Source organism: Gobio gobio, assembly GCF_949357685.1.
Source record: "Gobio gobio genome assembly, chromosome: 7".
NCBI lineage: Eukaryota > Metazoa > Chordata > Actinopteri > Cypriniformes > Gobionidae > Gobio > Gobio gobio.
In genome coordinates this window covers 11,594,901-11,655,848 of record NC_137103.1, presented here as the reverse complement: position 1 = coordinate 11,655,848, position 60,948 = coordinate 11,594,901, and the positions used below count along the sequence as shown (strand labels likewise).

At 40.7% G+C, this 60,948-nt stretch overlaps 2 protein-coding genes across 4 annotated transcripts in view; both read right to left on the bottom strand.

Annotated features, from left to right (window-relative positions):
- Positions 1-17,098: 17,098 nt before the first annotated feature.
- LOC307128998 (uncharacterized protein) lies at positions 17,099-37,509 on the bottom strand. 3 transcript variants are annotated; one of them, XM_079821108.1, is made up of 4 exons: positions 37,436-37,509; positions 36,602-36,778; positions 19,881-19,969; positions 17,630-19,510 (listed from the first exon to the last, which is right to left on the bottom strand). In XM_079821108.1, exon 4 carries the CDS (start codon positions 19,503-19,505, stop codon positions 18,081-18,083), a length of 1,425 nt encoding a protein of 474 aa, XP_079677234.1. In that variant the 5' UTR covers positions 19,506-19,510; positions 19,881-19,969; positions 36,602-36,778; positions 37,436-37,509; the 3' UTR covers positions 17,630-18,080. The 3 variants fall into 3 exon arrangements, with proteins under 3 accessions (XP_079677232.1, XP_079677233.1, XP_079677234.1); XM_079821106.1 differs by lacking the exon at positions 19,881-19,969 and having other exon boundaries at positions 17,099-19,510; positions 36,602-36,763; positions 37,436-37,506; XM_079821107.1 differs by lacking the exon at positions 19,881-19,969 and having other exon boundaries at positions 17,099-19,510; positions 37,436-37,500.
- An 11,224-nt stretch (positions 37,510-48,733) lies between these two features.
- LOC307129417 (uncharacterized protein) overlaps positions 48,734-60,948 on the bottom strand; it is a 13,204-nt gene continuing 989 nt past the window's right edge. The window contains exon 3 of the mRNA XM_079821815.1: positions 48,734-49,836. Coding sequence (XP_079677941.1) covers positions 48,857-49,836 — 980 coding nt within the window. The 3' untranslated portion in view covers positions 48,734-48,856. The remainder of the gene's footprint in view (positions 49,837-60,948) is intronic.

The window sequence follows — 60,948 nt, the reverse complement described above, 5'->3', positions numbered from 1 at the left end:
TATGACTCTTGGAAACTCACAGCAAAGGAGGGTAGAGTGAAACTCAAGGCTTTCTGCTTATCTGAGGACCTTGATAAAATCCAAACGAACATTAAATCCAAACAAGCCATAGTACACCAACATTATGAGCCCATCCGACGAAATCATACCACTAATCCAGATATTGTCAAAAGAATGGATGCATGTGACACCCTTACAGCTGAGATTTGTGACCTTGTCTGTAAACGACTGGAGAAAATAGATGAGGCTTTCAATGACCAACTAGAGAAAGAGAGAGTGAGAATAGCGCTAAATAAGGATGAGTATGAGTCAGTCTTTGGAAATACGAAAACAGAAACCGTAATTTCAGAGTCATCACAAGGATCTGGCATCAACTCAAACGCCACCTCCAGGTCCTCTAGCAAGCGTGCAGATGCAGAAGCAGACCTGGCAGCCAAAGTTGAACACGCAAAAGCTATGCAAAAAATACACGTTCAACAAGCAAGACTCGATAAACTGGAGAGTGAATGGAAACTCAAGGAAACACAGATGCTAGCAGAAATCAAGCAAAAGGAGGCTGAAATGAAACTAAAGCTAGAAGAGAAAAAAACAAGGTTACTACAGCTACAAGCGGACAATGAAGTGAAGGTAGCAGAAGCTCGGGTGAGGGCGTACAACAATTTTGACGGCCTTGAAAGTTTCAGGGAAGAGACTGACCATAAAACTCAGTATGGTTGGCAAAATGCTGGACTCAGAAGCCCACTAAACCCACAAGCAATGCCATTCCAGCCTCATCCCACACCCTCCAAGGCACCAGCAACTCAGGAGGAGGTCAGCCTTGCCCAGGCAATTGCAAGCTCACTTACCCTAAGCCGTCTACCTGTCCCAGAACCAACCACGTTTACAGGTGACCCCTTAAAATTCATGGACTGGAAGATATCCTTTATGGCTCTCATTGACCAGGAGCCCCTCCCAGCTAGTGAGAAAATGCTCTATCTAAAGAGTTATCTTGCTGGGGAAGCACCCAAAGCTATTGAAGGATTTTTCTATCGAAATTCAGAGAATGCATATCAGGGTGCCTGGGCAGTCTTACAAGATAGGTATGGAAGTCCATTCATTGTCCAAAGGGCCTTCAGAGAAAAGCTCATGAAATGGCCAAAGATACCCGTAAATGACCCTATTTCACTAAGCGAGTTTGCAGATTTCCTTCAAGGTTGTGTTGAGGCCATTCCTCATGTTAAGGGCCTGGGTATTCTAAATGATTGTGAGTAAAATCACAAGCTTCTTAAAAAGCTGCCCGAGTGGATGGTGCACAGATGGAGTCATATAGTTGTGGAAGAGCTAGACAGATCTGGAGACTATCCAAGCTTTATGCACTTCACAGAGTTTATGCAAACTGAAGCTAGTATAGCTTGTAATACCATTGCCTCCCCCCTTCTGATGAACATTAAAAGCACAGACGAGAGGCTTCCAAGGAGAGCCAAGGCACTCAACACAAGCACGAAAATGAAGAACTCTGGAAAACTCCAAGCCAAAGCCACCTTGCTTAGTTTGTAAGGATGAAACACATGGTGTTGTTAAGTGTCCAACCTTTGCAGCAAAAACTATGGATGAAAAGAAGGGCTTCATCCATGAAAACCACCTGTGTTTTGGGTGTTTAAGAAAGGGTCACATTACCAAAGACTGTAAATGGTGACACACCTGCAGTACATGTGGTCGACGTCATCCAACCTGCTTGCACATAGAAAAAATCAGAACCCCTGTTGAATCAGCAAGCAAAGATCCCGTAGCCACAGGAGATCATGCACGCAAGGAAATCCACAAGGTTATGACCCATGCATTGACACAGCATGTTTCCGCCACCTCTAGCATTGTTCCAGTTCTTGTGTCATCAAAAACAGAGCCCCAAAAGGAAATTCTCACTTATGCTCTACTCGACACACAGAGCGACTCGACTTTTATCTTGGAAGATTTGGTCGCCGAACTAAATGTGAACACTCAGTCAGTGCAACTTAAACTCAGCACAATGACAGCTGTCAACACAGTCATTGCAAGCAAGCCTGTGGTCTACAAGTTCGGGGACTCAACTCTGAAGCTTACATCCAGCTACAGCAGACCTACACACGAGACTTCATCCCAGTCGACAAGTCTCACATCCCTACTAAAAGTACAGCGCTCCAGTGGCCTCATCTGAAACATCTAATGAACAAGTTACATCCACTTCAAGATTGTGAGGTGGGACTGCTAATTGGTTATGTTTGCCCGTCAGCACTAGCTCCCTTGGAGGTAATCACAGGTGGTGAAAATGAACCTTTCGCGCAAAGGACAATGCTTGGCTGGAGCATTATAGGGTCAGCCAATCCCCACTTGGATAGAAAAGGAAATGAGAGCTTTGTGCACCGTGTTGTAGTGAAAGAGTTGCCAGTGGCCACTGATGTGCTGAAAGTACTGGAATCAGACTTCAACGAGAGAAGCTATGTGGACAAGTTTGTGTCGCAGGACGATGTTCGCTTCATACAACTCCTTAGTAATAACGTTAGGCAGAAAAAGGATGGACATTTCGAGATCCCCCTCCCTTTCAAAGGCATCGGTCCACCGACTCTACCAAACAATAAGAAGCTGGCTACTGTACGGCTGCAACACCTAAAGAAGAAGTTAAAGGCCAACAAACAGTATTTAGACCATTACACGGCCTTTATGGAAGAAACTATCGGGAAAGGTGATGCCGAACCAGCCCCTCCACTTTCAGATGGAGAGACTGTGTGGTATATCCCACATCACGGGGTATACAACCCCAAGAAACCAGGCAAACTAAGAGTTGTGTTTGATTGCTCAGCAAAGTTCCGGGGGGTCTCCCTAAACGACACTCTACTGACAGGCCCTGACCTAATTAACTCTTTGGTAGGAGTTCTTTGTTGCTTTAGAAGGGAAGCAGTTGCTGTGATTTGTGACATCGAAAGGATGTTCCATCAGTTCAGTGTCTCACCCGAAGTTCGCAACTATCTAAGGTTCCTTTGGTGGGAGGGTGGACTTTTAGAAACAGAACCACAGGAGTATAGAATGACAGTCCACCTTTTTGGTGCCGCGTCCTCTCCTGGATGTGCCAACTTTGGCCTTAAGTATCTGGCACAGCAAAACAAGGTTGACCACTCTAAAGCTTCAGTATTTGTTGAGAAGAACTTCTACGTGGACGATGGGTTGACCAGTTTTCCAACAGTCAATGAAGCTATGGAACTAATTGTCGAAGCACAGGAACTGTGCAAAAGTGCAGGACTACGTCTGCACAAGTTCAACTCAAACCAAATGGAGGTCCTCTCCTGCGTAGCCCCTTCAGAAAGGGCAGTAACCACTGATCCTCTCAACCTTAACCCAGATGCAACACTGGAAGGACACATACTAGGCATTCAGTGGTCCTCAGAAAACGACACCTTCAGCTTCAACATTGACGCAAAAGACCACCCCCCAACTCGTCGTGGTCTCTTGTCAGTCGTTGCGTCTCTGTATGACCCACTAGGGTTCGTAGCTCCCTTCACTCTGAGTGGCAAGTGCATCCTGCAGGAGCTATGTCGTAGAGGTATTGGATGGGACGATCCTATTCCTGAGAACTTACGTTCACGGTGGGAGGAGTGGAAGAATGGTTTACAAAGGTTAAAGGAAGTTGCCATACCCAGATGTTACCATCCTCAAAGCTTTGATAAAGTTGTTAGGGTGGAACTGCACCATTTCTCAGATGCCAGTAATGCAGGATATGGTTCATGTTCCTATCTCAGATACAAAAACGACAAGGATGAGATTCATTGCAGTCTTGTAATGGCCAAAGCGAGGGTTGCGCCTACAAAGATCACAAGTATCCCAAGATTGGAACTCTCAGCTTCAGTCACCGCTGCCAAGATGAGTGTTATGCTGAAGGCGGAACTCGAGATGAAAATCAAGCAAGAATTCTTCTGGACAGACTCGCAAGTAGTGTTGGCTTGCATCAATAATGAGGCACGAAGGTTCCATGCGTTTGTGGCAAACCGTGTTCAACTGATAAGAGAGATTACAGACCCAAATCAATGGAACTACGTAGATACAGCACAAAACCCTGCTGACCACGCCTCTAGAGGTCTTCAGGCAGCAGACATCTCTTCAACTAGCTGGCTATCAGGGCCCAAGTTTCTATGGGAACAAGAAGTGCTCCCTACACCTAAGCCTTCAATCGAGCTGCTTGCAGGTGATCCAGAAGTTAAATCGATTCAAGTGCTTGCAACCCAAGTCAGTGACGGGAACGACATTCTAAGCCGTCTGAGCCGGTTTTCCACCTGGAAAACGCTTGTTAAGGTGGTTGCAAGGATAAAAAGACTAGGGTCTAAACTAAAGCATCATGGTGAAATTGTGACAGTCGAGGAACGTAGGCGGGCTGCTGAGGTAGTAATTCAGCTTATCCAGCAGCAAGCTTTCCCCCTAGAGCTAAAAGTACTGCAAAGGAGCCATCATGGGGACATTATTCCAAGCTCAAGTCCTCTCTTTTGCCTCGACCCCATTCTGGACGGGGGACTTCTTCGCGTCGGTGGAAGACTTAAAGGATCAACCCTCAGTCAGGAACTAAAGCACCCCATCATTCTCCAAAAAGACAGCCACATCACCAAGCTGATTCTGTCACACTACCATGCCCAGATCTGCCACCAGGGCCGGAGCCAGACCTTAATGGAACTCCGGGCCAATGGTTTTTGGGCCATTGGTGGGAGTAAATCAGTCGCCAAGTTAATACATAGATGTGTGAAATGCCGGAAACTCAGACGACCAGTTGAGGAGCAACGAATGTCTGAACTCCCCAGAGAACGCTTGGAAGCCTCAGCTCCCTTCATGTTCTGCGGAATGGATTGTTTCAGCCCTTTTGTCACCAAGCGAGGTCGCAAAGAGTGCAAAAGATATGGACTCATCTTTACATGCCTGTCTTCTCGAGCAGTCCATCTTGAAATGCTTGAAGACATGTCCACAGATGCCTTCATTAACGCTTTGAGGTGTTTTATTAGCCTTAGAGGAACTGTTTGCCAACTCCGCTGTGATCAAGGCACGAACTTCGTGGGTGCGAAAAATGAGTTCAGGGAAGCCCTCAAGCAATGTGATACAGAGGCACTGGAAGCCTTTCTGGCGGATAAACAGTGTGAGTTCATTCTCAATGCTCCTTCAGCGAGTCATGCAGGCGGTGTGTGGGAGCGGCAAATTCGGACCATCCGCAATGTGCTGAATGTTACGATCGCTCAGTGTTCAGGTAGACTAGATGATGCCTCCCTTAGAACACTGTTCTACGAAGCTATGGCCATCGTCAACAGTCGCCCATTAAATGTTGATGGAATCAATGATCCCATGGCCCCAGAGCCTCTGACTCCAAACCACCTTATCCTGATGAAAGCTAAGGCTGCCTTACCACCTCCCGGAAAGTTTGTGAAGGAAGATATGTACGCTGCAAAAAGATGGCGTAGAGTACAATATTTAACCGAACAGTTCTGGAGCCGGTGGAAGAAAGAATACCTTCTGAATATGTCCATTAGGCAAAAGTGGCATGTACCTCGGCGCAACCTGAAAGTGAACGACATAGTCATTATCAAGGAAGATACACTCCCAAGGAACCAGTGGCAACTAGGACGAGTGGTTGAAACTACAGAAGGGACAGATGGCTTAGTTCGTCGGGTAAAGGTACAAGTTGGGGAGTGGAAACTAACACAGAAACAGAACCATTACTCTAAGGCTAAGCCCTCGATCATTGAACGCCCTATCCAAAAACTGGTGCTTCTCCTTGAGAATGAATAATGGTCTGTCAATCTTAAACACGCACTTACATCAAGCATGTTGGCCTAACAAGTTTTATTTAAGGTGAACCTATCTGTGACCTATTCACCTATAGCTCTATATTTAGTCATTTATTATAGTCTAGGAATCATGTATGAGTAACTGTTTGTTTTGCCGCTGAGTTCATTTATCAAAACATGATTCGGTGGGAGTGTAAGTGGCCACTAGGGGCCGCTAGAAGTAATTCATTCACAGTCAGGTCATTCATGTGACTGGGTTTGAGTCTGTGAGCCCTGGAACCTGTATAGCGAATCGACAGTTTTCACTCATCATTTCCCATGCCAGATTTTCTCTTCTCAACCTCAGTGAAATGTAAGTTAACTCTGGTGCTGTTCACTCTGTAGCATTAAGAAGTTGTATTTCCTTTTCTCATTGTTTCTGTGAAGGTATTTTGTCTCATGTCCACACATTTTTTTCGACTTCTCGGGTACTTTTGGGGCACTTAACATGCTCGAAAACTCTTGAAACTTCGCACAGGCGTCGGAATGCGCGGCCATCAGAGTCGGGCTGAAGCTGGTACCCGGGCGTGGCAGGGGGGCTCGACAGCGCCCCCTAAAGTGGGGTCTGAAAACTTGGTCCATATATCAAACACACTTGCACGTACATGTATGAAACTCGGTACACATATAGACCTCATCGGGCCAAACAATTTTCGTGCTCATAGTTATGTGTCAGGCCAACAGGAAGTGAGCTATTATGGGTTGTTCGGAAAACGCATGCTCTGGAATTTAATATACTCCTCCGAGGCCATTGTTTCGATCATTGCCAAACTCGGTCAGCATCAAGTGAACATATCCAGGATGCTAAATTGCGAGCGGATTTTTGATATCTCGAAAAGTCTGGCCGTGGCGATGCAACGAATTTATGGCGAGAAAAGGGAAACAGGAAGTGTGTTTTAACTTGTGCAAACATTGACTGGTTTGGATGAAACTTCAGCTGTGTGTTCGTTGTAAGAGGTCGATCACATGGATATGACTTTTGTGAGTCAAAGTTATAGCGCCACCAACTGGCAGCAGGAAGTGTGTCACTTTCAAAAATGCTTTGAATCACCATATTTTTTTCACCCGATTTATTTCAAACTTCATCAGTATAATGTGAAAACATGACAGATAGAGACGTATGAAATGGATTCCTGAAATTTCAAATACTGTTGCCATGGCAACGTGTCAAAGTTTAATAATCTTTTGGCTGTTCTGAGGCTCTTAGCATGCTTGAAATTGCTTGAAACTGCTTGAAACTCAACACACACATCAGAGATGTCAGTCAGTACACATGGGCAAAGCCTCAGAAACGGGTGGGGATGAGGGGCTCTCTAGCGCCACCTTTTGACAAAAGTGAAGGGCTTCGTTTCATCTACAATCACCAAACTCAGTATATATATTGACCTCATCGAGCCGGACAACTTTCTAATTTACAGTCATTAGCTCCGACCAACAGGAAGTCAGATATTTTGGTTTGAAGGTGAATGTTTGGTTAAATCGGGGTCTGAGTTTTTACGTTCTCCTCGTAGGCGATTTATTCAATCTCCACCAAACTCGGTCAACATGAAACAAAGATACTGAAGATGCTAAAATGTGAACGGATATTGGATATCTCAAACGGTGTTTCCATGGCAAGGGATTAAATAAGGACAAAAAAGGGGAACAGAAATTCTCTGTGTCTGCTGCTCTCCCCTCAATGAACACAAGATGGCAGCATTGTATTAGTTTTGAAGCAGGATAAAAAAAAAACTTGTTTCTCTCTCTCTCTCTCTCTCTCTCTCTTGTTTGTGATTTTTGAGGACACAAATTTGTATAATGACATGGGTATTACACTGGTATTACAACGTGTATGTGTGTGTGTTTAAAAACATACTAAAACAATGTTTTATTCAAATGTAACCAAATAGCTTTAAAATAATCATACTATTTTTCAGATCAATATATTTATTTTATTTAATATATTTCTTCTGAATATTTATTCTCTGTCTGCCCTCCCCTCACTAAAAGGTAGCAGTGTTGTTATTTTTGAAACTCTCTCTCCGTGTGTGTGTGTGTGTGTGTGTGTGTGTGTGTGTGTGTGTGTGTGTGTGTGTGTGTGTGTGTGTGTGTGTGTGTGGGTGTGTGTATGTGTGTGTGTGTGTGTGTGTGTGTGTGTGTGTGTGTGTGTGTGTGCTTGTTTATGTGATTTATTAGGGACACAAATTTGTATAATGACATGGGTATTACACTGTTATTACAACGTAGTGGTTAATGAGGACATTTCATGTGTCCACATAATAAAAATATCTTTAAAAACATACTAAATAATGTATTATTAAAATGTAACCAAGTAGCTTTAAAAATATACTACAAATTACAATGAAAACATGGTTTATGAGAATATTTCCTGTGTCCCATAAATGAAATAGCTTTAAGGGGTTTGTGTGTCTGTGTGTCTGTGTGTGTGTCTGTGTGTGTGTGTGTGTGTGTGTGTGTGTGTGTGTGTGTGTGTGTGTGTGTGTGTGTGTGTGTGTGTGTGTGTGTGTGTGTGTGTGTGTGTGTGTGTGTGTGGGCATGTTTTTGTGAAATATCAGGACACAAATGTGTATAATGACATGGGTATGACATAGGTGTTACAAAAAGAGGGTGAAATATGAGGACGTTCCCCATGTCCTCACTTTTCAATGCTTATAAATCATACAGAACAAGTTTTTTTTTCACAGAAAGTGAACTGCACAGTCTCCTGTGATGGGCTAGGTTTAGGGGCAGGGGCAGTGTGTGTGTGTGTGTGTGTGTGTGTGTGTGTGTGTGTGTGATGGGTAGGTTTAGGGGCAGTGTAAGGGGATAGAAAATACGGTTTGTACGGTATAAAAACCATTACGCCTATGGAATGTCCTCACATTTCACAAAAACAAACGTGTGTGTGTGTGTGTGTGTGTGTGTGTTTGTGTGTCCACCAACTGGCAGCAGGAAGTGTGTCACTTTCAAAAATGCTAAATAACTGTCTTGTTTTCAACCGATTTACTTCAAACTTCATCAGTATAATGACAAAACATGGCAGATGTAGACATACGAATGGATTCCTGATATTTTACATACTGTTGCCATGGCAGTGTGTCAAAGTTTAATCATCTTTTGGCTGTTTTTGAGGCTCTTAGCATGCTTGAAATTGCTTGAAACTCAACACACACATCAGAGATGTCAGTCAGTGGAAATGGGCAAAGCCTCAGAAATGGGTGTGTTGGAGGGGTGTTTATTACAACATAATCATGGTTTATGAAGACATTTCATGTGTCCCCGTAAATCAAAATAGCTTTAAAAGCATACTAAACAATGTTTTAATAAAAATGCAGAATGTTTTCTGTGATGGTAGGTTTAGGGGTAGTGTGTGTGTGTGTGTGTGTGTGTGTGTGATATGTAGGCTTAGGGGTAGTGTAGGGGGATAGAATTTACAGTTTGTACAGTATAAAAACCATTAAGTCTATGGAATGCCCTCTGCCTGTCTTTCCCCTTCCCCCTCTCTATCACTCTCTCTGTGTGTGTGTGTGTGTGTGTGTGTGTGTGTGTGTGTGTGTGTGTGTGTGTGTGTGTGTGTGTGTGTGTGTGTGTGTGTGTGTGTGTGTGTGTGTGTGGAGGGGGGGGGGGGGTCTCTCTCTCACCCTGTGAGTATGTGTGTGTGTGTGTGTGTGTGTGTGTGTGTGTGTGTGTGTGTGTGTGTGTGTGTGTGTGTGTGTGTGTGTGTGTGTGTGTGTGTGTGTGTGTGTGTGTGTGTGTGTGTGTGTGTGTGTGTGTGTGTGTGTGTGTGTGTGTGTGTGTGTGTGTGTGTGACTTTCTCTATTTATTTTTTATATTGGACCACACATATTGATTTCAAATATATTCAACATATTTTTTTCAGAGAGTGAAATAAAAAAAACTTTCTCCCACCATTTAGATTTTATTTCTTTTTGTTGTTAAAATCTTGTGAACCTTGTTCAATGTGCAGAGTGCCTCTCTCTCAGTCCTTCCCCTCCCCCCTCACTCTCAGGCTCACCCTGGGTGTGTGTGTGTTTGAGTGTGTGCGCGCACGTGTGTGTGGTGTGTGTGTGTGTGTGTGTGTGGGGGGGGGGGGGTGTCTCTCTCACCCTGTGAGTTTGTGTGTGTGCCTTTCTCTCTCTGAATGATAATTTACCCCTTTCGTATCATAGACTATCACAAAAAACTATCACTTTAGTGTGAATAAGTAAAAAAGAACTACAAACACCTTGAATTAAATACTGGCCTTCTGGACTTACAAAATTTTGAGCAGGAAAATATAACTTTTATTTATTTTATCCTATGACATTAAAATTAATCTAGATTTAAATTACATCATGGGTGTGGCTTGTGGTGATAGTGGCACCAGTTGCTGCGGTAAATGTGGCATATTCGAGCGATTCTAAAATATTCTCCTGTTTAAATGCATATTGCCTGCCGTGCACAGTTAAGCTGATGCCACCGGCGTGGCGGTGCCACCGGCTTGGGCCCGTCATCGCTGCTCGCAGCTTTAATTGAATTTGTTTTTGTTGTGGATCTTGTAAGTTTAGAGTTGCATATGTGATATCTGAGTAAATTACTGTTTTCAAATAGCTTTAAAAGGGCATTTAATGTAGATTACATATGTACAAATGCATGATTATGCACTGCAAATGTGGGTGAAGATTTATCTGTAAATTTATGTAATGCCAAAGGGTTATTAACCAGCTATTTGTGTGTTTACTTATAGTTTTCACGGTGCTTATGCTGAAACCAGATGAATAAAAAACAATTGCACCCGTTCGAGACTCTCTGCCATTATTAAGAAGCCAAGGGCTGCTACAGATATACTGGACTCCAGAGATGGGATTAAAAAGCAAACTGCTAAATTTTTATGAAGACAGTGACGAATCATCTAATTCAATACAAGCTAAAAGAGAATGACCTACAGCTTGATATGATTTCTGCATACACTGCTGATAATGCAAGTGTAAATTATGGCAAACACAATTCTGTTTTCCAAAAGCTTAAAGCAGAAAACTCTGGCATTATAAAGGCAAACTGTATGGCTCACATTGAGCACAACTGTGCAAAATAAGCTGGAGACTGGAAATAGACATTAAAACCACAGGCAACATGATTTTTTGTCACTTCTCATATCAACGCACACAGAAGAATTGATGGTCTGTTGTCTCAAGGCTACATGACAGCTGGTCTGCAATCAAGGCTTTTTTTTTCACTGGGGGAGATGCTATGGAAACTATTTAAACAGGATCAAGACAGTAAGGGGCGTCCTCTTGAGTTACAAGCTTACCTGTCCTTCCTCAATAATGGACTGAAGATATTCCATGAGGTGGTTCTGCTTTTGTTGGGAGATGGCCGTACTGTCTGAGCTAAATGAAATTATGTCCACTCCCAGCGATAAGTGGACAGCTTTTTTAGTGTAGAGACCAGTGCTCTCCAACAGTTCACAGACCAAAAGAGAGCAGCAATCAAAAATTATTTTTCCAATTTCTATGAGTCTGCACTCTGCTACCTTAAAAAATGGTACGACTTCTCAAAAAAAGACTACCACAAGAATGTTGCAGCCTCGGGGCTGAAGAGAGTCCACACTCTCCCATCTTTGTGATGTGGTGGAAATCCTTCAGATAAAGGAAAAACGGGAAATAGATGAACTGTATGAAGCCTCTGAGTACTTTTGTAAATGTATTTTGCTAATACATTCTTGTAAGTGCTTTTCTTGATTTTATCTTTAATAATTGTTTTGTATGATTACTGTTTTTGTGGTTATTTATGTATGAAATGATGTGCTGCTGTCTTGACCATGTCTCCCTGAAAGAAGAGATGGATGATATTCACTGGATGATATAATGACCACGGTCATTAAAACAGTGAACTTCATTCGAGCACGTGGACTGAATCACCACTAGTTCAAGGTGTTTTCACAGGAGGTGGGCTCGAAGCATGGAGATGTGCTGTACCATACAGAAGTAAGGTGGCTGAGCAGAAGTGCAGTCCTCAAACTATTATTTGTACTTAGGAAAGACATTGCTCTTTTCATGCAAAGCAAAGGAAAACCATTGCCTGAACTGTCAGATCCGAACTGGTTGTGTGATTTTGCTATGTTGTGTGATATAATAAAACTAAGCATCTCGTCCAACTGAATCAGAGGCTGCAGGGACACAAACAAATCATCACAAAGATGTCTGACATGATCGTAGCTTTCCAGCGTAAACTTCACGTTTGGAAGTCCCAACTGGAACAGGATAATCTTACCCATATTCCTGTTTGTCAGAGCATCTCAGCCTCAGTTCCCGGTGCGTTTTCATGCGCTCGGTTAGCTACCAAAGTAAGCCGGTTAATTAATGAGTTTCATTGGCCATTCTCTGGCTTTATAACACAGCACTCAGCCTTTGCCATCTTTGTCAATCCTTTGACCGCCGATTTCGACAGTGCGCCCCATCACCTTCAAATGGAGTTAATAGAGTTCAAAGCGATAGTGGCCTGAGAGCAAAGTTCCAGCATTATTATGGCTTGCTACAGCACAAGACCTGAAACCAGACATTGACACACTGACCATGGGAAAACGGTGTCAGACATCTGATAATGTAAGTACTACATTTTTTTTTTACAAGAATTAAAAAATATTTTAAAGTGTACTTCAACCAAGAATAAGAATTTGTTGTTTGTGCTTACTTTTTGTTTTGTGTTTTTTCAGAGCATGATGGATGGATGAGAATGGTATCTTAGGGTGAGGAGGGATTTACATTGGTGTGCTCAAGGACAAGCAGCATCACCTCTTCAACCCAAAACTTGACCAATATAGTTGTGAGCTAAGACAAACTGTTTACAGCTGTATGTTCATGCAGCCAAATATTTACTGTAATCAAACTATTTCTTATTTGTTGAATCTATGTCCTCTGCCAGGCTGTGTAGCCATTTGTTTTTGTGCCGCATCTGTCACACGTTCTTAACATTTCACATTTATTTGTTGTACCATAGATATGCCCCTTTCAAATGTGACAAAGGTCTTAATAAAGTAAAATATCACAGAGCAATGACATATTTTTACATCTATGTAAATACATATACAATATTTGTAACTTAAATAATAATCAAATAAAGAGACAGTTATTTAACAATATGTTAAGGAGTAATATCATTTTTACAGTCTTACAGTTACACCCGGCCCTTTGAGGGCAGCCATAATGCTGAAGTGGCCCTCAGTGAAAATGAGTTTGACACCCCTGGTTTAGAGGGTAGCTTTATGATAGATCCTGACATAGAGTCCAAGTTATCCGCTGACAGTAGCCCTACCGCGTGTCCTCCACCTACTGCTTTTGATTCCTCTGCGTCATATGAAGGCGGCGCGCACAGTTTGCTTCACGCTGTGCTTGAACAGCAGAAGCCGTTGGAGAGCTTTGGTGGTGAAAACATGTCTAGGGCAGGGGTTTTCTAGGGGCTGCACATTTTGTATTGCTGCGTCGCAATTCGCCTACGTATACTACGACCTAAAAGTATGTACTCTTTTTGTGAAGAAAAAGTACATGCTTTTGAGTGTGTAGCAGAAGAGTATGCAAGCTTTGGGACATACTACTTCGTCATCTTGAACGGACTCTAACGCTTAGTAACGTGCATCCGGTCACCGTTTAAACTGCCCTGTCAATCATCGAACTTTATGTCTCATGATTTTGAGCAGGTGGCCAATCAGCTGAACATCACCCACTGCTTCTCAAGTGCTTGCCACCCAGAAAGTCAAGGCGCACTGGGCAGGTTCCATCAGACTCTCAAGTTGATGCTCTGTGCCTACTGCCTTGAATTTGAAAAGGAGTGGGAGGATGATGTACAACTCTTGCAGTTTGCAGCTCGGGAAGTTGTACAGGAGTCTACAGATTTAGTGTTTGTCTGGGGTAGGTTGTAACACATACTGGGGTAAGTTGTAACAGGTAGACAAAATGCACAAAAACTAATGCCGAGTTCTGACTGCACAATTTTCAACCTCGTCAGATAGCTGTTCACGAGTTCACACTTACATATAATTTATGGAGAGAAGTTTAACTGCGTATTTGGCGTGCTGTCCGGGGGAGGGCTTCGAGCTCGGAATTTGGCCCGAACCCAGAGTACCCCCCGTATATGAAAGTGGTTGATAAAATAAAAGTGTGGAGAAGGGGTGGTGGAGGGATGCTAGAAACTGTCAATGAATGGAGGTAAGACTGCTGCGTGTGTATATATATACCTCTTACTGTTGATTAGCTGAGTGCTCTCCACCTGTGTCAATTATCTGACGTGCTCCTCCCGAACTATGTTTATAAAACATTATTTCTTTTCACACTGCATGACTATCTGGGCCAGCATTCAGTTGCTACTGTGTTCACACTGCACGATGGACCGGCGACGGGGGATTTCACACTGCATGACTGTACAAGAGGAAGAATTGCCGACAGATGTCCCGTCCGCAAACTACGTTTAACAACAAAATACACGTGAGAAATGAGAAGGAAACAACGCAAGATCATACGAGCATCAGACTGGAGTTCTCGTGCGAGACTGGAATTGTTATCAAAAATATAGACTGCAGTGCAGAAACCTGCTATCCAAATTGTCTGTGCGCTGATTTGCAGCAAAAAGGAGAAAAGGAAAAAAGATTATGGAGGAGGAAATGGTTGGGAAGACACAGGGAGCAATGATTGTGTTCTGCAAAGAAAGTAGGAGGTAAATAAATAATTTTGCAACGTGCTGCTGTTACAGCTGGTCAAGCAAATTTTTGTGCTTTGTTTCTGTTTGATAGAATTGTAAATATATCTATTAAAATACTGATATTGCCAAGATAGTCCATAACTCCTCCCTGAACCTCCCGCTGCCCTGTATCTTGCTCTCTCATTGGCTGTTGGTCATCGCCAATGTATTTTTCAGTCAGAACCGTCAGAACACATTTCACACAGCAGCAGTGGCGGAGCCAGAGGGGTGTCCAGGGTGAAATTCAGATCGCTAGTCGCTACTTCCGTATCACTTCCTATTGAAAGAAGTGTGTATTTTGACGTGCGGCGGCACGGCACATTGTTCATGTATTAACGTTTAATATTAAAGGAACACTCCACTTTTTTGGGACTTTAGCTTATTCACTGTATCCCCAGAGTTAGATAAGTCCATACATACCATTCTCATCTCCGTACATCCCATAACTCTGTCTGACGCACCCACCGTTAGCCTAGCTTAGCACAAAGACTGGAGGTATATGGCTCCAGCTAGCCTACTGTTGACAAAATAACACCAACATTTCCTATTTACATGTTGTGATGTGTATAGTCATAGCGTGAACAAATAACAAGGTTACATGAGACACAGCCATATTATAAACGTATACACACTGGGGACTATATTCTCAGAAGGCGCAGCACTGCTCTACTTCTGTGGAGGGCGGAGTGATTTGCTCGCAGGACCGGAGAAGCCCCGCTGTTATATCTGTCAACAAAACCAACATGACTAGGAAGATTGTAGCGAACGTGACTGTTGCATGGCTGACTTTGAGGAATTGTCAGAGGATTTTTACTTTGTATCAAACCAAAATCCAGAACCATATCGTTTTGAGCCAGAATACACAGACAAGGAGTTACAAACTTTGGAAGCTGATAGACAAGATGCCGAATTACCTCTGGCACCGCTCATTTGTTACTGTGACAGTCAGAGCGCGTTCGTGACAACACAATACTAACATTACAGGGGATACATGGAGCACGGGCACAACTGCAATACAGTAGTGACCACCCTATTCATGTAATAGTGTCACTAACGTTACATTAGATCTAGCTAATGACACTGTTACAGTAGGCTAGTCATCTAAAAACATAAAGGAAGTACTTACTGCAGCTGCTTGCTCTGGATATGGATCCAAAGACACCTGTAGCCATCATCAAGTCATCATCAAGTCTCGCCTTCTGAGAATATAGTCCCTAGTATGTATAAATTTATAAGATGGCTGTGTATCATGTAACCTTGTTATTTGTACACGCTGTGACTTTACACATCACAACATGTAAATAGGAAAATGTTGGTGTTATTTTGTCACTTATTGAGCAGTAGCCTAGCTGGAGCCATATACCTCCAGTCTTTGTGCTAAGCTAGGCTAACGGTGGGTGCGTCAGACAGAGTTATGGGATGTACGGAGATGAGAATGGTATGTATGGACTTATCTAACTCTGGGGGATACAGTGAATAAGCTAAAGTCCCAAAAAAGTGGAGTGTTCCTTTAAGAGAAAATTAACTTTAGTTGCCTAACAGATGATTAATAACAAAAGGGGTCGCGCATAAGCGCAGAGTTGTTAACAATCCTGCACCGCCATTCATAGTTTTCATTTAAACGACACAATTTGTCTTAAAACGTTGTTAATGTATAATGACTTCACCCTAGGCTGGAAGAGTGTGTATAGACCACTTATCTATATGAATGGATTGCCCATGACGTCATAAAAAGGGAAGCCGTCGCGCCGCCATGTTGGTATTCCCTAGTAAACTCACACGTTCTATTGAATTGATAGGAAATTATATGATTTTACTGAGAAAACATTGCCTAACAAGTCAGCGTTTTTATATTTGAAGTCTCCCTGTACACAACACAAACATCCTAAGCATGTTAATAGTTATTTGTTTAAAGTCATGAATTAAGTTAAGTTCATATTCATTATAGTAGAGAACATCAGCTCGGCGGGCGGACGAGACACTTCAGCGTATCTATTACAAATGTCAAAGCGCAAATTTGTATGACTTGTAACCTGAAATCACATTGTACTGTTGTGTTTATGTGTTGTGCTGTAGTATTGTTTTTATTCATACAGTAGCCTAGGCTAACTGCTAATGTTTCAACAATGATTTTGCTAACAGCATGCATTTTGAAACAGTTAATGATTTAAACGATGATTAAATAAATAACACGGCATACATTACACTTATGGAATACTCATATAACACTTATACTCATTTGGAAACAAACGGCATACATTTGCACTGTCTTTAAGAGTCTGAAATAGATGTTGCTCAAGGGGGAGCACCTTTAACATACACATAGACATTCCATAGAATTAATAAAATCATAAAATGTTCTTAGTTGTATGTAAGTGGATGGTTATTTCAAACTGCCACTGTTACCCATTGTTTAGCTAGCTGTATTAGCATGGTGCTTTGAAATTAGCAGGAGGTTGATACACCATTCTTTACTAGAGAAACCACACTTTGACCTGATTTAACCCATACAACATTATCTACAATGGCATGTACTAAACAAAATATCTTATTTTAATTTAATTTAATTTTAGTTATTTATTTATATTTATTCTTACCTCAGAATAAGGTTTTCTGCTGTAGCTTCAGGAGAGATAGCAACACAGATTGGAAAACCTCCATGTGGCATCATAAAGGAAGTCAGAGGAAACTGAAACTGTCATATGAGTCCTATCTTATCAGTGATCTGTGGAATTGGTAGTGTTACAACTCTCGTGTTACAACTATACCCGGTCTCCCCTAGTCAATTTGAGGAAAAAATGTTAAAGCCAGTAAAGGTAAAAATTGAGACCATCACAACATTCCCAGTTCCTTCCACTCGTCCCTCCTGATGCAACTACACAACAAGTGAACTCTTAGGCGAACTATTAGTTTAGTTAAATACTTGTAGCACATTTTTTGTTTCTGAAAGTACACTTTGAACTATATTCTCAGTAAACTACTAGTTTAATAGTTTTATACTGCAAGTGCACTATATTATACTGTATTTTTGATAATTTTCAAAGAAAAAGAGCCTCTGGTTTTAAACAACAACAACAAAAAAGACATTCTATGCTAGCGTCATGCATTCTTGTTTTTTTAATTTTTTTATCAACACGTGAATGTGGGTAAAAAAAGCAACATTTTGAACAAAAAGCTGAAATAAATCATGATTTTGTCAAATATTACATCCGGATCGATGATCAACGTACATGACATGACAGAGTACATCGAGTCCATCAACACCAACAAAGATTAACAGTCGTTTCCTCTTAATGGGTTCAACGAGTCATTCAGTAACATTTGGCATTAATGATTGCGTTAGATTACATGACTTCTATCGCTTGTTTATGCTTCTTTGCCAGTGAAGTATAGAAGTATACTAATAGCACACTTGAATAATATTTTTGTAAGGGTACACAAACAGAGTCTCACATTTACATCAGTGTGATGTTTTTATTGCATTGATCCCAATTGAATTGTCTTTCTCCAGATTGAATGCGCAGATGCTTGTTGAAATTCATCCTTTTTCTAAACCTCTTCTCAAAATGAGTAAAACTGCTATTTCTTTTCAGAATGAATTTCCAAATGACGTTTCAGGTTTGAGTGATGTGAGAAACTCTTCTCACACTGAACACACTTGTAAGGCTTCTCTCCAGTGTGAACCCTTATGTGACGCTTAAGATTTCCGTTAGTTGTGAAGCTCTTTCCACACTGAGGGCAGGTGAAAGGCTTCTCTCTAGTGTGATATGTTATGTGGGAATCGAGTTCTGTTTTATGTTTAAAACTCTTTCCACACTGAGAGCATATGAACGGCTTCTCTCCAGTGTGAACTCTCATGTGAATCTTAAGACTTCCTTTTATCGTGAAGCTCTTCCCACAGTGTTGGCAGGTGTGGGGCTTCTCTCCCGTGTGAACTCTCATGTGAATCTTAAGGCTTGCTTTCAGTGCGAAGCTCTTCCCACAGTGTTGGCAAGTGTGAGGCTTCTCTCCAGTGTGAAGTCTTAAGTGGGCAATAAGGTTTTTTTTCCGTTTAAATCTCTTTCCACACTGAGAGCATTTGAACGGCTTCTCTCCAGTGTGGTTGTTCAAGTGGTCTTCAAGGTTGTCTTTTCGTCTGAAACTCATTCCACACTGAGAGCATTTGAACGGCTTCTCTCCAGTGTGAACCCTCATGTGAATCTTGAGATTTCCTTTAATTGTGAAGCTCTTTCCACACTGAGGGCAGGTGAAAGGCTTCTCTCCAGTGTGAATCCTCATATGACAATTAAATTGTAGTTTATTTCTGAAGCTGTTCCCACACAGTTTGCAGGGGAATGGCTTCTCTCCAGTGTGATATGTTATGTGGGAATTGAGTTCTGTTTTATGTTTAAAACTCTTTCCACACTGAGAGCATATGAATGGCTTCTCTCCAGTGTGAACTCTCATGTGAGTCTTAAGACTTGCTTTCAGTGCGAAGCTCTTCCCACAGTGTTGGCAGGGGTGAGGCTTCTCTCCAGTGTGAACTCTCATGTGAGTCTTAAGACTTGCTTTCAGTGCGAAGCTCTTCCCACAGTGTTGGCAGGGGTGAGGCTTCTCTCCAGTGTGAACTCTCATGTGAGTCTTAAGAGTTGCTTTCAGTGCGAAGCTCTTCCCACAGTGTTGGCAGGGGTGAGGCTTCTCTCCAGTGTGAAGTCTTAAGTGGGCAATAAGGTATTTTTTCTGTTTAAATCTCTTTCCACACTGAGGGCATATGAACGGCTTCTCTCCAGTGTGGATGTTCAAGTGGACTTTAAGGCGGTCTTTTCGTCTGAAACACTTTCCACACTGTTGGCAGATGAAAGGCTTGTCTTCAGTGTGAACGCTCATCTGGAGGTCTCTAGTTTCTGTTTCATGAGTCTGTGAGTAATTAAAAGATTCTTCGCCAGTCATGAAATCATGACATTTCTCATACTGATCTTTCTCTTCCATTTCATTCAGTTTTTGACTCTCCTCTTTCAGCTCCATCAGGTCTAGGGTGAAAAGAAACAAAAACAAGTTAACACCATTTAGACATGTATGCTGAATCCTATACCTACTAAACAACTAAAAAAGTTGTGACCTGTAATCTCAGAATTTAATTATAATTGTTAATTCTTTGCTTTCTTTATCACACGTCCCAAATACTCTTACACTGGCTGTGGAGTTCATTTTGGATTCCACACATCAGTTTTGCCTCTAACTCGCAAAAGAGCTCTTTCAACCACGGACACAAGAATCAACTCAAAAATGGCAGTTACTTTAAATCTTTAATAAAAAATGTACGTTCTTAGTTGGTTTGCAGTGTTTCATTTCCTTTCATATCCATTCCATTAAATTTAACAATTGATTAGAGCAGCTTACCAACAGATGAATTTTGTTGGAAGTTAGATAAGTGACTTGAAACAGTAGTTAGCCATTTCAGTAGAAAAAGTTCAAATTAGGTTGATAACCTTTAAAGAAAACAGAATAAAATACCTGATTATAATCAAACATTTGCCATCCTATGTATTAACACATGTATACACACTTTAAACACATGCCCTAAGTACACATATATCCGACGACGCTCTTCATAGCTTTCCGTAACTGCTTCCTCTAGGTAGCCCGATGTAGGATTTGAGGGCGCACCAGACACAAATTAATCTTCCAAATGATTCGTTCAAACATAATTCCACACATAAAAACCCAACTCAACACTCCAGACCCCAAATCAACAAATGAAGTGGGCCCCATCCTGTCTGAGATAACCCATGAAACCCCCAGCTAAGTACTCTATGGCCTTGCAAGCTTGAATGAGATTAGCCTTGCAAAAGGAAGAGCGTTGTCAATGCTAGGCAGTTTGTAAATGACGGATTGGTTTGGAGAGGGCAGAGCTCAAGCCACAGCAAGATAACGTCTCTGATCCCTTAGACAAAAGATCCAAAACAATCTTCTTCTCAGCAACCTTTGAATGAAGACACAGACTCAGAGTTGAAATCCACAAGAAAACCCACAGAGACTGTTTACATATAAACTGCATCAAATCATTCAAAAAGGATAGTAGCCCTACTATTAATTAAACATCCTTCTACTGCATAGTTAAATATCATGTCTACAACCAATACATTGCATAGACCATTGCATAGATCACTCACAATTCATATAATTGTTATTACCATTGTATAGTTGATTGAAAGTGTGTGTTGAATTACAAATTTATACATTGCTATATCTAGGTCCCAATGTAATAGAATATAACTGAAAACATTATCTATATTTGTGTTTTACATTTTAAAGTAAACTTGAGGAAATTCTAAGGAGATTACGTCAGGCTGTGTAAGTGGTTGAGACATTAAGTATTTTGTCTTTATGCACTTCCTGACTATTTACCATGACAAGTTTAGAGCAATACTGCCTGAGTGATTGGATTAGCATCTATGCATTTGAATGACACTGTTATGCTGATCACATTACGGCTGATGAGACAGGAATGTTTGGGGTTTGTCCTTTACCTACACAACATATGCATTCCTTTGTTTGAATGTCTCCTCCCCTGCTGTATAATCCCTCCCCTTGAAATGTATATAAAATACAATGTTCAACTGGTTTTAGTCAGACTTGGAACCTCAGCAGAAAGACAGCACGTTTTTTCTCAATAAAGAATCCTGCTGAAAAACCTATCCAAGTTCTCCTGGTCTCTACTTCAAGAAACAACAGAAGTTCACAAAGTGCCTTGTCTGGTATGAGTGTAAATCTCTGTTCATAATTCCAAGGATGGCTTCATTTAAATATGTGTAAGATGTATCGTATTCTTATTAATATAAATCATGTCTAAACTGTACTCTCTGCTTAGAGCGGGAAGTTAAGAGACCACAGATAACGTGTAATTTATGGTGAGAGGTGGAGAAACAGTCACCTCTGAACCAAAGATGATACCTAATTGGTCGAAACTCATCCAGGAGGATGGGCACACATTTGATTTTAAAACCCCAGAACATGAACAAAGAATCAGACGACAGAATCAGAAACAGACTGCGGACAAAGAACAGAAAAAATGGGTTAACAGCTTAAATTCAAGCCATCTAACTACTCCCCTATCACTTTTCTTTCTTTTACTTAAGCTCTTTTCTTTCCATTGAGTCTTGTGTTTTAAGTGAAGTTTTGCCGCAAAGTTTCAGTCAACAATTCTACAGTCAACAGTTAACTTCAAACCTTATCCACAAGACTTTCAATCCATCTGCAACACACCACGTGATTGGCTTCCCAAGACATCGATCAAAGACACGACAAGACCACCAGCGAATGAAAGAACCTGGGAAATCCTCTCCAGCCAAGACCGAAAAGGGAATCCCCATTCAAAGAAGATACGAACTACAAACGCAAGTAATACCACCAGATTGTAACTGAATGGGTGCCTTGATATCAAACTTAACCCTGCCTAAGAAACATAGGAGGTTTAAATTAATGATTGACGGTTCGTTCAGGTGTTACATATCAGAAGGGACGGAGGACAAGAGATTCAGGTAAATGGTGTTTATTGAACAACCAGAGGAGTTGACAGCAGTGTAGGTGAGTGAGCTTGGAGTTGGTAAGAGTCTGATGAGGATAACTGAATGACACAGTCTTTGTATTTGCAGATGCAGCAGGCTAGAGACAGAACTGGAACAAAGGAGACTCTGGAGGATCACACAAGACGAGGGAACACTATGGAGACTTGGAGAAACACAGGAGACAGGTAAGTAAGTTTTGGCAGTCCTTAAGGTCAGCATGAAGGTACCCATACGGAAATGTATGACATATATGTCCCTATATCGCAAATGACGCCGTCATATATGCTAAATATAAGACAATATATTGCTATCACATATATACATATCTCTAGATATATGTTGATATAAGTTTATAACATATATACATTTTCCATATTAAATTAGAATATTGACTTATATTAATATTATATATATGACTATTGTTTATATAATATTGTATGTTATGACCATATATGTCACCGATATGTTTAATTTATATATGCCCATTTATTTAAACAACATACATACATTTTATATGCCTATGGTTTCCTTATTAATTCATTCCTTCTTTTCCTTATTTGAACAGCTTGAACTTTTAACAAGTCTACACAATCCACATTTCGTTAAAAAAGTTTTTATATACATATATACAACCCCAAATCAGAAAAAGTTGGGACAGTATGGTAAACTGAAAAAAAGAGATGAAAAAAAGAAGTGATTTCTAAATTTACTTTGACTTGTATTTTATTGCAGACAATATGAACACAAAATATTTCATGTTTTGTCTGGTCAACTTCATGTCATTCAGACCTGCAACACATTTAAAAAAAAAGTTGGGACAGGAGCAATTTAGGGCTAGTAATGAGGTGATTGTAATTATGATTTGGTACAAAAGCAGCATCCAGGAAAGGTCTAATCCTTTAGGAGCAAAGATGGGCAGAGGATCGCCAGTTTGCCAACAAATACGTGAGAAAATGATTGAAATGTTTAAAAACAATGTTCCTCAAAGAAAGATAGGAAGAGATTTGGATATTTCACATTCAACAGTGCATAACATAATTAAAAGATTCAAGGAATCTGGAGGAATTTCAGTGCGTAAAGGACAAGGGCTCAAGCCTAAGCTGAACAACCGTGATCGGTGATCCAGAAATTTCCTGGAACCACCAGGGGCCAACTAGGGGTAGCTATAAATCAAAAGATCACTGAGCTGAGGACATCCAAAAAGACTCTAACTTAAAAAAAATTACAGGCTGTATCATATACCTGTTGGTGGATTTTCATGTTCTGTGCTGTTTTAATTGTTACTTGTTTTGTTGTAATATTGTATTTATATATAATAAAGTTGTGTGTTCAGTAGTTTTCTAATTTTGCGCAGCTTAATTTTTCTTTTTATATTAAAACTGTTTTAATAAAGTTTAAATGTTTTACTGTATAACTTATTTTTTGCTAACTGCACCGTTTAACATTTAAGGCTTAGGCATGTCATATGTATTGCATTGCAAGTGTGTAAGTACACATCCATAACCTATATTTAAAAAATATGTACGAAATTAATGAAAGCATGTTTTTTTTACATTTGTTTAGTTTACACCATTAATTAAAAATATTTAGCAATTGATATACATAATATAAGAACATAACATATTTAAAATATATGTGCACACTGTTTATATATATATATATATGCTATGCATATATGTGTAGTTTGTATATTGAACATATATACAAAGAAATATATGTCATGTATATTGATAATTATATATGTGACATATATATAAAATACTGTATTATACATACATAAAATATATGGGCTAGTTTTATATGTCAATATATGAAATTGTTCCATTTTCTAATAGGTTTTATAAATGGGCAGATATATATGTACATATATGTTTTCACTTTCTATGTGGATATATTTAATATATGTATATTTCATATATGTACATATATTACATTTCCGTATGGGTAAGCTTCTTGGTGCTAACGAGACCAGACAAAGACTGAGTGCGTGAGTGTGTCTTTTGTGTAGCTGGTGATTACTGTGCTGATGAGGTGCAGGTGTTCGTGATCAGTACTCTAGGGCAGTGGTTTTCAAACCTGTCCTGGAGGACCCCCAGCCCTGCACATTTTAGCTGTCTCATTTCGAAAGGCTGCATCCTCCGGAGGTCGCATTTGAAGGCTGCATGCGTCTGAAGGCTGTCTCATTTCAAAAAAGTAAGTAGGATACTCCGAATGCGACCTTCAAATGCGCACTTCTTTTCAGGAATTCGGAGTGTGCATGAGATGTATCCTTCGTTGCTGCAGATAACCCACAATTCTTTGCGTCGCCATTAACAACCGTCATGTTTTTTAAATATTATTTGAAAAAATGGCGCCGCCGGCAGATATACATGCAAGCGAAGATGTGGTGTTTAAACTTAAGTAGTTTAAAGCTTGTTTTTGTTTTTAAGCTGTATATATACCTCAAATAGATAGTTGTGGTAAACAGGATTACAAGTGTTGTGATTTTTTTTTTTTTTACGTTTAGAACAGTACTTTGCTGTCAAGGCAAAACATTTCATAGTCATTTTCAAGTTATAAATAATTTTCATTCATATAACTGGTGTGAGAGCGCAACTCCACGGTGAACGTGTTGGCATAGCAACGTGATACTTCCTGCCTGTGTGTCCTACGGAGGACGTCTCGTTTAATTCTGATTAAGGACTCTCCGTATACCGCATCCTTCATAGGATGTGTCCTCCAGAGGATGCAGCCTTCAAAATTAAATTAAATGAGACACAGCTTTTGTCTCCCATATTTGTCACACCCACTTCAGGTCTTGCAGTCTCTAATAATGAGCTCATGAGTTGAATCAGGTGTGTTAGATGAGGGAGACATACAAAATGTGCAGTGCTGGGGGTCCTCCAGGACAGATTTGAAAACCCCTGCTCTAGGGAAGGAGTGCGCTGTGATTGTGATAAGATATTAAACTGGTCTCATTCTGTCCTTGGTTGAAGCTGTGTTCTGTGTTTAAACATATGGTTTGTTTATGTATGGGAATCATTCCCATAGAAGGCTCCACTAGGATAGAAGGGTAGTCAGGAAAATGGTCCCAGCTTTTCTGTTGCAATACATAATAGGGTCCTGTAGAATCCCTAGGAGAAGCTAGGGTATCTGACCATATTTAGACTTGTTTGCTATATGTATCACATTCCTAGACCATGAGCTGCTATATGATGTAGTCTGTCTCATTGGTTAAAAGCATGCTGCACCTCTTGTGCTATGTCTATATAATTTCTGATTTTCTCTAAATAAAAGTGAGACGTTTTATTCTCCCTCAGCGCTGAGTACTTATTCATTCAATTGCCAATACACAGGACTGAGATGAGGCAGACGATGGGACAGAAAACCTAACAGATTGGGTGACAGTGGAGCCTGGCGTGTCTGTGACATCAGGTCATGTCTTACAGTATAATATATTGCTAGAAACTTGGGATTTCATCATTTCAATCTCTCAGAACTCATCCTTTCCTCACTTTCTTGCTATTAAATAGTGTTTTCACTATTGTTTGGATATTAATATCCACTACAGAGTTGATAGTTACAGCCCGTTCAAATGAATTATGGGATCATTTGCTCGGCTGTAAAATAAGTGACTCTTTCAAAATTCCCTATAAAACATTTATAATTCCCTTTTAGCTAAATATACCCGTTTCTCTTATACACATCTTACACGTACCTGACCCGTTTCGGGGGTCCTGAGCTGCAGTTTTGGAGATGCTCTGACCCAGTCATCTAGCCATCACAATTTGGCCCTTGTCAAACTCGCTCAAATCCTTACACTTGCCCATTTTTCCTGTTTCTAACACATCAACTTTGGGGACAAAATGTTCACTTGCTGCCTAATTTATCCCACCCACTAACAGGTGCAGTGATGAAGAGATAATCAGTGTTATTCACTTCATCTGTCATAATGTTATACCCAATCAGTGTATATATTATTAACAGATTTGAATCGACAGGTGTGTGGTCTCGTGGTCCGGACGGATCTTCTAGTGCTTGCTTACTTGCTTACTTCCTGCTTCGCTACTGTTCGGACGCTCTTGCTTACTGCTCCGCGCTTTGCTCTATCACTTCTATATTTTACAACTTCAGCAAATCAGCACAGTGCTCAAACGACAAAGCTTGACTCCAATGATAAAATTAGAAACTCTGGTGACTGAATTCCTAAACAAAAAGCGGAATATTTCAACCGACCAGCCTCCCACTGCCTTCAGCTTACATTCCGGAGAAGGGAAAACACAGCTGCCTACATTCAAAAGGATAAGAAAATGCCTCTTCTAGAATCTACTTGCTGCACAAACTGCCACAGACTTTTACAAAGGATTGCAGTTCTTGAAACAAAGTTATTTGCGGAACCATCCAACCAGACGAATCACACAGCAGAGCTTCATCATGATCGCCCTCTGCACACTGCCGGTGAGTCCCATAAATGTAGTGCTACTCAGCATGTAGAGAAACAAGTAACTGATCAACACACTAATCGATGGAACAAACAGGGAGCAAGACCAAAAGGCACTCGAGACATCAGATTGTCACGAGCATCACATATTGCCGCAGTAGCATGCTCTACCCCAGACACAAGGATTGCAAACACTAGTTTCCTACCACCAAATATACATCTTGAAAACAGATTTGAAGTGCTAATGAATGTGGGTGAGGAATCCCCAAATGTGATGAATGTGACCGAACACAGATTGAATCAGCCCGTAGCTAACACTAATGCTAACAGGCGCTCAAGGTCAAGCAGACAGCGGCCCTCAGCTCAGAGCACAGCCGAGCCCAGGACTCTGATAGTGGGCGACTCAACAATCAGAAACATTAGCAGCAGGGATACAACTACATGCTGCCTTCCACAAGCAACAGTCTCTGATGTAAACAGGGAACTTAAGAACATTCTGATGAAACATGACTGCAAATCGACTTATCATTCATGTGGAAAAGAACGATATTCAGAGAGAGGAGTCAGAACTCCTTAAGAGGGATTTCAATTAACTTTCTGAAACACTTAGAAAACTGAAAGTTCAGCCGTTCATCAGTGGACCACTTCCAGCAAGAGGAACAAATAGGTTCTCACGGCTACTTGGGCTTAATACATGGCTGCAAAAAACCTGCAACATGAAGGGAGTGAACTTTATCGACAACTTTAATCTCTTCTGGAGTCAGAGACAACTGTTTACATCAAATGGCCTCCACCCAAACAAACTCGGTGCAAGAGTGCTAAAGGACAATATTTATTTTTCCCTTCTTCATCCTTCAGCTGTGTGTGCTAACCCACTCAACCTGGATGGCACACACACACACCAGTAAAGTACGATCACAGGACTTCATTTCAGCATCTGAATGGACATGCTGTTGATACACCCCACAAGGACAATGATAACACCACGCAGCCACAACAACCACTTCTCATGGACACACTCCCAGCAGAGCCCCTGCCCTCAGAGCTCACCACAGACACACTGTGACAGATTAGAACAGCTCGAAGTGACACAGATCGAGGCACTAAACAGTAACATCTCAGCACGGACTGTGGAGTCTGTGGAGGCACTGGTAAAAATGGGGACCATCAGGGGTGAGACTGGTGAACTTTTACAACTTATATGTGATATAAGCAATAAGCTGGAAGAAATGTCTAAGTCACTCCTTCAACCGGACGATAACATATTGCAGCTTCCGGAAACACCAGAGAAACAGCCCCCCTCACCAGACATGTTATCCCACTCTACAGCATCCCCACTTCTGAGCTTCACAGAGAAAATGGATTTTGTTTATACTGGAAACAGACAATCACACTCGATCGCTGCGAGCCCACAGATATCATCCAAAGAACGTCGAGCCCCACAACCACCAAAGACTGTGGGCCCAGCTCTCTCTGCCCCTCCTCCTGTGAGATTTCTTCGGTCACAGCGCCAGGGCACACACCCTCCTCCATCTGCACCAAAAACAACTGATACCAGCTCTCAGTGACGTGTTCTGGGTCCTCGCAACGTCAACAGCAATCTTATCAAATGTTTACAAAACATGCGTGAATCCAGTGTGCCTGCTTCTTTCTCTATTTCTGTTCTGTTACGTGATAGAAAGTCCAAGGCTTTCTCAGGCCGTATGGCAAACCCATCTAATCTGCTGCCTGTTACTTGTCAAACTAAGATTACTGTGGGGGAAAAAATTTAAATTAATACTGTTAAGTTAGCACTTTTAAACATCCGTTCACTTAAAAACAAATCATTTCTAGTCAACGACTTAATATCCACAAACAACCTAGATTTTTTGCTTCTAAATGAAACGTGGCTAGAAGACAGCTGCAGTGCAACAGTCCTCAATGAAACAGCCCCTCCTAACTTTACTTTTATGAGTGTCTGCAGACCAGTCAGAAGGGGTGGAGGGGTCGCAGCTCTATTTAAAGATGTTTATCAATGTAAGCAAGTATCATTTGGTGATTATTTGTCTCTAGAATATCTGGGCATTGTGCTAAAAGGTGCACCACGCATCCTGCTTATCATTATTTATAGGCCTCCGAAATATTCTCCGGCCTTTATTGATGACTTTACAGAGCTGTTATCAGCAATCTCATCTGAGTATGACTGTTTTGCTATTGCTGGGGATTTTAACATTCACATTGACAATGCTGAATCCAGTACAACAAAAGATCTCATGTCTGTTCTTAACACTTTTGATTTGACACAACATGTACACGGACCCACACATGATCGTGGACACACTCTAGATTTACTCATCAGTAAGGGTCTAAACATTTCATCGATAGTTATTAAGGATGTGGCACTGTCTGATCATTTCTGTATTTTCTTTGATATATCAATCTCTCCTGCCATTGAAACTAGATCTGTCTCTGTCAAAAAGAGATGCTTAAATGAGAACACTAGTGTGCTGTTTATGAAGGCTATATCTCTAACACCAAGCATATCTGCAGACTCTGTTGATTTTCTCTTTGACTCTTTTAACTCAAAATTTAAGAGTGTAATTGATGATATTGCTCCTGTGAAAGTCAGAAAAAAGAGTGGCAAACAAAAAGCACCTTGGAGAAACTCAACAGCAGTGCAATTAATGAAAAGACAATGCAGGAAATCTGAACGCATGTGACGAAAGACAAAACTTGTAGTCCATTACAACATCTATAAAAACAGTCTTCGTGCTTTCAATGTGGAACTAGGCAAAGCTAGACAGACCTTCTTTTCAAATATTATAAATAGAAACATAAACAACACACGCACTCTTTTTGCTACTGTAGAGAGACTAACAACCCCCCCGAGTCACATTCCCACTGAAATGCTCTCAGACAGCAAATGCAGTGAGTTTACCTCCTTCTTCTCAGAGAAAATCATTAATATCAGAAATGCGATCGGCACATCGTTGAGTTGCTCTGAGGTGAGTCAGATGAGACCACAACCTTAGAAAGTTGTCATGACTGATTTCGAAGCAATTGATGGTAAAATTTTAGAAGAAATGGTACAGCACCTTAAAACATCAACCTGCGCCCTTGACACACTCCCCACTTCTTTTTTCAAAAGTGTGTTTAACTGTTTAGAAGCAGATCTCCTAGAAGTGGTAAACGCCTCACTTCTTTCTGGGACTTTTCCAAACTCCCTTAAAACTGCAGTAGTAAAGCCTCTCCTGAAAAAGAGAAATCTGGATAACTCCATACTGAGCAACTACAGACCAATCTCAAATCTCCCCTTCATAGGCAAGATCATTGAAAAAGTTGTTTTCAGTCAGCTGAACAAATTCTTGAACTCAAACGGATACTTTGACAATTTTCAATCTGGTTTCCGACCGCATCACAGCACAGAGACAGCGCTCATAAAGATTACAAATGATATTCGCCTCAATACAGATACAGGCAAAACATCAGTTCTGGTACTACTCGACCTCAGTGCTGCATTCGACACTGTTGACCACAACATACTTCTTGACAGGCTAGAAAATTGGGTTGGGCTTTCTGGAATGGTCCTCAAATGGTTCAGGTCATACTTAGAAGGGAGAGGTTATAATGTGAGTATAGTTTACCATAAGTCTGAGTGGACATCCATGACATGCGGAGTCCCACAAGGGTCAATTCTTGCACCACTCCTATTCAACCTGTACATGCTGCCACTGAGCCAAATAATGAAAAATAACAAAATGGCTTACCACAGCTATGCTGACGACACCCAGATCTACTTAGCCCTATCACCAAATGACTACAGCCCCATTGACTCTCTATGTAAATGCATTGATGAAGTTAACAGTTGGATGTGCCAAAACTTTCTTCAGTTAAACAAAGACAAAACCGAAATCACTACATTAGGAAACAAAGATGAAATTCTCAAGGTGAACGCATATCTTGAGGCTAAAGGTCTAAAATCAAAAAATCAAGTCAGGAATCTTGGTGTGATTTTGGAGTCAGACCTGAGTTTCAGTAGTCATGTCAAAGCAATAACTAAATCAGCTTACTATCATCTGAAAAATATTGCAAGAATTAGAAGCTTTATTTCGAGGCAAGACTTAGAGAAACTCGTTCATGCTTTTATCACCAGCAGGGTGGATTATTGTAATGGTCTTCTCACTGGCCTTCCCATAAAGACCATTAGAAAGCTGCAGCTCATACAGAACGCTGCTGCCAGGATTCTGAGCAGAACCAGAAAATATGACCATATCACACCAGTCCTCAGGTCTTTACACTGGCTTCCAGTTACATTTAGGATAGATTTTAAAGTACTATTACTTGTATATAAATCACTAAATGACCTAGGACCTCAATACATTGCAGATATGCTGATTAAATACAAACCCAACAGATCACTCAGATCATCAGGATCAAGTCAATTAGAAATACCAAGGGTTCACTCAAAGCAAGGAGAGTCTGCTTTTAGCTATTATGCCAGCCGTAGCTGGAAACAGCTTCCTGAACAGATCAGATGTGCTCCAACAGTAGCCACTTTCAAATCCAGACTCAAAACACATCTGTTTAGCTGTGCATTTACTGAATGAGCAATGCCACTGTACGTCTGACTGATTGCACCTTATCTTATACATTTACTCAATGAGCTCTGTGCTTTGTCCGAACTGCTTGCACTTTAATTATGTGTTTCAATTTAACCCCGTTTTATTTCTAGCTTTTAATTATTATCTTTTCTTTATTTTTATTTCCTTTTAATTCCTATTATAACTGTTATACTATATATATTTTTTTATTTTATTTTGTCATCTATGACTATTTTAACTTCATTTCTGTGTAAAGCACTTTGAATTGCCACTGTGTATGAAATGTGCTATACAAATAAACTTGCCTTGCCTTGCCTTGCCTTACCACTTGAACTACTCTTTGATGCTTTTTCACTCCCTCTCAGCAAATGATTCTTCGATTGTGATGATCATATTGATGATACTAAATTCTCTAATATCTTAGAGAATGCAATGAAGGATTGACCGTGCAATGGGGGTCTGCAAGAAGCTAATCAGCAGCTTAGCTCCTATAGTTGTAAAAAAAGAGGGATCTTGCAGAGGCACGGAAACAGCTGATTCTGCCTGAACACTCCCTTAATACAGAATGTCCAACCCGATGGGATCAAGGCAGGCCATGATTGACAGTCAAAGCACTAAATGGTTTAGCTCCCCACTACTTGAGCGAGCTCTTAACACATTATAGTCCTTCACGTCTATTGCCATCTCAAAATTCTGGCCAGTTGATAATATCTAGAATATGAAAATCAACTGCAATTTAAGACCCTTACTGTGCGTTCACACCGCCGCCAGCGAGAGCGTCAAAGTGGCCGGAAGTCATTCATTTTCAATGGGAGCCCGGCGGCGAGCTCCGGCAAGAGCGGCGCGGCGCGTCCTGGACGATTGGGCGTCGAGGAAAGTTGAAATCAGGTCAACTTTATGGTAATGAGCTATGACGCGGTTCGGCGGCAACCAATGGGAATGTAGAAGTGCTCCGCTTGAGATGATTCTAGAGAACGCAGTGCTGAAAACTTTGGTTCCGACCACATTAGTTCCCAAGCAAAATAGAGGAGAGGTTGATCACTGCTGGTGCGGCGGGTTTGATAAGAAGACGCGCAACATTATTTATACACCACACAAATGGCTTTTAATTGGTTTATTTCGTTAGCAAACATGTAACTATAACTGTTAAGTTCTTTCCATCGATCTGCTTCTTTTTAACTTTCACATTTAAATGATTTCATGAGGTTATATTATACGGTTATACCCTACCTGTGGTCAGTCTGCACAAATGCAGATCAACATGAGTGTTTGCTTTGCAGCCCCTTTAAATGCAGTTTTAAAAAAGACCAAGCATTCGATCTACGTCAGAGCGGCAGCGCGTCCACAAATCTTTCTACAGCATCGATGGCAGGGCGGCCAGAGCGAAGTTTGACGCTCTCGCCAGCGGCGGTGTGAACGCACAGTTAGACTTCAGTCAAACACTTTTTAAATGGGAGACCAATGAATAATCATCATACTCTATGGAAACATACAATAGCAGGTCATCAGAATAAAAATGATAGCTAACTCCATATTTCTTAAAAATGAACCCCAGGGCAACATATACAATGAAGTTGGACCAAGAATCGACCCTTGTGGAATCCCCCAATAAATATGAATAGATGATGAGGCACAGGTCCCGATCCTAACTGAGCATGTCCCGTCCTGCAAATATGAGGAGAAGCACTTAAAGGGCTACACCCTTGATACCCACATGATCTCTGAGATGCTTTATTGAGATGACATGATCTAGGCCAGTGGTCGGGAACCTATGGCTCACGAGCCACACCTGGCTCTTTGACAAAAATCAAGTGGGTTGCATGGTCTCTCACCCTTTACCAACAAATGATCAATAAAAATTGAGACCCATCAACAGAGATCCGCTCTCTGCAGAAAAAAAGCATCCAATTACAATTCCCTTATTATACAGCCTACCAAAATTAATGAAAAGTTCATGATAATAATATTCAAGTTGTACCGGCCGCTCGTGTACAGTGCCGTTCGCGAGTGTCACGAGTCACGACAGCAATCAACTAACCACTTAGGTTTCAGTGGTAACAGCTTCTGCACTGGGATTCAAGCTTGTTTGAGGTAACCGAAAATCATGTTTAGAACAGCAGCGAAAATGTAAAAGTAGGCTATATAAACTTTCACACACACAAAGAGGATTTATAACTCAACCTCACAGTGAAAGCCCTGCACAATTAATTCCATCCATTTTTTGTTATGGACCTAATAATTATTACTGTTGAAATTTTATTGAAAAACAGCATGTTTTTTCATAATAATTTTATATTATTTTTACTGTGGTTCTTTTGGAAAAATGCATTAACCCAAAATGAAAAAATGTCTCTTTGGTAAAAAATGTAGGCTATTTCAGGAACACTTGATAACTAAAGCTGCAAGCAGCGATGAAAGGGCCCTCGCACATGCACTGCCACCCGGTGGCCACAGGAAAACAGCGAATAGTGGGCGACATGCATTTAAGTGGGTAAATATAGGAGAAATATGGAAAAGTCACTTCAATGTGCCACACTTCCTGCTGCCAGAAGGTGGCGCAATGACTATAAATGAATATTGGCATGTAGTTGTTTTCAGGCCAGGACTATTATCAAACATGTGAAGTTTGGAGCAGATCGGACATTTTATGTCCGAGTTACAACAACTTCCTGTTTCATGGCGAAACATTGAAGTTTGTGAGGCCGCCATGGACACGCCCTTAAGCGAAAACTCAAAATCTTCACAATGTAACATCAAAGGCCTTTAGATTAGAGTGGCCAAATATGATGTTGATCAGGTTAAATCTCTAGGCGAAGTTGATTAAAGTACAATGTCTGGAAATGGCAAAATTTGCTACATTTTTGCAGAGAAAATTCAAAATATCTCACTTCCTGTTGGGTTTTCATATTTTGCACCCCGGTCTTTTTTGTAGGTATTGGGCTTTTACATGTGTCTACTAGGGATGCTCCGATCGATCGGCCGGAGTTCAGTATCGGCCGATAACCATATTTTATGACTCGATCGGTACTCACTAACTTGGCCGATCTCACGAACCGATCGCAATTTGATGACGTCATCGCGTGAGGGCGTACATGACGCGTGGGGTAGGTAGTAGAAAATATTCAAACTACAGCTTTGAAGGCAGAAGTGGAGAAGGTTTCCATGTGAACAGCAGTTGAATACGGGTCAGTCAGTCCTAAGGGATGGGCGAACGCCATTCGGAAGTATCGATATACAGTAGTTTGATACGAACGCATCTGAAAAATAGCGGAGTATGCAGAGTGAGCTGATGCAGGAAAAGTGCATGATACAATTTGTCCTAAACATGACACATGCTTTAAAATAACTGGTAAGATATTGTTAACACGTATAGTTTAAAGCAGCTTGCCCTGTCAGACGCTCTGAGAGATACTTGTGCTGACAGACAGATAAATACCTGCAGTGTTTAATGAGTTTGAAATGTGGTGCTTTCCTCAGTGCATAACTTACATTTCACAGGGATATTCTTCATCTGTAAATGTTAGAAAGTCGTGCAAATATGTCCATTCTGCTGTCAGGAGACGACAAGCCTTCTGCATGTGAATCTCCGCTAATATTCAGACTTCCGCAAGCGCCGCCACGCGCACGCGCGCCAAACTGACGGAGCGCAACAGAACGCAATCATTCTGACTAAAATATTTCTAAAATATTTGTTGTTTGACAATAAATGTGCCATTTGTAGAACTTTAAACCTACAAGTATGTATATTTTTATGAAAGTGACCATTATAATTGGGTAATCAAGTATAGGCTATGCTTTTGTTTTTATTTTTAGTTCAGTGAATTAAAAAACAAAAATTTTAATACATGCCTACATTACATTCACTGTATTTGTTTATAGCCTTCAATATCAGCATTGTTTTTAGGACATCATTGGGCTGGATGTGTGAAAAAATTATTATTAAAATAAATAGAGATTTTTTTTTAATCCAAATAGAAAAACAGAGAAAATACAGCCATATTAAGTATCCTTATATGCATAGTGTTATGCAGAAACCCCATTTAATAGGCATATTAAAATGTTCACTGTATAATGAATAATTTTTGTGATTATTTAGTACCCTGTTAAAACAATAGTTACATTACATAATTACCATAAAAATGTAACAAAAATATAATAAAAGCAACATCTATAGTTTTTATGTTTTCTTATCTGAAAAAAGGTTAACAGTGATCAGAGAGTTTACAAATCAGTGAAGCATTGGAATCGGGATCGGTATCGGCCGATCACCATGACAAGAAATCGGTACTCGGTATCGGCAGTAAAAATCCTGATCGGAGCATCCCTAGTGTCTACCGAATTACATACTCGTACATGAAATGTAGCTTGGACGGCGCTTAATTGAAATTTTGTAAGTGTCCCTATCGAGCCATTTTGCCACGCCTAATTCTGAAACCCATATCAGACTTAAATTTCCACCACTTCTGATGCGTGTGCAAAGTTTCATGAGTTTTCGAGCATGTTTAGGCCCTCAAAAAGGTGATTCATTTGGAAGAATAATAATAATAGGCTGTGCAATTCCAATAGGGTCCTCACACCATTGATGCTCGGGCCCTAATAATAAACGGAGCAATTCCATTACACACAATTACAAGCTGGTGTGGTGGAGCAGGAATGGCACTGAACTCTGCAGGAAGGTAGGGCTGTATCCAAAATCACCCCTATACCATTTGTAGTGGTGTCTGAAACTATAGTGAAAGTTATCACATGCACTCATTCGATCCCACAATGCACCGCAATAATGAGTGTACAACCGATATACACTCAACGGCTAGATAATACCCAAACACATTGATAACACACACAGGTCATTCCTGCCTTTTGTGATGTTTTACATCTCCCTATAATGTTTACACAAAGAGTTAATTTAAAAACTGTGTTTGATTTTCTACAGTTTATGTTGTGCAAAAGGCACTGAATACCAGGAATGACCCACATTGCAGGAACAAGCAATGGTCAGAAATTCAGCACGAGTGGGATTAAGAAAACACCACATAACCAGACTATAACCCACAGTCTGACCCAGGAGAACTGGTTAATCACAGACGCATCTCAAATCTGACACTCATCTATAACATAATAGACAAATACTGTCCTCTCAACTGTGTTCAGTTCTGTGTTTTCAGTTTTATTTCCTTTTAAAAGTTATTATTTTGAGGAGTAAAGATGTTTTAATCAGTATGCCTGGAAAGAAAGTAATGTTTACAAACCCTGATTTGACAAAAACAAATCTATTCTAGACAACAAATGCAAAGTTGATCACACATTTCAGGATTTGCTAAATAAATTAAGTTAGATATTGTTGCATACTTTAGTAATAGAAATTAAGGATTTTCATTGTTTATAATTCGGTTAAAATTCAGTTGATATTGGGTTTGAAAAAATAGCCATTTCTTTATAGTTTATCCTCATTTAATGAGTGTCATCATTGATTTGGTCACAAGTTACATCAATACAGATAAAGACAAGCATGAGGCAGAATGACTGAAGAAAGACTTTGAGAAGGAAACCAACCTGTTTGTTCATCAGTATCTTCATGTTTGACTCTGAATGTCTCTTCAATCTTCACGTCTTCACTCTCCTCTTTAATAAACGCGTCTTCACTCTCCACTTTAATAAACGCCATCTTTATAATAGTGTGTCACATGGATCTCAGTCGCTTCACCAGAAGTTTTTCTGTGTGTTTGGACACTGTCATGTTTTAGATGAGAATAATGAACAGAAAGAAAAACACATCCAAACTAAATCTCTGGGTGCGTCTCAATCAGCTCCCTAGTTCAGAAGTCAGCGCACTGGTAAGAGTGTCAGTCAGAGTGAGAGTTCATGGACTTTAATGACCTGATGAGACTAAAAACACTCAAAACTATCACTACAAATTAATAAAAGAACACAGATTATTCAAACAACTCATATTTAGGCATGTATGATTGACATGATTATATTGAATGGAACATTATCAGTTGATTTGTAGAAGTTGTCATTACACATGTTTGTGTTGTTGTTCTTGTTCATTTACTCTGGTGAACTGCAGGTTACAGACTGAATCATTTGAATCTGAATCGGTTTCGAAAAGCTCCGTTTCTCTATCATTACTTGCCAGAGAGCAAACAGCGGTTTATGATGAACTGACTCATAATATAAGGAGTGAAATGAGACGCACCTTTTCTGTTACTTGAGTGTTTACACACAACAACTGTTCATTACTTTATTTATGCACTTAACTCAAACAAACTATGTTCATTACTGTTAATTAAATAAATTACCATGCTAAGTAATAAAAAAAAAACATTTATAATTGTCTGAACGGGTTGTATGATTTAAACACTTTAAATTATTAAAAACACAAACCTTTCTTCAGCAGAATCACAGATAAGGAAGCGCGGCGCAGCCTTATGACGTCACGTCACCACGCCAAAATAAAAGTCCCGTTCACACGAAATAGAAATTCACATACAGAAAACACATTAAAATGATTAGATAAATGATTCAAAGGATAAATAGCAGATTCCCGAAGCTATCAACACCACTGATCCTTGGTGAAAAAAGTATACTTTATACTATTTCACATATATTCCCTTTTCAAACCTATATACTAACAAACACATTTCACAATACAACTTTTAAAGGGATAGTTCACCCAAAAACGAAAATTTGATGTTTATCTGCTCACCCCCAAGGCATCCAAGATGTAGGTGTCTCCGTTTCTTCAGTAGAACACAAATGAAGATTTTTAACTCCAACCGTTGCTTTGTGCCAGTTGTATAATGCATGTCAATGGAGTCTAATTCTATTAGAGTAAAAAAAAAACATGGACAGACAACTTCAAATTAAACCCGCGGCTCGTGACAACACATTGATGTCTTAAGACACAAAACGATCGGTTTCTGAGAGAAACCGAACGGTATTTATGCAAATATATCACCTCATATCAGACGAACACTTCAGCTCTCCAGACTGCCATCACTTCCTGTGAGTGAGGTCAAAATTCCGGCCGGGTCAAAGATATATACATAGATACCTCATTAGTGCCTGTGTGGATCGCTCGAATGAGGAATCTACGTATACATATTTATGACCCGGCCGCTATTTTGACCTCACTCACGGGAAGTGATGGCAGTCTGGAGAGCTGAAGTGTTCGTCTGATATGAGGTGATATATTTGCATAAATACCGTTGGGTTTCTCTCTGAAACCGATCGTTTCGTGTCTTAAGACATCAATGTGTCGTCACGAGCCGCGGGGTTTAATTTGAAGTTGTCTGTCAATGTTTTTTTTACTCTAATAGAATTAGACCCCATTGACTGTTCTACTGAAGAAACAAAGACACCTACATCTTGGATGCCTTGGGGGTAAGCAGAAAAACATCACATTTTCGTTTTTGGGTGAACTATCCCTTTAACACATAACACATAATTGTAATTTAGTATATTTTCTAAAAAATATATTTTTGAAAAATATACTTATTTTTCAAGTGTACTTATTTGAACATTACTTAATATATATTTAGTATATTTTAAACTATGCTCAAAATTGTCATTGTAACAATGTACTGAAAGTATATTCTAAAAATACATTATTTAATATATTTAAAGTTAAATTTGAGTATAATTTATAAATGTACTTATTCATGCTTTAAATTAATTTAATTACTTGGGCATATTTCTTTCAGAAAGAGCTAAAATGTATGACTAATGTGTTAAAAGCCCATTTTTAAATATGCAGTGTACAATTGGCAAATATGTTTAATAAGTTTACACTTGCAGATAATAATCATGTTACAATCGTACACACTGATCTATATTATCCCCACATTATACACATAGACTATAATACCCATCAAAAGAGAAGTCCTCCTTAGTAAGATAATGCAGACCTTAAACATATCTAAACTGATATGAAAATGTAAAATGTAAACAAAAACAAATTAGAAGATAAATCACAATAAAGTCTGTGACAGAAGGACCACCTCTCGTCGAGGAGCATTCAAGGGGACTTAAATATGCCATGTTTAATATTATTCTTTAATGTTTTTCTTTATTTTTGTGCCCTCTTCTTTTCTTTTTTTCTTCTCTTTTGTCTTTTTTAGTATTGTTCAATAGATTAAATTAAGTTTCTTTTACATTTCCTCTGTAAAAGCATTGAACCATAATTTCCTTTTTGTTTTGAAAAATTGTTTATATTTCTTGTATGTATCGACTTGTTCTGTTTGTTAATATTGCAATAAAAAAAATTACAGCTCAGACAACATATGCTTACATGTTTATCACTTTTAGCAGTGTTTTATGTAACTTCAAAGGGTTTCCTGTAAAATGACACCAGTATTGTGTATTTAGACCACTGTATGTGGGTATGGGAAGCTTTTCAATTTGGGTCGGCCAAATCCAGGCGGAAATGGTACCAGAGTAATTTAGTGTAAATAAGTTACTTTGTGTAAAACAAATGCCAAAGTGATGCATATCTCCAGAAAGTAGAGAATCTAAGCTTTCAAATGGTTCCACATATGAGGTCAGAGGTCCTCCACAGACATTTAAAATTGAAAGTATATACATGATGATTTCATTCTGGACCCTGTGTACAGGGTCCGCAGAGTTTAAGTGGTTAAACGAGTCTTGTAAGTGCTTTTCTTGATTTCATCTTTATTAATTGTTTTGTATGAATACTGTTTTTGTTGTTATTTATGTATGAACTCTATGTGCTGCTGTCTTGAACGGGTCTCCCTGGAGAAGACTCCTGTGGAGTTCTGGAAGAATGTTTTATGAAGTGATGTGACCAAACTGGAACTTTTGGGACCCATGGATTAGCGGCATGTCTGGTGTAAAAAAGGCAAAGCTTATGAGCAAATGAACACCATCTCCAAGGTCAAACACGAAGGTGGTCCAGTCTTGTTATGGGGGTGATTTGCTGTTGCAGGAAGTGAAAATCTTGACTGTATGAAGGACATCATGAATTCTTTGAAGTATAAAGCCATTTTGGCAAAGATGGTGATGCCTTCGGTGCAGAGAATGAAGCCTGATGATTAATGGACTTTCCTGAAGGACAGCCATCCCAAAGTATACAGTGAGGAAAATAAGTATTTGAACACCCTGCTATTTTGCAAGTTCTCCCACTTGGAAATCATGGAGGGGTCTGAAATTGTCATCGTAGGTGCATGTCCACTGTGAGAGACATAATCTAAAAAATAAAAAAAATCTAGAAATCACAATATATGATTTTTTAACTATTTATTTGTATGATACAGCTGCAAATAAGTAATTGAACACCTGTCTATCAGCTAGAATTCTGACCCTCAAAGACCTGTTAGTCTGCCTTTAAAATGTCCACCTCCACTCCATTTATGAATCCTAAATTAGATGCACCTGTTTGAGGTCGTTAGCTGCATAAAGACACCTGTCCACCCCATACAATCAGTAAGAATCCAACTACTAACATGGCCAAGACCAAAGAGCTGTCCAAAGACACTAGAGACAAAATTGTACACCTCCACAAGGCTGGAAAGGGCTACGGGGAAATTGCCAAGCAGCTTGGTGAAAAAAGGTCCACTGTTAGAGCAATCATTAGAAAATAGAAGAAGCTAAACATGACTGTCAATCTCCCTCGGACTGGGGCTCCATGCAAGATTTCACCTTGCGGGGTCTCAATGATCCTAAGAAAGGTGAGAAATCAGCCCAGAACTACACGGGAAGAGCTGGTCAATGACCTGAAAAGAGCTGGGACCACCGTTTCCAAGGTTACTGTTGGTAATACACTAAGAAGTCATGGTTTGAAATCATACATGGCACGGAAGGTTCCCCTGCTTAAAGGGGTCATATAATGGTACATGCACTTTTACAAGTTGATTATACGGAAATGTGTGTTGGCAGTGCCTGGACACAACCATCCAATAATGATAAAAATCCATCCAGTGTTTTTTTTATCTCCTTATATGTTTTCCCCTGTCTCAAATCGAGCCGTCTGGCCATGTGACGTTACACAGTTGGAGGCCCCTCCCACGATTGTTGATTGACAGCAGCGTTTCAACACAGACCCGCCCTGAGCGAGCTGTCATCATGCCGCCATTGTTGATACTCTGGAGCAGAATGGCGTCTAAGCGATTGTGGTGTTCTGTTTTTGGGTGTAATAACGAACACAGCAGTCATTTTGATATTCCTAAATCCGAACCGCTGAAGACACAGTGGATGCTGAGTTTTGGTTTCGAAGGGAATATTCCCCCCAATCAACATCAATTGCGCGAATCATTTCTCAGCAGACTGCTTTATAAACGAGGGTCAGTATAAAGCAGGTTTTGCTAATAAGCTGCTCTTGAAAAAAGGATCGTGTTCCTACTGCACCTTCAGAAGAAGTGAGTGTAACGTTTTATGACCCTTTAATGTTATATTAATCTTTGCAAATCGCTTGCACGCTTCACGATGAATGAGGCTAAAGTTTACAGGGTAAGTTACATTACGGCATGCTTTCTGTGTATGATGTTCTCAATATAATTCATAATCCCACTTTATAATGAACAACGCGTTATGATTGTTATTACAAACTGTGTACGCGGGTGATAAAGTTAACGTGGTAACACTACACTAAGCTTATGTAGATGGTTTATAACGGTGTCTGTTACTGATTAAGAAGTAAATGTAAAAAAAAAATCGTATAACATAACATCAATCTGTCAATGAACTAACGTATACATCAGTAAACACATAGCATTCGTATCTCACTACGCTACCCTGCCAGTAAAAAGATAGATCAAAGTGACATGACGTTAACCAACCATTCAGAAACGTCCTGTTCGAACTTCGTTGGGTTCGTCATCTTGTTCCGGGTCCGACTCAAATTGATACGGTTGCTCAGATGTGTCCTCAGAGACTCCCGTTGCCATTATTTCTCGAAAATATACCCTCAACTGTTGTCAAGGCAACACTCCACGTGTGTTGTGGTGTTGTGTCGAACCGAACGCCCCACAGAGCAGAGGGGCGGGGTGAGCAAAGCTCATTATCATTTAAAGTCACATGCACTGAAATGGCTTGCTGAAAACAGAGCTGTTTTTGACCAAGTAAAATTAGTGTTTTCTTACAATACTAATGAGAATTTTTAATTAAAGTATATTACAAACTTTTCATTTAGACACTAAATAATCATATTAACTTGTACAAAAATGGTATTATATGACCCCTTTAAACCATCACATGTCCAGGCCCGTCTTAAGTTTGCCAATGACCATCTGGATGATCCAGAGGAGTCATGGGAGAAAGTCATGTGGTCAGATGAGACTAAAATAAACTTTTTTTTAAACTTTTTGATCATAATTCCACTAAACGTGTTTGGAGGAAGAAGAATGATGAGTACCATCCCAAGAACACCATCCCTACTTTGAAGCTTGGGGGTGGTAGCATCATGCTTTGGGTGTGTTTTTCTGCACATGGGACAGGGCGACTGCACTGTATTAAGGAGAGGATGACCGGGGCCATGTATTGCGAGATTTTGGGGAACAACCTCCTTCCCTCAGTTAGAGCATTGAAGATGGGTCGCGGCTGGGTCTTCCAACATGGCAATGACCCGAAGCACACAGCCAGGATAACCAAGGAGTGGCTCTGTAAGAAGCATATCAAGGCTCTGGCGTGGCCTAGCCAGTCTCCAGACCTAAACCCAATAGAGAATCTTTGGAGGGAGCTCAAACTCCGTGTTTCTCAGCGACAGGCCAGAAACCTGACTGATCTAGAGAAGATCTGTGTGGAGGAGTGGGCCAAAATCCCTCCTGCAGTGTGTGCAAACCTGCTGAAAAACTACAGGAAACGTTTGAATCATACATTGCGATTTCTGGATTTTTTTTTTTTTAGATTATGTCTCTCACAGTGGACATGCACATACGATGACAATTTCAGACCCCTCCATGATTTCTAAGTGGGAGAAAATAGCAGAATAGCAGAAAAATTGCAATAGCAGGGTGTTCAAATACTTATTTTCCTCACTGTATATCCAAATCTACTTAAGCTTGGCTCAGCTATCAGTCGTAGAATGTCCTTGAGTGGCCTATACTGTCTTCAGATTTAAATCTCATTAAAAATATTTGGTGGAATTTGAAGAAAACAGTGATAATGTGAAAACCAAAGATTATCAGTGATCTGGAAGCTTTTTCAAGGGAGGAATGGGCCAAGATTCCAGTAGAGACATGACAGAAGCTTCTCAGCACTTACAGGCAGTGTTTATTGGAGGTTATAAAGAATAAAAGATTCTGTACAAAATTTGACTTTTGGGGGTCACAAATGTTTAGAGCAGGCATTCTCAACCCTGGCCCTCAAGGGCCACTGTCCTGCAGAGTTTAGCTCCAACCCTAATCAAACACACCTGAACAAGCTAATTAAGTGTCACAGGTCGGAGCGGACCACCACTACCGGGAGTCTCGCTCCTCCCTAAGTTTCCACCCCGAGGAGGTCCCAAAAACACCCCAACGACCAAACAGACAAGAACAGGTACGTTAAAACAATATTTATTTATTTAAAAAGGTATGGGAAGGGGGAAAGGGATACTTTAAAAAGAAAGGCCTAGCTCTCTGAGACTGGAGAACTTTGCTTCCGAGCCGCTTCTGACCCTCTCACAGGAATGTGCGGATAGATCTCCCCGACTTCCTCCTCTTCTCCACACGCGAAGAATATCCAGAGCAGTCCACTGGCTCTCAGCTTTGGGCGTACAGGTGAGTATGCAGGAAGGTACACTGGACTCTTGCCTTTGGCGTACAGGTGAGTATACAGGAGGGTACACTGGGCTCTTAGCTTCGGGCGTACAGGTGAGTATACAGGGCGGTACACTGGGCTCTTAGCTTTGGGCGTACAGGTGAGTATACAGGGCGGTACACTGGGCTCTTAGCTTTGGGCGTACAGGTGAGTATACAGGGCGGTACACTGGGCTCTTAGCTTTGGGTGTACAGGTGAGTATACAGGGCGGTACACTGGGCTCTTAGCTTCGGGCGTACAGGTGAGTACACAGGGAAGTACCCTGGGCTCTTGGCTTTGGGCGTACAGGTGAGTATACAGGAAGGTACACTGGGCTCTTAGCTTTGGGCGTACAGGTGAGTACACAGGGAGGAACACTGGGCTCTTGGCGTACAGGTGAGTATACAGGAAGGTACACTGGGCTCTTGGCTTTGGGCGTACAGGTGAGTATACAGGGCGGTACACTGGGCTCTTAGCTTTGGGTGTACGAGTGAGTATACAGGGCGGTACACTGGGCTCTTAACTTTGGGCGTACAGGTGAGTACACAGGGAGGTACACTGGGCTCTTAACTTTGGGCGTACAGGTGAGTATACAGGAAGGTACACTGGGCTCTTGGCTTTGGGCGTACAGGTGAGTATACAGGGCGGTACACTGGGCTCTTAGCTGTGGGTGTACAGGTGAGTATACAGGTGAGTATGCTACGCTTGTAGCAGGAATGGATGCAACTCACAGACCCGTGGATAGCCGGACGTCAGGCCTTAGTGCGTCAAGGCTTAGGTGTCGAAGGAGGGCGTATTTGCACACAGCGGACTTCTAGCCTTCCTCACTAGGACAGACTTCTAAGGAACACGTTGACGTTGACTTCCCACACGTAGTAGAACAGTCCCACGACGACACAGAGCCTTTGGCTCACTCCTGCGGACTGGCGGCAGATAAACACACAGAGTTCCTTTTACAGTATACTACTTCAATGAACATTTAGGGAGAGATACAACACCTCTTCGCTTCTGACAAGCAGGGCAGATGTAAGTACAGGTCGAGGCTGCTACACGCTGGGCCTAGCGTGCCCACAGATGGTATTACCCAGGTGGGTAGATCGAGGTAGAGTGCCACACCCTGTGATGTGCTGCTCGAGTGGGCCAATCGCTTCCTTCTCCTCTCTTACAACAGCGGGAAAAGAGATCTGGACGAGGGCGGACACCTGAAAGCACTCAACAGACGTATAAGCGTACTCAGAGACAGCACATAAGCTCTTTCTACACAGCAGCCAATTCCAACTTCCCCTCCTTCGATACTCCACACAATATTCACAGCAAGCTCTTACTTCATACAGTTGCCACGCCACCACCAGGTGGGGGAAAGGGTTAATGAGTCACAGTCGGGTGTGTATATATATAACAGTCGCCCACCGTCACCAATTCACTTCCTCTAATGCAGGGCTTTCTCTTCAGTCTGGTGTGTGATCGCTGACAATATTGGCACAGCACAACACTACAATTCTTCAGGTGTGCACACATCAAAAAGACTCACCCACTGCACGCCACACGCTCACGGTGAATTAGGGTCAGGATCACCACGTTGGGCTGGGAAATAGGTCCTGGATAGTGGAAAGGGTCGGTGCGGAGGATGACCATATGAAAACGTAGAAACCACGACCTTTCAGCACACTCTTTCCTCTTCTCAACACGTTTCCGGTGACTTCTCAATGTAAACAATCTCTTCAAGGTAATAATACACATCAACACAAGCACTTCAAAAGGAATGTTTCAACCGACTTAACTCCGTGTTTTCTTCAGCCCAGTACTCTGTTTTGACTTCGCCCAGTCTGTATTATCCGCATCGATACGTCCCTCCAACACACTGATCGCCCCGTCTCACCTACAGCGTTTGCCAGAAATAAACCTCACCCTTGCTGTTCTCCGAATGCCTTATTTATACCCCTCCTCTTCCCTGCATTGCCCAATCACCAATCGCCATGTTCGTTCGCACACCTGTTCTTAATAAGCCCAAATTTTGGGTTGCCTGGAGTTACCGGAACTGGCTGTGTGTTTCATGGACAACGGTCCGGGCGGAAAACTTTGCAGGAGAGTGGCTCTCGAGGACCAGGGTTGAGAACTCCTGGTTTAGAGCCTATTTGATTTTTTTCCATTTCTCATCAACTTTACGTTCTCAGAATGATGATTATAATTGACAACTAAGGAAAATCCCAAATTCAGTATCTCAGAAAATTAGAATATTGTGAAAAGGTTCAATATTGAAGACACCTGGTGCCACACTCTAATCAGCTGATTAACTCAAAACACCTGCAAAGGCTTTAAATGGTCTCTCAGTCTAGTTCTGTAGGCTACACCTCCCCCACATCATGGGGAAGACTGCTGACTTGACAGTTGTCCAAAAGACGACCATTGACACCTTGCACAAGGAGGGCAAGACACAAATAGTGATGGGCAGACCGAGGCTTCGTGAAGCACTGAAGCAGTTGAAGCAAATGTGCCATATTGTTTCGAAGCTTCGAATCAATCTGACACCCGTCTCTACGGCGCCATCTAGTGGTCATTTGCATGTGTTGATCTGAAATACCTTGACAATGATCCATGTAAAAAAAATTGTTTTTAACATCTGTCTGACAACTACATGATCTTGGTTTTGTAACCTCTAGCCTCGTCATTGTAAAGAAATATATATATTTTGTTTGTTATACAAAATGAACATTAATAAAATAAATAAAGCCACAATGTGTCACATTTGTCACAAAACATTTTTATTCAAAAATATTAATTGCTCTGCTGTTGAAGGACTCAGCCGACTTCTTTTTTTACATATAATTTCTCCAGCCTTTGAAAAAATCCTCTCACAAGGGACACTTGTTGCTGGCATGCACAAATATTTTTGGATGATGTAAATACATGGATGATGTATTGTTGCAGAAGGCTAGCTGCCTATCACAATACACACATCTCACTTTATTTGGTGCTTCCAAATGGAAATGCTCCCACACCACAGATGTACGACATCTCTTGCGTGCAGCCTCCATTTTTATATATTCTATTAATATATCTATCTATATATCACCTATGAATCTATATCTATATAATTCTATATATCTAACTTATGCTGTGCTATCTATCTGTCACTATCTAACTTAGCCTATATGAATGTGTCACTAAATCTATCCTAACTATATGTCACTGTCTATACCTATCAGTCAATATATCTAATTTAAATCTAGCCTAAATATAACTAACCAAACCGCACTATAAATCTCACTGCTATCACAAAATCACTGCTATCACAAAATCACCCTCCTCTCACAAAAACCCACGAGGTGAAGATGGATTTACTTCACTTTTAAACTGTGGGGAATTAGTTTCATACAGATGTGTGACTGTGTGGTTTGTTCCCGCCCCCTTTAATCAACGCAGTTTCGACAGGCGCCACCTGATGAAACACTCTGAAGCTTCATTTAGCCATAGTCACGTGACATGGGTGTTTCGAATCACAGTTCGGAGCAGTGTTTCGAAACACCTGCGCTTCGGGATCTCGGCAAAGCTCCGAAACGTCTGTTTCGCGTTTGCCATCCCTAGACACAAAGGGTCATTGCAAAAGAGGCTGGCTGTTCATAGAGCTCTGTGTCCAAGCACATTAATAGAGAGGCGAAGGGAAGGAAAAGATGTGGTAAAAAAAGTGTACAAGCAATAGGGATAACCGCACCCTGGAGATGATCCTGAAACAAAACCCATTCAAAAATGTGGGGCAGATTCAAAAAGAGTGGACTGCAGCTGGAGTCAGTGCTTCAAGAACCACTACGCACAGACGTATGCAAGACATGGGTTTCAGCTGTCGCATTCCTTGTGTCAAGCCACTCTTGAACAACAGACAGCGTCAGAAGCGTCTCGCCTGGGATAAAGACAAAAAGTACTGGACTGCTGCTGAGTGGTCCAAAGTTATGTTCTCTGATTAAAGTAAATTTTGCATTTCCTTTGGAAATCAGGGTCCCAGAGTCTGGAGGAAGAGAGGAGAGGCACACAATCCATGTTGCTTGAGGTCCAGTGTAAAGTTTCCACAGTCAGTGATGGTTTGGGGTGCCATGTCATCTGCTGGTGTTGGTTCACTGTGTTTTCTGAGGTTCAAGGTCAACGCAGCCGTATATCAGGAAGTTTTAGAGCACTTCATGCTTCCTGCTGCTGACCAACTTTATGGAGATGCAGATTTCATTTTCCAACAGGACTTGGCACCTGCACACAGTGCCAAAGCAACCAGTACCTGGTTAAAGGACCATGGTCTCCCTCTTCTTCATTGGCCAGCAAACTCGCCTGACCTTATTGTGAAGAGGAAGATGCGATATGCCAGACCCAACAATGCAGAAGAGCTGAAGGCCACTATCAGAGCAACCTGGGCTCTCATAACACCTGAGCAGTGCCACAGACTGATCTCCTCATGCCACGCCGCATTGCTACAGTAATTCAGGCCAAAGGAGCCCCAACTAAGTATTGAGTGCTGGACATGCTCATACTTTTCATGTTCATACTTTTCAGTTGGCCAAGATTTCTAAAAATCCTTTCTTTAAATTGGTCTTAAGTAATATTCTAATTATCTGAGATACTGAATTTGGGATTTTTCTTAGTTGTCAGTTATAATCATCAAAATTAAAAGAAATAAACATTTGAAATATATCAGTCTGTGTGTAATGAATGAATATAATATACAAGTTTCCCTTTTTGAATGGAATTGGTGAAATAAATCAACTTTTTGATGATATTCTAATTATATGACCAGCACCTGTATAAAAAATATTTAATATATATAATATAAATAAATAAATAAATATAAATATATATACACTTATGTTCACCTGTTCTGCTGCTTCCCGTTGGTCTTATTCACTCTCCCAGTAATTTAGTAACCAGTGAAGGGTCGTAACAGGGACTCTTTAACAAAGAACACAAACAGGCGCTCACATTGTGTTTTTATTACACGGATCACAATTTAATTGTCTTTCTCTAGAGTGAATGCGCAGATGATTGTTGAAATCGCTCCTTTATCTAAACCTCTTCTCAAACGGAGTAAAACTGCTATTTCTTTTCAGAATGAATTTCCAAATGACGTTTCAGGTTTGAGTGATATGAGAAACTCTTCTCACACTGAACACACTTGTAAGGCTTCTCTCCAGTGTGAACCCTTATGTGAATCTTAAGGCTTCCTCTAACTGTGAAGCTCTTTCCACACTGAGGGCAGGTGAAAGGCTTCTCTCCAGTGTGAATCCTCATATGATGATTAAGGTGTACTTTATATCTGTAGCTCTTCCCACACAGTTTGCAGGTGAATGGCTTCTCTCCAGTGTGAACTGTCAGGTGGACATCAAGTTCTTTTTTCTGTTTAAAGTTCTTTCCACACTGAGAGCATATGAACGGCTTCTCTCCAGTGTGAACTTTCATGTGAATTTTAAGATTTCCTTTTAGCTTGAAACTCTTCCCACAGTGTTGGCAAGTGTGAGGCTTCTCTCCAGTGTGAACTCTTAAGTGGGCAATAAGGTTTTTATTTTGTGTGAATCTCTTTCCACACTGAGGGCATATGAATGTCTTCTCTCCAGCGTGGATGTCCAAGTGGACTTTAAGGGTTTTTTTCTGTGTAAATCTCTTTCCACACTGAGGGCATATGAATGGCTTCTCTCCAGTGTGGACGTTCAAGTGGACTTCAAGGCTGTCTCTTCGATTGAAACTTTTTCCACACTGTTGACAGGTCAAAGAGCTCTCTCCGGTGTGAATTCTCAAGTGGACTTTAAGGTTTTTTTTCTGTGTAAACCTCATTCCACACTGAGGGCATATGAATGGCTTCTCTCCAGCGTGGATGTTCAAGTGGTCTTTAAGGGTCTCTTTTCTTCTGAAACTCTTTCCACACTGTTGGCAGATGAAAGGGCTCTCTCCAGTGTCAACTCTCATCTGTGAGTAACTAAAAGATTCTTGACCAGTCATGAAATCATGACATTTCTCATACTGATCTTTCTCTTCCATTTCATTCAGTTCTTGACTCTCCTCTTTCAGCTCCATCAGGTCTAGTGTGAAAAGAAACAAAAACATGTTAACACCATTTAGACATGTAAAATGTTCCTAGCATTTTTCCTGCTCATTTGCAGGGTCTGCTTCACACACACCTTTGATTTGGCACAGGTTTTACCCCTGATGCCCTTCCCGACACAACCCAGCACAGAGTGCTTGAACACATTCCCACTCACACACAATCTTACAACTTGGCATCCAATCCACCTGACCTGCATGTCTTTGGAGCCACCGTGCCGCCCTAGGTATGTAAAACATCAAATCCGACAATAATGTTTGCTGAATTCTATACCCACTAAACAACGGAGAAGGTGTAACCAATAATCTCAGGACCTCTTAGAAATATTGTTATTTCTTTGCTTTCTTTAGGACACATCCCAAATACTTTCAAGCTGGCAGTTATCAAAGCCCTTATAAAAACCCAGAGTAGAGCACTGGATAAGGATCCTGTAGTTCCCAACACAAATCTTGCGAGAGCAGGCAGTTTTATCTTCGCTACAGGTGGAAGTGTGAGGTCAAAAAATATACCACAGGTCCCGGGATTTAACAAGAACACACACTAAAATGTAGACGTGACCGGACACTGAATGACTCTGAAGGGAGAACTTAAGTAGAGACTCAAACAAGATAATTAATGAAACACAGCTGATACAAACAATCTCATGACGGTGGCCATGGACACTAAACAGTGGCGGGAAAACAAAGAAACACAGGAACTGATGAAAAAAAAAAAAGTCTGTGAAAACTGAACATAGTGGTCACATTACTCCCCCCATCCAACAAGGTGCGACCTCGTGCCATAAATGAAGAAAGAGCAGAGGGAGGGATGGAGGGGGTTTTGGAGGTGGACGGGGAGATGGTGAGGTGATGATGAGAGCAGGCAGTGGAGATGTGATATTGGTGAGTGTACAACGATCCAATGGCCGCCATGGCAAAAACAGTCTGCTGGCACAGACCCAGAGCTTACCAGTGCTGACAGCCCACAGAAGAGTAGAGGCAGGGAGGAGCCAAGATTATGTTGTGGCTGATGTCAGCTGGCGGACGACCGCAGGAGACGAGGCCGATGGAAACAAGTGGCATGGAAACAACTAGGCGATGCCACAACGATAAGCCTTGGAGGCAAAGCCAGAATACCGAGGGCTGAGGTGGAGCCGGTGTGACGGAGGACAGAGGCGAGGTTGATGGGAAGGAGAAATCCGCTGCAGCCGTAGGGGTGGAGGGATGGAGCGCAGTAGACAGCCCGAAGGTCCGTGCCAGAAGTAGAGTGACGACTGACAAAGGGGGAGCCGGTGGGACGAGGGAACCCGGTGATGCCGCAAGGCTGAGTGTCTCCAGTTGAGCTGAAGGTGGGAGGAGTCATGGCGGAGTCGTCAGGTCGAGATGAAGCAAAAAGAAACAGAGGCCAGAGGCTCGACATCGCAGGGCTGTAGACATCTGGCACCGGCAGGACTGGAGGATTGGCTGAGCTTCGCAGTGCCACTAAACTTGACAGAACAATGCCCCTGGTCAGACTCACGATAGAGCTCCACTTTCAGGGCAAGGGTCAGCTCTGTCCTCTTCTCCTCGGGCTCTGGCTGATGTGCCGTGGCAGGTGGTAGCTCTCCGTCTGCGGGGGGCTCACACCAGTTCTCCCTGGTTGATGGTGATGATTTTGGCTCTAGGTCTGGCTGTGCTCTGGACCGGGGCAAAACACTCTCCAGACACATAATGACGGCATCCCTCCAGGTAAGTTCAGAGATGTCTGGGAGGTCAACATGATCGTGGTAATTGGCCCTGATCCAGAACAGGTTCTTCAGGGTCTCGTCTCGTCGTCGTCGATTATTTTTTAGCAATGTAATGTATCAGGCACAAATTACATTTACAGTCTGTATCCAATATATTTTTTATACCGTTGACAGTGTTAAAAATGGTGTCACGTGGATTGTTATATGTATGGAAATGATATGCAGAAGAGGTTATGCATAGTAAAACTAGGCGTTGTAAGCTCCATATATGGTGATTTCGGGGAGAAGACAGGGTGGAGATGCACATACAACGCACAATCTCCTAAAAACAAAAAACCTTATACAGATGGCGAATTATTCAAGGAAACAGTGGCCATTAATGCAGAGACTATTTTCAAGAATTTCAAAAACAAAGACGACATAAAAGCCACACTCCGTGCTGTACCTCTCGGTCCTGCATCAGTGACAAGGATGGTGTTATTCCATCTTATATACCCTGCAAATTAAAAATGTAGCTAACTCTTTTATGGATGATTCTCAGTAAGAACAAAAAACATGAGATCTCCAACAGTATTTCAGTATTTCAATATTTCTCCAAGTTTTATTTTTGACTGCTAGCACTAAAAATACAGCCATGTGATATTTGAGAAAGCAACCAATAATCTGGTAATATTTATGACAACCATTCTGTAGAGGTTTTCTTGCAGGTTAATTAAAAAAGGTTACAAAGCGTTGTACCTTAACAATTTTACGTTAAAAAAGCAGAGTTCTTTCTTTTCAAGACTGTACTGCTTTTTGTACTGCTTTAATTTTAATGGATGTTTTCTAGCAGATGGCACCGCAAGCTCGTGCAGCGCTAACAGAATACGTACCATTTGTGCGTGTATTTGAGGATGTAATATTCTGCAGTCAATTTTTAGTAATTGTTTAAGGCAATTTCACGATTTCAGTCATCATACACTAACCAGCAACAACCCCCTTTCATAAAGCGCACGCCCCTCACTCTAAGTTGGTCGCTATGTTGATTTTACATGAGCATAGACGGACGGGGGTCACACAAGTGGCGTTCCATACGCAGGACTCATTATTCGTCTTAGCCAATCACGTTGACAGGAAAAAATAAACATAATGTAGCGACGGCAGGTTTAGGGAAAATAGCGCAGTAAAAGTACCGATACATCACTTAAAGGGATAGTGAAAATTAGCCCATAATTTACTTACCCTCAAGTCATCCTAGGTGTTGTTGTGCACTTCTTTTGTTTCTTGAAGTAGAGACCAGGAGAACTTGGATAGGTTTTTTCAGCAGGATTCTTTATTGAGAAAAACGTGCTGTTCTTCAGCTGAGGTCATCAAGTCTCACTAAAGGAGTTGTACCTTGTAATTTATCTACATTTCAGGAGGAGGGATTATACAGCAGGGGAGGAGACACTCTGAACCATTGATTCCATTGAATCAGCATAACTATTCGCATGCTGATACTGGCCAGGAACTCCAATTCCAAGAGCCATCCCAGAGCCATTAAAGGTCCTGTTCTTCGTGATCCCATTTTTCAAACTTTAGTTAGTGTGTAATGTTGCTGTTAGAGCATAAATAATACCTGTAAAATTATAAAGCTCAAAGTGCAATGCCAAGCGAGATATTTTATTTAACAGAAGTTCCCTTTCAAAGCCTACAGCGAACGGCCGGTTTGGACTACATCCCTGTACATCCTGCTTTAATGACGTCAGTAGAACAGTTTGTCGACTAACCTCCGCCCACAAGAATACGCGAAAAAGGGGGCGTGATCTTGTTGCTCCCTCGTGGAGAAGAGGAAGTGTTGCGTTCGGTTCGGTTGCGTTTGTCGCCATGTCGTTCAGACGCTGTTATTTTCATCCCGGAGTCAAATCACCTTTGTTTGGCCTTCAGGGGCTGTAGTTTGAGCGCGTTCATCTCCCCGTTATGGTAAGAGGCGTGACCTTTCCGGGCAACGTGCCCTAAGCTGCTGTCGAATCACAACACGGGAACCGCTGGCACAATCAGAACTCGTTACGTATTTCTGAAGGAGGGACTTTTATAGAACGAGGAAATTCTCAGGCCGTTTTGAGGACAGTGAAAACAGCGCTATACAGATAAGTAAATTGTGTGAAAAATACTGTGTTTTTTTACACATGAAACATGAACACGTTATATTGCACACTGTAAACACAATCAAAGCTTCAACAAACCACGAAAAACAGGACCTTTAAAGACAAATGGTGTTCATTTTACTTACAATGAAGAGAACAGGAACTGGCCGGGAAGATACAGGTTTTGGGAAAAACCGCCCAGACAGAGTATCACTAATCCTAATCCCAATCAGCCAAACGATATTGTGCTCTGAGCTTGTTATGCTAAATGGTCAGGAGGTGCATAAAGACAAAAGACTTAATGTCTCCAACCCATGGGCTGATTAACTTGATCATGTTAGAATGTAGTCAATCTTTACCTTAAACTGTACCACAATATATTTCAAACATTAATACATTTGTAATCTTACAGTGTTTATGACATTATTCTTTATATTACAAAAGTCCAGGCTAATCCAAGCATTAGAATTGGATTCATAGTCGCTCTGTTTTTGAAGTCCATAAAAAGTGCATCTGTCTGTCAAATAACTGCTCCATGTGGCCCTGGGGTGTTAATAAAGGCCTTCTGAAGCGAATCGATGCGTTTGTGTAAGAAAAATATCCATATTTAAAACTTTATCAATTAAACTTTTGGCCGACCGCCTTCCCTGTTCCATTTATGGAAAAATTGTTGAAAGTTCCCCTGCTGATCGAAAGACTAACGCGAACAGGTCCGCTCGTCATGACGTCACGTACGCATCTTGAGTTTCACTTTCAACATTCAACACTTTTCCACGGAAGGCGGTCGGCCGAAAGATTACTCCGATTTTATTCGTCTGAAAGAAGAATGTCATATACACCTAGGATGACTTGAGGGTGAGTAAATTATGGGCTAATTTTCATTTCTGGGTGAACTATCCCTTTAAAATGTACTCAAGTAAAAGTACACTGTTTTTAAACTACTTAATAAAGTACAATTCCTGATAAAAACTACTAAATTACAGTAACGGGAGTATTTGTAATTCGTTACTTTACACCACTGTGTAATGGTCGTCATGACAACCGCGACGGTGCAGTGCCACAGGCGGTAGTGTTCACATGACATCACACACACTATGACAGGTATAAAAAATAGTTTTTTATAGAATATAACATTTGCAATAGCAGTTGCTATTTACAACATGTACCTTTTAGCTGTAGATGTATATTTTTTTTAGAGTAGCCTGTAAAATAGCTAATTCACTAATTCTACTTTACACGCCATAAAATGGCATTTCCTTTAGATTAGCGAGTTTGAGAGCGGCAAAATCCAGTTTATTCTGCATTCAGCAAATTAATTTTGTGTTGAGCAATGGACCTTGTAGTAGGACCAAATACTACATTGCCGATCTGGGATCATTTTGGATTTGTGCCTAATGAAAAAGGTGAACCATTAAATAAGAATGAAGCATATGCCGGGTTTGTAAAAACAAAAATGGGGGAACACATCAAATCTCAATCCAATCTGGGGGAACACATCAAATCTCAATCCAATCATGTCACTCATCTGCGTTTGTACAAGTTATGTCCCGTGAACGCAAACGCCCAGCTGGTGGTCAGGTTGGTAATGGAGAGGCTTTCGCCAAACAGGCCAAATACAAACGAAAGAGTGACAAGTGGAAAATTCTGACGAGAGATGTGGCAACGTATTTGGTGGTGGAGAACGCGCCGCTCCGCACTGTGGTGAAACCAGTCTTCAAAAAAATGCTCCAGTCGTTCGACAAACAGTATGAATTGCCAAGCAAGAAAAATTTTCGAACACTGTAATTCCCCAGTTATTCGTGGAAACTAAGCAGAACATCATCGCTGAACTCCAATAAATTGTTTTCTTTTCCACCACTAATCTGAAGAGCAGGTGTCTGCAGACTTCGTTCACACCCGAAAGACAAACTGAGGATAATTTATCTGAATCTCTCCGCTGTGCATTCAAGGAGTGGGGATTAAATGAACAAAAGCTTGCATGCATCACCACAGATAACAGGGCCAATATTGAAGCCGCTGTTAAGAAATTACAATGGCCATGGCTGAACTGTTTCGCCCACAGTCTTAACCTGGCCGTCAATGACAGCCGAGGACAGCCAGGGCCCTGGGTTTGTGCCGAAATGTTTGATACTGGTGAGTTAAAAGAATTATTACATAATATAAAAAACTCTTTAATATTTCCGCATTTCAATTAGTAAAATTCCATCAAATTGAACTGAATAATATTTTTCATATTTTAATTGAATAATCCTTACATTTTTCAACTGAATAAACGTTGAGAAAGGGGGAATGTTGAGTAAAAGTAATTTTGAAGCGTGTGGAATTGTTAATTACATTTAGAGGTGGGCAAGATCGAGTAGGCCAACTTTTTTCAATCAAAAAGTGATTCAAAACACTTGAAAAATAACAAAGCTTTATAGTTTTTATTTAGATTTATTTATATATATATATATATTAGGGCTGGGTAAAAAATATTGATTTCTCGATTTTAATCGATTCTCACTTTTACAAAACAATATCGATTCTTAAATCCCAAGAATCGATTAGTCTATTTATTTATTTTACGAAATTCAAAAACATAAATACCGTTTTGGCGCTGTGGCATGAGATCGCTCTGCCGCAGCTCAGCTCAAGAGAACCGGCAGCACGACGCAAACATGAACGGATATTCTCTTCCGCCTTAATACCAGTAACAGCGCGAAATAAACACGAATGAACTTCTGAAAGTGTGTTAAAAGATACAGGACAACTTACCGAAATCCGTATCATGTCACATAGAATCGCTCAATCAGTGTTTCAACCGCAGAAAGATGTCAGTAAAACGGCTTACAAGTAAACAATGTCACGTAACGTCAGTTACCTCAGAAAAACCATATCCAGTGTCCATAAACTCATTAGTCAGCTAGAAAAATTAACTCTAGAGAGGAGCATTTTGCTAATTATATGCACCACATTACATAGGATATTCATTGTCAATGTTCTTCAATATTTAATAAATCTGGCAAGTTTTTATGCCACCCTTTAAATGTTTATATTTCAAAAAAACTAATTGGAGTAGAATTATGATTATGTAATTGTAAAGTTAATATAACTTTATTATTATATAAAATAAAAAAAACATAATTTAGTGTCATTTAAGTGTTTGCATACAAATCAGTTAATTTTTACCTTCAATATTAGTAGGCTAATGTACAACCCCAAATCAGAAAAAGTTGGGACAGTATGGAAAACGCAAAAAAAAAAAAAAAAAAAAAAAGTGATTTCTAAACTTACTTTGACTTGTATTTCATTGCAGACAATATGAACACAAAATATTTCATGTTTTGTCTGGTCAACTTCATGTCATTTGTAAATATGCATCCTTTCCTGTCATTCAGACCTGCAACACATTTTAAAAAAAGTTGGGACAGGAGCAATTTAGGGCTAGTAATGAAGTAAAATGGTTAAATAATGATGTGATTTGAAACAGGTGATGTCAACAGGTGATTGTAATTATGATTTGGTACAAAAGCAGCATCCAAGAAAGGTCTAATCCTTTAGGAGCAAAGATGGGCCGAGGATCGCCAGTTTGCCAACAAATACGTGAGAAAATTATTGAAATGTTTAAAAACAATGTTCCTCAAAGAAAGATAGGAAGAGATTTGGATATTTCACATTCAACAGTGCATAACATAATTAAAAGATTCAAGGAATCTGGAGGAATTTCAGTGCGTAAAGGACAAGGGCGCAAGCCTAAGCTGAACAACCGTGATCTCCGATCCCTCAGGCGGCACTGCATCAAGAATCGTCATTCATCTATAAGTGATATCACCACATGGGCTCAGGACTACTTTGGCAAACCTTTGTCAAGTACCACAATACTTAGTTACATCCACAGATGCCAGTTAAAACTGTACTGTGCCAAAAGGAAGCCCTATGTTAACAGTGTCCAGAAGCGCTGTCGACTTCTCTGGGCTCGGAGGCATCTGGGATGGACCATCACACAGTGGAAACGTGTACTGTGGTCAGATGAATCAGTATTTGAGGTATTTTTTGGGAGGAATGGACGCCGTGTGCTCCGGACCAAAGAAGAAAAGGATCATCCAGACTGTTTCCAGCAACAAGTCCAAAAGCCAGGGTCTGTCATGGTATGGGGTTGTGTCAGTGCCCTTGGCAAAGGTAACTGACACTTCTGTGAAGGCACCATTAATGCTGAAAAGTACATAGAGGTTTTGGAGCATAATATGCTGCCTTCAAGAAGACATCTTTTCCAGGGATGTCCATGCATATTTCAACAAGACAATGCAAAACCACATTCTGCACACATTACAAAGTCCTGGCTGCGGAGGAAGAGGGTACGGGTGCTTGACTGGCCTGCCTGCAGTCCCGACCTGTCTCCAATAGAGAATGTGTGACAACGAAGACCCCGTACTGTTGCCCACCTTAAGACTTGTTTGCAGGAAGAATGGGACAAAATTACACCTGAAACACTTCATCACTTGGTGTCTTCAGTCCCTAAACGTCTTTTAAGTGTTGTGAAAAGGAATGGCAACATTACAAAGTGGTAAATGCTTTACTGTCCCAACTTTTTTTTAAATGTGTTGCAGGTCTGAATGACAGGAAAGGATGCATATTTACAAATGACATGAAGTTGACCAGACAAAACATGAAATATTTTGTGTTCATATTGTCTGCAATGAAATACAAGTCAAAGTAAAAAAAAAAATTATTTGCGTTTTCCATACTGTCCCAACTTTTTCTGATTTGGGGTTGTAGTATCAACTGACTCCCATAGTTTACAACATTAGTTAAAAATTAGTTTTCCTTGAGAAAATGTTCCATGTATTATACCTGATACAAATCCAAAATAATCGATATTGAATCGAATCGAAAGCTTGTGAATCGAAATCGAATCGAATTGTGAAATTTGTGTCAATACCCAGCTCTAATATATATATATATATATATATATATATATATATATATATATTCTTTTCTTTTTTTTCAGGGCTTGGCATTAACGCTTGTTCGGGACAAGTAGATTTTTTGGAGGGGCAAGTGAAAGAGAATTTTTAAAGAGCCTGATTAAAACGTTAAATAACAAAAAATAACCAGGGAATCACCAAATGCAAGAATGATTCTGCATTCAGTTAGTGTAAGTGGCCATCCATAGTGGATAATAGTATAATATATAATGAACTGACAGCAACAAGGTTGCGCTGTTGACGCTCGTGCAGCCTCTCGAGGAGGAATCGAAACAAATGAGTGCTGCTCAAACAGAGAAACTCAGTTAACATATTGCGGTAAACATTCAAAATGTGACGTTTTTACATTTATAACATATGATACAGTTAAACAACATCACACAGCCAAGAGTGCTGTTTTCCTAAATACCATCATGACTGAAAATGTCACTGATTTCCTATGACAGTTCCATAAACAATTAATTAATATAAGTCACTTACATTTTATATGCGATATTGACTGATTTTGTTCTATTTCAGCAGCGAAAATATTTCCAAACACTGTCACTCATGTCAGAAAGTTAGTAACTTTAGTAAATTATGGATCAGCGCTGACTCGAGACGCAAACCATTTAGAACGATTCAGTCTGATTTGGCAAGTTTATTTTGTTTGTATCTGAGAGTTCTGAATAAACACGAGTCCCAGTCACGCCGAGCCCGTCTTCCTCCTTATTCTACCAAATTTGTAACACATGTAATGTACCATTACAGCTGTCGAGATGAACGAGTTACGAGTAAGTGTTGATTATAGCATTATTTTTAGATATTTTCCTATCATATGAAAAGCATCAGTGACGCGCATTGTGTACACAGCTCAAACTAAGACAACGGCGTGGTAATCGAATGTAATCCAGTTTATTGTGGGGAAAGCTGGCTAGCCTAGCCGGATACCCTCACGCTTACCCCCCTTCTGCTTAATCTCACGCCGCGTTTGGTGCCTCCGCTGTGGGCCAGATGCAGTACTGGGGGTCGGGGATGTTGAAGGCCGACCGGTCAGTGCAGCCCGAGCCTCGGCGTGTGTGAGGTTTATCTCTAAAGAGATGCGAGTCTGCCGATGTTGAGCAGAAACTCATGACTGTATTACTACATATCAGAAATCACTGATCACAGATCAGAAGGAACTGAAAAAAGACTTCTGTTTTCATTTGTACATCCAAACACTGAGAATCTGCCAGCATTCACTCGTTCAAAAGCCATGATCTCTCGAGGACAAACAAATATGGCGCTCGCATGGGCGTGCCGAATTCTCTGGGCGGAGGAAAGGGAGGTAACTGTTCCTGGTATGATGTCATAACAGGAAAATTCAAGATCAGCTCGTCTGTCATTTCCTCAAAGGCAGAAAAAGACAGACAGAACTCGGTTTACACCCATCAAAATTTCTAGCCACTTGGGGACAATATTCAGGCTAGGGGAACTCATATTAATGTTGAAAAACCTCATAAAATGAAAATTTCATGCCATGGGACCTTTAAGAAAACTTGGTTTGTAACAAAAATTGGTTTGTAATTTTGGTCTCTATATACAGCACTGTCCCACGCGATGGGGAAGCAAACAAAAAATGATACAGAGAGTTTTGGAGCAAGCGCCCGTATTTAAAAGAGCACTGGATGACCGATGACATCAACACCTTAACCTGGCATGGCAGGACATTGCAGTCCTTGAGTCGATAAACGCAACACTTAAGTCAGTTGCAGAATTCACAGATATTTTATCGAATGAGAAAGTTGTTACTGCATCATCGGTTAAGCCTGTGCTGAGCCTGCTAACCAATGATCTCCTGGACCCTTCGCCAGAAGATAGTGAGCGGACAAAAAAACTCAAAGTAAAGATGATCGCTGTCTTGGATGATAAATACAAAGACCAAGACTTATATACCCATTTATTTAACTTTAATATCTCTGATATTTATTTCAATGTTAAGCAGGCTGTGTTGTTTCACTGTAATAAACACGCACGTTTGTTAACAGATGTCTGAGCCTAATTTTTTTGAATTTCAAAATATATATATATTTTTTAATGTGAATTGTTTTATTTAAAAGCAGACATTCAAGCTTTCTTTAAACATATGTTTCATGTTTGTTTGATAAGTATAGCCCCGCAGTGTTTCAGTTCATTATTGAGTTGATCACTCACATTTCAGGATTTGCGAAAATAAATGCATTTGTTAGATATTGTTGCATACTTTAGTAACAGAAATGAATGATTTTCATTGTTGTTAATTTGCTTAATATTCAGTTGATATTGGGTTTGATAAAATAGCCATTTCTTTTGTTTTG

What these genes read in the sequence shown, in the direction of transcription:
- LOC307128998 (XM_079821106.1), bottom strand. Translation starts at nt 36,713, where the DNA reads ATGGCGTTTATTAAAGTGGAGAGTGAAGACGCGTTTATTAAAGAGGAG. An exon ending in AGATACTGATGAACAAACAG is followed by an intron (nt 19,511 to 36,601) that starts GTTGGTTTCCTT and finishes TTTTCACCCTAG; the next exon opens with ACCTGATGGAGCTGAAAGAG.